This window comes from Pinus tabuliformis, chromosome J (assembly GCF_031772625.1).
Source record: "Pinus tabuliformis cultivar Carrire ecotype Pingquan chromosome J, CPIR1, whole genome shotgun sequence".
Classification (NCBI taxonomy): Eukaryota; Viridiplantae; Streptophyta; class Pinopsida; order Pinales; family Pinaceae; genus Pinus; species Pinus tabuliformis.
Genome location: NC_142295.1, coordinates 253,355,881 through 253,418,781, shown reverse-complemented (window position 1 = coordinate 253,418,781; position 62,901 = coordinate 253,355,881). Strand labels below are relative to the sequence as shown.

At 34.2% G+C, this 62,901-nt stretch overlaps 1 protein-coding gene across 1 annotated transcript; it reads right to left on the bottom strand.

The window, feature by feature from the left end:
* Positions 1-26,628: 26,628 nt before the first annotated feature.
* LOC149226724 (uncharacterized protein At4g15970-like) lies at positions 26,629-59,463 on the bottom strand. The gene is made up of 3 exons (XM_089375358.1): positions 59,013-59,463; positions 58,529-58,915; positions 26,629-27,535 (listed from the first exon to the last, which is right to left on the bottom strand). Exons 1-3 carry the CDS (start codon positions 59,205-59,207, stop codon positions 27,002-27,004), a joined length of 1,116 nt encoding a protein of 371 aa, XP_089231484.1. The 5' UTR covers positions 59,208-59,463; the 3' UTR covers positions 26,629-27,001.
* Positions 59,464-62,901: the final 3,438 nt, after the last annotated feature.

Sequence of the window (62,901 nt, the reverse complement as noted above, 5' to 3'; positions counted from 1 at the left end):
CATGAATGGTAGGTTCAGACTTAAATTTTGACCAGACTACAATTGACCGTTGGCACTCACTGGAATTGGAAACTGTAACAGCTATGAAAAGGTCTCACAAGCAGGCATCTTTATGGATTTCGGAAATATCTCGAAATCAGATTGTTCTAAGAAAAGCTCATGCAATGAAATTCCAAAACATTTTCAAAATGTATAATTAACACAAGTTCAACGCGCACTATTTATGAACTAAGATGGGCGCTCAAACCTGGAAATTCACTTTCACATTACGAAAGTGTTCGGCCACCCTTCATTTTAACGTTAACCACTCTTATAGGATTCAGAAATTCACGAGTGGGATGTGCACCCAGCCCTATAAATTCACTTTCGCATTACCCCGTGACATGAAAAAGCTTGACGGGGAAATTTTTGGAACACCCTTCCTTTTAAGGTTTATGGTTGGTTTTATTTTTTATTTTTTTTCTCTTTCTTGATTTAATCTGAATTGAGATTGCGGTTAGTTTCAATGTGCAATTATAAATTGATTTACTTACATGTTCAATGCTATTATCTGAATTACGTAAGGCTATTATCAGAATTATGCAAAGTTTCGCATGAATGTTTCAAGGAGTTGTTTTTATTTCTAGCGGTAGTTTTTAATCTAGAGAAATAATTGATTTACCTACCTGTTCAACGTTATTATCTGAATTATGTAAGGCTCTTATCAGAATTATGCAAAGTTTCGCATGAATGTTTCGAGGAATTGCTTTTATTTCTACCGGTAGTTTTTAATGTCGATTTCTCTAGATGAAATTTGAATTAATGACATCTCACACAAAATAACAGATCTATACTTTATGTTATGAGATTGAGTGCACCCCATTTCTATTTTTATGAACTATTTATTAAATTGGATGAAGCTAATTTTTTTTGTGACTAGAAGAATTTACAACTAGGCCATTTCATACTCAAGTGATATGGGTCGATTCGAACATCTATCACTATAAACTATAGGCATGTACCTATGACCAAGATATAACATAATCTTTTTTTCTTTCAGAAAGTCATTGATACCATACATGTTGGCCTTGTTCCAAAAATATTTACCTTCTGTAGGGATTCCACTGGGTTTAGATGAAAGTATTGCTCCATCTAAAATATCCATGTTATGGGATCATTAGTAAAAAAATTCCTCATTTTCATCTTTGGAATATAGTAGTTCCTTGGTGTTGAATTGAAGCCCTCAAGGTATGGATCTGAGATTGAAAATTCATTATCATGGTTCTGTAATTCAATATTTTTTCTTTCCAATTGTAATAGCATACTCCCCATATGGGATTGATTCTCGACATCATGTTTCTTCTTATGTTCCTTTTATTTCTTCCTAATGTATTTCTGCATTTCTTCACTATTTTCATTCATCTCCCTTTTTTTATTTTATTTTAAGTGTTTCTTGAGAGCCTAATAAATCCACCTTTTTCAACATACTACAATCCATTTCATTAATTATATTCTCTAGATGGGATAACCTAAATTCTAAGTATTTAGTTTCATCATCTGTCAAGGATAGGTCTTAAATAGATTTAATTAGTGTGGTAGCTTTCATGAGAAGCACACTATAAAAAAATTGGTATTCCTCTTTATCCCAACTTTTAGTCACAAACAAAAATGGATATTCTAATCAATAGTTAGGACACTTGTAGGATATGTACCTTAATTTGAAGAATATTTGAATGGATGATGTTTTTCTTGATATATATCTAAGATTTCAGCCCTTATAGATTTGGAAGTTTGGTCTATAATACTATGAAATGTATTTTTTGTAATTCCACGTGTGTGAATAGAACTTGATGTGCCAAGTGAAAGTTATGCTATCTTTCCCAAAACTTATTATTTTTTTAACTTTTCCCATGAGAAACACTTGTATAGTGTGTCAAAAATCCACTTCTTCAACTATAATTTTGCAAGTTGTACTTTGGGTACTTATATATGTCTCTTTATTATTTTTAATAATTCATAGTTTGAAAAGTCCCAAAAAATAAGATACCACAAAATTAACAAGACGACATGTTTAAAAAAAATTATAGATTGTTCACAAAGTCTAACTTTGACAAGGTATAACACTAAAAGTATAGTGAAAAAAATTATGAAAACTAAACGAAATTCCCCAAGATATCTCCTTAATATGGTCCAAGTTTCACTTTCTGAAATCTCCCAGTATAAAAAAATATTGAAAAATTTCCAAGATGACCCTTTGAAACTGATTTTGGGAGCATTCAGGTACCTAAAATTCCTTAGAGCATAAATCTGAAATTATAGTGAGCCATGATCTAAAATTTGAACAAGATATTCCCTCAAGATTATCCTTAAACCTCACAAAAAAAATTATAGTGAAAATTAGGAATTGCCTTGTTTGAGACTAATTTCACGAGCATTCTGTAACCCTAAATTCCTTGCATTATATTTTCAAAACTATAATGAGCTAATATTTTAAATTTGAACCATACATTCACTGGTATTTGTAATCAACATACTCTACGTTTCACCATCTGAAATCTCAAAAAAATGTTATAATGAAAATTGCATCACCTATTTGAAGTAGAAAAGCCTTAGGATCATGAGCTATGGTGCCAGATGTTATGAACCTTAGATCTTAGAAATAATAAGAGACCAATCTTTACAGTCCTCTTTTAGGTGGACATCTCCTTTCATAATGAATACAATGTATAGGACAAGTTTTGATTATCCTGAGATGAGGTCTCCTTAGTACATATATAGAATAATAAGGATACAATTATAGGAACATAATCCTTTTTCTTTTAGAAAGTCATTGATACCATACATGTTGGCCTTGTTCGAAAAATATTTACCTTCTGTAGGGATGCCACTTGGTGTAGATCAAAGTATTGTTCCATCTAAAATATACATTTTATGGGATCATTAGTACCAAAATTCCTCATTTTAAACTTTGGAATACAGTAGTTCCTTGGTGTTGAATTGAAGCCCTCAAGGTATGGATCTTAGATTGAAAATTCATTATCATGGTTTTGCAATTCAATATTTTTTCTCTATAATTGCAATAGCATACGCCCCATATGGGATTGATTCTCAACATCACATTTCTTCTTATGTTCATGATTCCTTGTATCTTCACATCCCTTTTAATAGAACTTTTTGTAATTATTTTAATTTTTCCTAATGGATTTCTGCATCTCTTCCCTATTTTCATTCATCTCCTTTTTTATTTTTCTTTTAAGTTTCCCTTGAGAACCTAATAAATACACCTTTTTCAACATACTGCAATCCATTCCTTTAATTATATTCTCTAAATAGGATAACCTAAATTCTAAATATTTACTTTCTTCATCTGTTGAGGATAAATTTTAAATATATTAATTAATGTAGTAGCTATATTTATAAGAACACTATAAAAATGGTACTCCTTTATCACAACATTCAATCACAAACAAAAATTGATTTTCTAATCAATAGTTAGGACACTTGTAAGATATGTACCTTAATTTGGAGAATATTTGAATGGGTGATTTTTTTCTTGATATATCTCTAAGATTTTAGCCCTTATGGATTTGGAACTTTGGTCTACAATACTATGATATGTATTTTCTATAATTCCACATGTGTGAATAGAATTTGATGTCCCAAGTGCAAGATATTATAACTTTCCAAAAACTTGTTAATTTTTTACCTCTTCCCATGAAAAGAAGTTGTATAGTGTGTCACACATCCACTTCCTCAACTATAGTTTTGAAAGTTGTACTTTGGGTACTTCTATATGTCTCTTCAATTTCTTTAATAATTCACAGATTGAAAAGTCCCAAAAAACAAGATATTGCAAAAAGAACATGATGACTTGTTTAAAAAAAAATTATGGATTGTTCACAAAGCCTAACTTCTATAGGGTATAACAATAAAAGTATAGTAAACCAAATTATGAAAACTAAACTAGATTCCCCAAGATATCTCCTTAATATGGTCCAAGTTCACTTTTTAAAACCTCCTAGGAAAAACATTATTACAAAAATTACAAGATTATCCGTTTGAAACTAATTTTAGGAGCATTAAGGTACCTCAAATTTCTTAGAGAATATATCTGAAATTATAGTGAACCAAGATTTGAAATTTGAACAAGATATTCTCTGGATATTAGCCTTAATGGGGTCTAGGTTTCATAGTGATCTGAAACCTCACAGAAAAAATTATAGTGAAAATTCTGAGTTGACTTGTTTGGGACAAATTTCAAGAGCATTTAGTAACCCTAAATTCCTTGCATTATATTTCCAAAAATATAATGAGCTAATATTTTAAATTTGAACCATATGTTTCTTGATATTTCTAATCAATGTACTCTATGTTTTACCATCTGAAACCTCAAAGAAATGTTATAATGAAAATTCCATGTGACCTATTTGAAGTAGCAAAACTTTAGGATCATGAGCTACGATACCAAATGTTATGAATCTTAGACCTTAGAAATGATAAGAAAACAATATTTACAGTCCTGTTCAAGCTGGAAATCTCCTTTCATAATGAATACAATGTACAAGACAATTTCTGATGACCGTAAGATGAGGTCTCCTTAATATATATATGGAAGAATAAGGGTACAATTATAATAAATTAGGACCATGATAGGTTTCTAGCCTACATCCAATATACTAGTAGAAATGTAATTGGTCACTCAATACATAAGGATTAATAAGGGGTTTTCAGGTTAATATGTTGATTATATATGATTTAACAGTAAGAGGGACAAGCTCCATGTAGGCCTTGATCCTTGGATTAGAAGAAAGGACTCTTACAAATTGCTAGTCTCTCTCATTTAGGAACCTAGTTTCAAAGGATACCATACTCTGTGACATATGGAAAGGGGGAGATTTGAAAATAATCAATAACAATTCATCAGGGGATTTTTACCTTAGGGAGAACTTCTTAGATGTTTAGAAGGCCTACACTAGTAGCCTTAGGAAAGTTTGTATCAACTAAATAGACAACTTATCTACCTTGTTGGTTGAAACTTATCTAGATGTTTAATTATCTTACCATATAATAAATAGTTATGTGGCTTCTCCTCAATAATCACTCCCTTATCTCAATAGTAATTAACTCACTTGGGATGTTGTGAAAAACATTGTTTTGAAGGATTGCTTAGGTGTTTTCTTTTTCAATAAGATGTTGAAACTAACACCAATCTCATCATCTCTTTCCCTCACTTGAAATGATTCTAGAAATAATTAACATTTTCAACAATACCACACAATAAATGGGAATGAAAATACATTGAAGAAGCAAGAACAAAATGGTGTGAAAACAAAAGCAAAAATAGCTATAAAGCTCTCCTGCTCGCTTATTCTCAAAGGACCTAGTTGGATAGAAAAAAAAAAATTGTTTAACGATATGTATACCCTTCAACTCAAATGCACCATTAAAAGCATAACCATTCTATGTGCTTATATTTAATTTTCCTCTACAACTCACAATTGTGTTAGAAAATTATATATTACATAGCAATGAAACACATAAAATATTGCAGAAATATAAACACATGAAACAAGAGAGACATAGATATACGTGGTTCACCCAGTTTGGTCTACGTCCATGGAGAAATACCCAGTCCTCCTTTTAAAGAGATACAACCTATAGAAGATCCGTTGTAACACCCTCTTCGCTCTCAATCTCCTCTCTGTTCCTCACTCAGAATACAGATATGCGTAGACGCAATAAAATTCCCTCATATATAGTGAGGGTTTCCTTCTAGGGAAAAAAACCCTAAACTAAACATAACTTCTACCGTCAGATCATTTGCCTAATGAAAGGCCCAGATTGACTAGAAATTAGTAGACTTTTACAAGGCAATCTTACATCTATTTTTAGCTTCTGGGGCGCTGCTCCCGAACCCCCGCTGGGGGACCACTGGCTCCCGAACCCCCGCGGGGGGGACAAGTCCCCCCGGCACCCCCCCTGCGTGGAGGGGGTGTACAATATTCCTGGGGTATACATCGAGTTGAAACCTTTGAATATATAAGATAATCAGGCTCCACACCCAACAATCTCCCACTTGGAGACTGATTATAGAAACTCCACTGCTGCTTCATTTGATAGATAATGACTTCACTTTGGACCTGTATGTTTCTCATCTTCTTCATCATACTTGAAGAGCAATTGAAACTGAGCAGATTCTCAGTTTCTCCCTGGTTACAACTTTCGCTAACATATCTGCAGGATTCTGGCCAGGGTGTATCTTTTCCAGCTTCAACTATCCATATTCCAATGCTAACCATATGAAATGGTACTTGAGCTATATATGTTTAGTCTTGGAATGAAATGCAAAGTTCTTTGCAAGATGTATGGCACTCTGGCTGCCACTGTATAACCTGCCCAACTCTTGCTTCTTACCCAATTCATCTAGAAACATTTGTAACCAAATCATTTCTTTACTAGCCTCTGTAGCATCAACATATTCTACTTCTGTTGTTGAGAGTGCAACGACACTTCGTAGTTTCCAGACCCAATTGACAGTTGTTCCACCTACAGTAAACACATATCATGTAGTGCTCCTCCTGTTATCTTTGTCACCTGCCATATCTGCATCAACATATCCCTATAGAGCAATGTTTGAACCACCAAAGCATAATGCTTGATTTGTGGTACCTCTCAAATACCTAAGAATCCACTTCACTGCCATCTAATGTTATTTTCCTGGATTGTTCATGTACCTACTTACAACTCCCATTGCATGTGCAATATCAAGCCTTATGCAGACCATTACATACATTAAGCTTCCAATTGTTGATGCATATGGAACTTTAGACATATGAGCCATTTCTTCCTGAGTCTTGGGACACACTTCCTTACTTAATTTGAAATGGCTAGCCAAAGGTATACTAACTGGTTTTGCATTCTGCATATTAAACCTTTTCAACACCTTTTCTATGTACTCACTTTGAGAAAATGTTAATTTATGATTCTTCCTGTCTCTAGTTATTCTCATACCAAGGATTTGTTTTGCAGCACCCAAATCCTTCATTGCAAATGAGTTTGCCAATTTCCTTTGGAGCACATTTATTTCCTGCATGTTAGAACCTGCAATAAGCATGTCATCTACATACAATAACAATATAATATCTAGCTGCCATCATTTTTCCTTTCGAGATAAACACAATGATCAGAGTGACATCTAGTATAACCTTGTTCAGACATAAGCCTGTCAAATTTTAGATACCACTGCCTTGGAGCCTGTTTTAATCCATACAAGCTCTTCTTCAACCTGCACACTAGTTTCTCCTTCCCTTCTACCTCATATCCTTGTGGTTGCTGCATATATATCTCTTCCTCCAAATCCCCATGGAGAAAGGTTGCCTTTACATCTAACTACTCAAAATGCAAATCTTCAACTGCTACTAGACTTAAAATAGTTCTGATTGAAGTCATTTTAACAACAGGAGAAAATATTTCATCAAAATCAATACCGTTCTTCTGTGCAAACCCCTTCACTACAAGTCTAGCTTTGTACCTCTGTTTTCCTCCATCTTCTTCCTTCAGCCTGTAAACCCATTTATTCTGCAATGTTGTTTTACCTGCAGGCAACCTAACTAAGTCCCAAGTCTGGTTATGTGCTAAGGAGTCCATCCCTTCTTTCATGGCTTTCTCCCACTTCTTCCTGGTTTCTACCTGCACTGCTTCTTCATAACATTCTGGTTCACCAGAATCAGTCAACAATAAATAATATAATGAAGGAGAGTATCGTTCAGGGGGTCTACTTATCTTGGTAGATCTTCTAACACCACTTCCAAGTGTTTGAAGTGCTTGTTGTTGTCGTGGTTGTGGTTCTGGCTATTGATCATTATGATTTTTAGGCACCATCACTTTTCTTGTGATACAATCAAGCACTGTGTATTCTCTGTTTTCTTTTTCCTGTTTCTTTTCCTACAACTGTTTCTTATACAAGACCTTTTCATTGAATATTACATCTCTGCTCCTAATGATTTTGTGATTTTCATAATGATATAAGCGATAACCAAAATCATTAACACCATATCCAATCAAGGTACATTTCTTTGATTTTGCCTCAAGCTTTGTTTTATTTTCTTTGTTAATGTGGGCAAAGGCTTCACAACCAAAAGTCTTTAAAAGTGAGTAGTTTACCTTTTTACCTGTCCATGCCTCCTCTGGAATACCACCATCCAAGGAACTTGAAGGCCCTTTGTTTATTAGATAAACAACAGTATCTACAACATCTGCCCAAAATTGTAAAGGCAATCTTGCATGTAATCTCACGCATCTTGCACGCTCCATGATTGTCCTGTTCATCGTTTCTGACACACCATTTTCTTGTGATGTTCCTGGAACTGTCTTCTCTCTACGAATTCCATTCTCTGAACAGTACCTATTAAACTCTTTACTGCAATATTCATCTCCATTATCTGATATGAGACAATTCAACCTTTTCCCTTTCTCATTTTCAACCAAAGCTTTCCATTTCTTGAAAGTATCAAATACATCATATTTATTTCGAATACAATAAATCCAGGTTTTTCTGGTTGCATCATCAATAAAAGTAACATAATAACAAGAGCCACCAAGAGATGATACCTGAGCAGGTCCCCATACATCTGTATGCACAAGCTTTAATTTTTCACTCTTCTTTTCTTTCCCAACTCTAAGGAATCTGACTCTCTTCTATTTTTCATAAACACCATTCTCATAGAATTTTAAATCAACATGCTTCAAACCTGGCAACAAATTTCTTGAGTGAAGAATCTGCATCCCCTTCTCACTGATGTGCCCGAGCCTATGATGCCACAATGCCGTATCTTCTCCTGTAGAGGTTAAAGCATTAATAGAATTAGAAATACCATTGTGTAAATACAATGTACCAACCTTTTCTCCTTTCGCTATTACCAGGGAACCTTTAGTGACCTTCCAGGTTTTATCTATGAAAGTACTTACACAACCTTCACCTCCCAACTGCCCTGTTGAAATGAGATTTTTCTTTAGATCTGGAACATGCCTTACCTTCTTCAATAGCCACTGATTTCCATTTTGTTGTTTTATGAAAACTGTACCCATTCCAACGATTTTACAAGGTTTATCATCACCCAATCGAACTTGTCCAAAATCTCCTTGAACATAATCATGAAAATGTTTCTTATCAGGTATGGCATGGAATGAGGCCCCTCAATCTACCACCCAGGCATCAATAATATTCTCTAATGAAAGAATCAAAGCATCTTGCAACACATCACCTGTTACATTCGCTTCATGATTAGCTTCTTTCTGCGCATCTCCTTCTTTTCCCTTCCGAGACCTGCAATATTTCTTCAGGTGTCCTTTCTTCCCTCATTTCCAGCACACTATCCCCAATCTAGACTTGGATCTGCCTTTTCTTGACTTACTGCGATATCCTGGGATCTTTCCTCTTTCCATTTTTCTTCCCCTAGTCTTTGTAGTCGAACCATTACCTGATGTCTCACCGGAACATTTCCGTCGCATTTCCTCACTAAGGATTACACCGACAACATCATCAAACTTTAAAGTATTAGGTCCAGAGATAGAGTTACTAATGGCCATAACTAAGCCATTCCAACTTTCTAGCAGTGGGCACAGAAACAATAGATCCCTAACTTCATCATCAAAATTTACCCCTACAGAACTTAACTGACTTGTAACTGTATTAAAATCATTTAAATGATCAGTGACAGATCCACCCTCCGACATCTTCATATTAAATAAACACTTCATAAGAAATACCTTATTTGACACCGAGGGTTTTTCATATAGTTTGGCTAATGTCGACATTAAACCCTGTGTTGTTGTTTCCTTCGAAATATTAAACGTTGTTGACGCCGCTAGACACAGCCGTATTGTTCCAAGTGCCTTTCTGTCGAGAATATCCCATTCTGTGTCTATCATACTCGTCGGCTTCTTTGTCTTTCTTCTCAATGGTAGGTACAGATCTCTCTGATACAGATAATCTTCCATCTTCATCTTCCACAGCTGGTAGTTTTGGCCATTGAATTTTTCGACCCTAAACCTACCATCTTCCACCATTGCTCCCACTCGAACCAAGAACCCTTCTTTTCTACGAGTTTATCAGCCAAATAGACCTTCATCTCTTATTCTAGTTGTTAGAAAATTATATATTATAGAGCAATGGAACACATAAAATATTGCATAAATATAAACACAGAAAACACATGAAACAAGAGAGACACAGATATATGTGGTTCACCCAGTTTGGGCTACGTCCACGGAGAAACAGCCAGTCCTTCTTTTATTATATTATCCAGCAAACTGAAGAGATACAACCTACAGCAGATCCGCTGTAACACCCTCTTCGCTCTCAATCTCCTCTCTCTTCCTCACTCAGAATACAGATATGCATAGACGCAATACAATTCCCTCATATATAGTGAAGGGTTGCCTTTTAGGGCAAAAAACCCTAAATTAAACATAACTTCTACCGTGAGATCATTCGCGTAATGAACGGCCCAGTTTGACTAAAAATTACTAGACTGTTACAAGACAATTTTACATCTATTTTTAGCTTCGGGGGTGTTGCCCCCAAACCCCCACTAGGCCACCACTGGCCCCCACACCCCCCCACGTGGAGGGGGTGTACAGTCTTCTTGGGGTATACATCCAGATGAAACCTTTGAATACAGAAGATAATCAGGCTCCACACCCAACAAATTGAATCTCAATATGCAAATTAAATATAGAAATTCGTCAGTCTTAGTTGATGGAGCCTCTTAAGGTGCTGCAACTAGAAGTGGAGTTACTTGAATTATATTCCTCCCCCAAAATCGGATCATTCAAACATGGTAGTAGATAGGCCACAAATAATTTCAATGAAATTCAATCTCTTAAACTGGTCTCCATCCTAGTCTTTGAAAAAGGTATATCAAAATTTCAAATTATGAAAAACAGATTATTAGTGAATCAATAGATGAAATGAGACTTCACATTGTATATTACAATATTTATTTCAACATATTAAGAATTTTGCTAACAATATTGACCCACCTCTCCTTTGTACTGGTATATAAAGACAAAAAGACCAAGTTAACTAAGTTGTCAAAAAATGACATTGTACTAAGCAATCCTTGAATCTCATTATTAGGAAAAAAAATCTTTTAATTTTCATAAAGCATGATTTTTTTTTTTACTACCTCTAAAATCAACGAAAAATGCATGATTACTTTTATTTTTATTTTTCATTATATATTATTTAAAATCCTTAAATTCTATAAAAGAGAAACTTTTCTATCTTTATAAGCTCTGGTTTTAATTTTTAGATAAAAAACAAATTCTCTTAATTATCTTTCTATTATGAAAATATATCTCAATTTATAACGAACTTAGATGATATTAAGAGATTATTTCAAATAAGGTCAAATGATCTCAATGCTTCTTTGTTATCTTCCTAGTATGACAATTTATCCCAGTTAATGACACACTTGTATAATTTAAAGCTCAGGGATATTAAGAGGTTATTTGAAATATTTGTTAAAAAACCCATCTCGGGAAGGTGATGGTTGAAGTAAAATTTTTAGCTTTAGAAGCCGGAGACTGACTGTTGCTAAATTTGAAGCTCATAGATTCGTTGGATGGAAGGAGGTTATTCCCGATTGTGACTCTTGCTAAATTTAAAGCTCATAGATGGGTTCAAACAAGTGTGCTGTTCTAATACACGAATCTAAAGTTCATAAACACTCGGAGGCTTTCTCCGGGAAAAAGGGAGTAACATTGTAGATTTCAAATAGATTTAAAAATATGGGTCATTGAAGAGTTTAGTTTGTAAAAAGGGAGTAACATTGTAGATTTTAAATTAGATTAGAAAATATGGGTCATTGAAGAGTTTAATTTGTAAAACCAACCTGACAAAAAAATTGGTCGTTAGAATTATGGAATCGCAAATCAACGTATTAAATCAATTGTTGAAGAACTATGGAATTGATTGTTTGAAGATTTCAGTGGTGAGTATTTTGTTGAAGAACTATGGAATTGATTGTTTGAAGATTTCAGTGGTGAGTATTTTTTTTAAGTAATTTTTGTGTTTGGAATTAATTTCATAGTAGTCATTTTTGTGTCAATTGTTGGAGTCTATAATAAGATTCATCCTTAGAACAAATTTCTACATAGAAGAGTGAAAAAGCTGGAAATTAATATACAATAGACTGAAATGAAATGCGAAAGAGCCTACAAGATTATCCTAAAAATAATTAAAGCGAATTAATAAATTATGAATTTTATTAAATAGGAGAATTTTTATTAATAATTTATATTATTATCAATGAAGTTTAATAATTAATATAGAGAAGATAGTTATTAATAAGTTAATCATGTTTAATTATTATTATTATTATTAATTAATAATCAACTGGTTAATAATTATAATTATTATTATTATTAGTATTAATTATTATTATTATATATTTAATTACTTAATTAATACTAATAATAAAGTTAATTAATAATAACAATGACGATAACAATTATAATCATTATTATTAGCCTTATGAGCTAATAATTATTATTATAAAATCACTCAGTTAATAATAATAATTATTAATAAATATAATAATAATAATTGTTATTATATGTATTAATTTTTTTATTTTTATTTTTTGTAAACTTGGTGGTGCTTCCTCTATTTATATTAGCTTTTCAAAATCAAAACTTCCATTTGCTCCAGGTGGCTTACCTGCCCAAAGGAAACCAGATAGCCACCTGTTTGCATTAAAACCTGTCCAAAATTTGAAAAGGTCTTTCTCTATCCATCTAGCGACATTGTCTTTATTGTCTATACTACTCTTCAAATTAAACAAGTAAAATCTTTTCATCAAAATTTTATCAGAAATGTACTCGACCTCTGCTTCAGTCCCCGTCCGACGATATTACTGAGGCGGGTGCTTTGGCACTAGAGTCAAGCATCTTGCTCCTCTTCATGTCTTGTAGTGTTTGCTCAATTCTTCCCAAAGCCAAGTTGTTTCTATAAGTTTGTATCTGGACTGTTGCAATTTCCCTAAGGAGTTCTGCCCTGACAGGATCCTTTTCCTTGGCATTCTCCTTTGCCTCTGATCCACCGCTAGCTGCTTGTTCCCGATTAAGGGTCATGGCCTGTGCCACCACATTCTTCATGACCCAATACTGTTGTATTGTTTGTCTGAAGAGGGAGTGACGACCTCGAGAATTCCCTGGATCGGGAACCATACTTTCCCACTCCTCCATGGGGATGTCTTGGTTCTTTATATTGTCGTTTAGTTCTCACTCCCATCCAGCAATTTGGGCTCTGATGTCCAGCGGGTTCCCTGCCATGTAGGCATCAATGAGGGTTTTCATATGTTCACAACCTGACTTTCTCCCTTTTTTCCTTTGTTCTTTGTTCGAGCCGCTCGTTCCCTCTGCCATATTTTTGTCTCTCTTGCCCCTCCTGGTCGCCATTTTACAATCTTCCTGCCTATTGCTGACTGCTTTTTTTTGTTCTCTGTCTTCCTCACTGTGCTGGGCGTGGTGTGAGGTGAGACCTATCACATAGCCATTACGATTATCAGTTTGATAATAATAAAACAAAACAATTTCCCATTTACCTGTGTCCTTTTTGTTATCCCTTCCAGTGCTAGAATTTATGTTCTTTGAGATTTCTTTTAGAATTTCACCAATCCTCTTAAAACTATGGGTTCTTTCCTTTCTTATTTCTCTTGAAGTTTTTCCCTCACAGAAACATACGTCACGCAAACCGCTTGTCCAGGGCGTCTACATAGGTTCGTCGCCAAGGAAGGTTGGTTTGTTGTTCCTCTCTTCACAGGGTCTCTTGGTTTTGGGTATGTTCTCCCCCAGAATGCTGACCCTATGTTTTTCCTCCCCTAAAGGTCTTCTATTTCCCTTGTTCCCTCTTTTATATGGTTTTCTCTTAGAGTTTCCAACGGGGATGATTATAGTCTCACTCTTCCTTATTTTGTTCCGAGAATTTTCTATGGTGGAAACCTTTCCCATCCTGGATTCTACTCCCTCGCTCCTTAGCTTACTACCTAGGATTTTCATTACCCATTCTACTATTTTTGGCTGACCAAGGTCACAAGAGTTTTTGGGTACCTCCTTGCTAGACTCATATGTTTTTAGTATCAGATTTCCTATATTAATGCAATGATTCATCCTATGCCTTACGAAGCTAGGGGGCAGAGGATAAACGTACCAACTTTCAGGACTCGTTCTGCTTCCATCCACAAGTTGTAGCGTCGTTCTTTCGCCACCTTTCCTCTCTCTTGTTCTCGTCTCCTTCTTTTGCATGAGTCTGTCTATGGCCTGATCTCCCTTATGATTTCTACCCATCCCCTTCCTTTCATTTTTGTTTGCTGCCACCTGTCTGTCATCATTCGCTGCACTAATCCTACACCATCACCTCAAAATGGTGACCCTCTGTCCTAGCTACCACCTCCTAGAATCAACCCTCACTTACTCCTGGTTGTTCTTTCCATATGCTCGCGTCCCTTGCCCTGCCACTTATTGGCGTCCTTCTTCCCGCCCTCCTGCTGACCCCCTGCCATCATCACTGTCCTCCTTATTTGTCTCCACCGTCATTTTCTTGGGGGTTGTTCCTTCTCTGCCCTGCCCATCCACCTGCCTTCGCCCCTCTCCTCTCACTCCATTTCCCTCATCTGTCCTTTCACACACTTGGCCTCTTCCTCCCCCTTCCTAGTCCCATCTCCCCGGTCCCTCTTGTTTCCTTGTGTTACACCCCGATCGGGGGTTTTATACATATTAATTATTATTATTATTGTTAATATAGTAATTATTATAAGGGATAATGAAGATATGGTTAGGGTTAATTAATAGAGATAGTTTAGATGATATTGTTATTAATTAAGACATGAATTAATAAGGATAGAATAGAAGAAATAAGGAGAAGGGGGATGCAATGATAAGATTAAGAGGGGAAATGAATATGATGGAGAGGTAGAAAGGGAATGTCCAACATGGGCTTAACTATAGAAAGGAAACACATGTGAGAGGTTTTAGTTAAGGTTGTAAGACTTGAATACTTGAGAGAGTAAGGAGATCCAACTCCTACGTACTTCTATACCCCTATCTCTATTAATATTGTGAGGATGTTTTATAATTTCAAGGGCTTCATGAATCTTTCGTTTATACTGACGCTTTTCTTTTACGATTTATTTCATGTCTTCAAGGTAAACATGGTGACATGTCCTTGATGAGTGTTTAGCAAGTACTAGATATTGAGTTCAACCATTTTTAATGTCAGTGTCACGTTCTTTGAGTCTAATTCTAAAGGATATTCATAAACCCATTTGTGTCAAGGTTGATCAACACTGTTTTTTACTGATCTCATCTTTTGTCTAATGGTTGTAAGGGCTTGAAAGAGGCATCAATGTTTTTTTCTTTAGAAGCCGGTCTTTCTTATTTGTGACTCCTTGAATGTATGGTAGATAGGCCTTATTATTAGAAGGTTGGGAGCTTCTCTAAAAGGGTCTTCTTCCATTTACAGTTCTAGCTCTCTTGATGGTTTTTATGATTTCTTTATTTTTATATCCAATGCTAGCAATGACTTTCTTCAAATATTTTGTCTCCTCCTCCACATGCTTTGAGTGTGATGTTCTTAATGCTCTAGTGAAGAGGGCTTTGAGCACCCCCATCTTTTTCATTGGATGATGATGTGACTTCGTATGAAGATAATTATCTGTGTGTGCTTTGTTCGAGAACACCTTGTGTCCTAATGATCCATCTTCATTCCTAAGGAGGAGAATCTTTAGGAATGGGATGGAATTGTTTTCTTCAACCATCGTAGTGAACTTCATATCTTTAGGTAAGTTGTTAAGGTGGTCTACAGAGTTTCTTAACTTCTTGTCACCATGAGGCTAATTTACACTGGTGTTATCAAGAAACCTGATCCAATATTTAGGTTTTAGAGAGAAGGTTACTAGAGCTTTCTTTTGAAAATTTTCCATAAAAATATTGGCTACTATAGGGGATATCGGAGACCCCATAACCACTCAAGATGTTTTTCAAAGAATTCAACTTGGAGAGTAAAGAATGTAGAACAAAGACATATTTCCACAAGTCTGGCAGTCTGGTGGTCTATAACCTCTTTTATCGCTTGGATAGCTTCATCTGAAGGAATCTTTGTTAAGATTTGAACAACATTGAAACTAAAGAAGAATCTTTCGGGAAAATCATATCGGCAACTTATGGTCAATGTCACCATCGAAACTTAAAATAATATCACCAATATCCAAATTCTCTTTCTTTATAAGTTCCACATAATGATTAGACTCTTTAATGCATGAATTTGTTTTTCCAACCAATAGAGCGAAGGCAGCTGCAATATATTTGGATAATTCGTATGTGAATGCCTCTATAGTGTTGACGATGGATCTAAGGGTCACCTTCTTTATGAATTTTGTAAGCCCCATAAATTAACATATAAAAAAAATATCACTACAAAGGTAGAAATTACACAAGTGATAATGTTTCTTTCTATAATTAAGTTCCGGACGTATATAAATAGCAAAAAAACGCTGAATATAAAATTATTGCAAATATTGATATATGAAATATTAATATGGAAATTTGGCTATTTAAATAAAATAAAATAAATTTCTATATCAAATAAACATAAAATATTTCAAATTTTAATGCTTAAAAGTTTAGTTAAAATAATTGCTATATTTGGTTAGAATTTATGGGGATAAGGAGTAATCGTGTAGTTTAATTAGTAGAAGAAATGATATTTTTTTGGTATATTTTATTTTAATTTTTTCGTAGGTGAGGAATTGGTAATTACAACGGTTATGAGGCTTGTGTGATACATGGTTCATACTGGTTGGCTGCCATTATAATCCTTATGTGCAATCTCCCACCTCCAAAAAAAAAATGGAGCACGGGAAAAACTAGGATTGAACTTATGACCTGCGTAGCTGCACAAACCCGACACCAAGCCCCGTAGCAATCTATATTATTTAAAGATAAAAAAATTTAAGAATTCTATTTTTTTAATGTTGAATTTATTTATTTGTTAAAAAATATTTTTAAAAAATAAAAAATTACAATCTTATGAAAAATTGCATTACCAAATTTAAACAAAAAAAAATATTTCAGGTAATAAAACTTAGAAATTATGAAAAATATAAACCTCGTAAACCTCTCTTCAGTTTGTAAATCAATATAATTATGAGACAGCAGATATCTAACAAATCAGTAATAAATAGGTCTGCCTCTTTAAAAATCCATGATTAAGCTAGATAGATCCACCTACGGAGAAAAGGAAATTGTAACCCGTCTCTAACACCTGGCCAAAGAAGCCCACCCTTCTCCACATCATCTTCAAGTAATTTGGACTCATAAGGGGCATCACGGCTGTGTAATCGACACCCTCTGTCTTCATCAGATAACAATACTTGGGCATCTCCCTGCAGCGCTGCAGTGCCTCGTTATCCGCTGCAACAATGAGAAGATTATGCCGCAAGTGTTCAGTTCCGTTGCCCACTCGAAAACTTTCCAAGAACAGATCGAGCATGCTATTATTTTGTGCCCATGCTCAGTTAAGCAACGTGATTATAACAGTCCTGTTTGAGTTCGCAACCTTCGACAGTATTAATTCAAGCTCCACCATATCGATGGATACTGGAGTACCGTAATTATTCTGCACAATTATACAGACAAGCCTTATAAATACCGTAACCCTAGAGGGATCTATGCTAATATAAATTTATAAATATTTTGAGGGATTACAGACTTACATGATGATTTGTTGGTTGGGTACACGACCCTGGCATTTTAAAGGGTTCTTCAGAATTACGCGAAAACGAACTTAACGCAAAGGGATTATTGAACGCTTTTTGGGCCTTCAAAAACCCTAAGTAGATTAATCCTACCAGTGTGATACAGAGCAAGACCACGTTCACGTTACTCAGCTTGCTGTGATTGATCGCCATGGAAATACGCCTCATTTTCTTTCTTTCCAATCTTATTTTCAGCTCCGATTAAACACACACAAAAATTCTTGAGAACCAGCGTTCAAGATTCTCTGAGGAACAATCTTGGCTGAAATACCATGCTGCTGCTTCTTCACCGTCAAATTCTCAGATGACCATGGAAATTGGCATTCTGCAAAGAAGTTCTCAGATGACCATGGAAATTGGCATTCTGCAAAGAAGTCTGAGAAAATTAAGGCTCGGTAGTGCATGATGAAAACCATCGGATTGGCAATGTACAGATAAGGGTGAGAAAAAGTAGTGGTCATTATGAATGGTAGGTTATTAAAGTTTCACCATACTACAATTGACCGTTGGCACTCACTGGAATTGGAAACTGTAACAGCTATGAAAAGCTCTCACAAGCAGGCATCTTTATGGATTTCGTAAATATCTCGAAATCAGATTCTTCTAAGAAAAGCTTATGCAATGAAATTCCAAAATATTTTCAAAATGTATAATTAACACAAGTTCAACACCCTCAACCTACGAAGTAAGATGTGCGCTCAAACCGGGAAATTCACTTTCACATTACGCGTAACATGAGGATGATATTGTTCGGCCACCCTCCATTTTAAGGTTGACCGTGCTTATAGGATGCCGAAATTCACGAGTGGGATGTGCGCCCAGGCCTGCATATTCACTTTCACATTACACGGGACATGAAAAAGCTTGACTGGTGAAATTTTTCGAACACCACTCGTTTTAAGGTGATGTTTTAAATAAGATGGATTGAGATTGAGTTTCAATGTTGAATTATAAATTGATTTACTTACCTGCTCAATGTTATTATCAGAATTATGTCAATGTTATTATCAGAATTATGTAAAGTTTGACGTGAAATGGAGATTTGACATGAATGCTTTACATTTCATTTTTTTAAAGATGAAATTTGAATTAATGATATAATGAATACTATGTTTTACACAAACCAACTGAATTACATCTTATTTGATGAGATGAGTGCATTTTATTAGGAAAAAATCATTTTTATTTTTATGAATTATTTATTAAATTTGATAATTTTTTAATTTTTTTAATGATAGTTTTATAATAGTTTGATATGAGATCGATTCTGACCACTACCATTATAAATTATAGACAAAAGATGAATAAAGTGGATTTTAACACTTGACCTTCTCACTTTTATATTTCATCTACATGGATGAAACCAAATATTTCCATTAAAAATGCATAAATTTTTTTATTACATATTCAATATAAAAATGATTAATACTTTTAAAATTATTATTTACTTTTTTAATAAGAATTTTGTATATATATCCAATTTTGCGTTTTGATAGCAACAAATAGATCAAATAGGTACATCTCTATATCTTGGAAAAAATTTAGTGATCAAAGTTATTCAACAAAACTATATTTTTTTCCAAAAGACTCTAAAATAGATAACAAAAAACTGGGTTTTTGTAGGTCTATACCTTAAAAAACTACCCTACCAAAAAACAAAATTTACATGTCATGTTATAATTAATTGATAATGTGGTCCTTCATAATTATGTAACGCCAATCCATTTGGCTCAAAGGAATAGGAGAAGGCCAGATTGGACCATTTATTTTCAAATCTCTCAATCTTAATTACACCCTTTATTAACACATACGTCTACATCTTTATTGAGATATGAAGAATATGAAAATATGTTATTCAAAAGAACTCTTCAACTTATTTTCTATTGTTTTAGTAAGACTTTTTCCTTCACCAAATCTTGAGTAAGAATGAGGGATTCTCCTAAAAGAGTGATTAATGTTACCCATTTCTCTTTGGCTAGTTAAATCCTCTAGTACTAAGCATAAGCTTTAGCTTAATTATATCTAACGCATCCTAAACACCAATAATACTCTACAACTTTGTCTTCTTCGAACTCATAAAACCCCCTCCTCATGTTCCTTTTAATTTTATTATTTCTACGAAATATAAAAACATTTAATGTTTTATAAATTATTTATTAAATAATTTTATTTTTTTACACTTACTAAATAATATGAATACTTCAAACTGTATATATTAAAATTTAATCAATCGTATGTAATTTAAAGTATTCCGGTAAAAATAAATAAACTCCACTTTTCAACAATTACCCTATCCACTACAAACTTGAAATGGCATGGAATGACTTCACAATGTTTGCAAGTGGCATGAAATGACTTTACATTAAAGCCTACGCAGAGAAAAATGATACAGATCAGAAATACATGGAAATTTTAACTGTGCTCTTCACAACATTTCCCTACCCTCCTTATATTACCACATTATTTCATTCTTTCTTTTATCAACTTGTGCCTCGTGTAACTTACACTATCATTCTATAGTGTTCATCTTATCTGCTTGTACGTCATTAGAGACGGCATGTTGCAAATATTGAAACGTCATCAACTTAATGGAACAAAGAATGTTACATTGTTAAAAATACAACACTTAGTTAAAAAAATAGTGGACCCATATTCGTGACAAAACTTGTATTTAAATAAGACATTTTCATAATCGAGTGTGTTTCTAAAGATTATCTCAATAATAAATGTCTATTGAAATTGGAAGAAGTTGTGAAATTTTCATATAGATATAAATATTTATATAGGATGTGTATCTCTCTTAGTTTCTTCAAAAATATTGACAAGGCTACCATTGGCATTGACAATTCCTTCAAAAATTTCTTCCTCCCAATATTCCTTTTGAAGAGAAAAGAGTCGAAACCATATTATGGAAGCAAGGTATTATTCCTTCTCACAATTGTATCACTCTTTCTAAATTCGCATAAAGAGCCGCACATTATTAAGAAGAAAGGCTGTAATTCCAAAACCCTGATTCTATCTTCCATGTTGGAAAAAATTACTATGAATAAGCCCTTTTCTCCTACCTCTAAATGTATTTGTCCCCTAAGGTTTCATATATATTAGATCCAACTAATTTAGAGAGCCATATTCCTGTGAACTTGCAAATCAGAGCATGATCTTGCATATATTGATTTTGGTAGGAGACAATTTTGAATTTTATTTTTCCAAAATGCTCGAAGCAATGATTTCTTTAACTGACGAGAAGCTCCATTACATCTAGCTAAGCTTTCAAAATGATGTGAATGATAAGGATTTTGGAAGAGAATTTCAATAGATCTGTCATTATTATCAATTGTTAAGACAATCTAATAGGAGGGGGATTTTCCCCCTCTTGTAGAACTAGATATGCATGGATGCACAAAAGAAAGCATAATTTAAAACTCTAATAAATCCAAGCACAAATTTAACTAAAACTTGGTTACTAGTTTAGAAAATTTCATTCATGATAATTATAGAATCTATCGTTCTGGTGCATAGTTAAAATTTGTATTGGATGATATAAAAGTAATTTGTAGATCATAGAACATTTTAGTTTTTGTAGCAAGTGTAGCTTAAACATAATGTTATCATTAGTTCACCTGTTGCATAACTAATTCTTGCAAATACTGAGCTGATGCTTCATAATATTCTGAGTTCATATTGATAATTTGTTGAAGGAATTTAAAACTAATTAAATTACTTGACAGTTTTGGAACCCTTGTTGAAGAAGTCACGGAGGGAAATTAGTTCAATGTATATTAAAATAGAGATAAATGCATGATAGATTCATAATGGATTTCTGATAATAATAGTGACACGGAAATAGTACAATCAATTTTTACAATAAAATAAACTATGGGCTTCTAGGGAGATATTGAAGAAAATCAAATTACCAATTTCATTAACAATTATCATTTTTTCTAATATATTGGCCCGGGAGAATCTTATTATGATCATATCTTGAATCATTTTTTTTAAGAAAATTGTATTATGGAATGTTTTTCATCGTTATTTGATTTTATTTTTTCTATCAATTAAATATCAAAAGCTTGTATAACTCTTCTAGAGATTAAGCAACGCGAAAATTTGAATATTAATTCTAAATTTGAGGAATCTCAAAATTCACAATTAATTCAAACACTACAAGAACATTCTAGTGCATTTTCATGGGAGTACACGAATATGTGAGATATTGATCCTAATTTGTATTCACCATAGCTATATTCAAGAAAATTATAAACCTAATAGATAACCCCAAAGACATATGAATCTGATTTTACATGAAATTGTAAAAAGAGTTGCAAAAAATATTGAATGTGAATATTATATACTATACTTTTTTATCTTCAATGGGTATCACCATTACAAATTGCTCCCGAAAAGAGTGGTAAATGGCATGTTTTTATATAGTATCGAGAACTAAATAAAGCTACCTCCAAAGACCATTTTTCTCTTCTATTTATAGATCAAGTTTTACATACATTAGCGGGGAAAATTATTTTTCTTTCAATGATAATTTTAATGGTTATAATCATATCAAAATAACTCTAGAAAATAAGGATAAAACAACATTCACATACCCATCAAGGACTTATTCTTATACAATATTACCCTTCAAGTTATGCAATGATCTTTCTACTTTTCAATAAGTCGTTTTAGGTATTTTCTCTAACTTGATCCATGACATTGTAGAAATATATATATGATTAAAAACTATTATAATACTTTTGAGGAAGCATTGAAAAATATTTAAAAGGTTCTTATTAGATGCCAAGGAACTTATCTTTAATTAAGTAAAAAAAAATGTCCATGTTATTCACTAAAAATTGTTTTGGGTCACTATATTTAATGCGGAAAAATCAAATTTGATCCCCAAAATACAAAAGTTATTTTTAAACTTTCAATACCTAGGACCCAAAAGGATGTAATAATTTTCTTGGGCCATGCAAGTTGCAATTCATATAAAAAATTTAAAAATAGCCTCATCATTATTTAAACTACTTTTTAGAAATAGTGAGTTTTTTTGGAATATTCTTGGCCAAATAACTTCGATACATTAAAGTAGAAACTTTCTAAAGAAATTATTTTAATATAGGCACATTAGTCTCTTCTTGTGCCTATCTCTACTAATGTTTCATACACTACATTGGAAATACTTTTAGAACAAAATGTATCAAATCCCTTTATGATACTAATGGCACTACATTAGGCACTACATTAATAGTTATGTTACCTTTATCCATACTAATCATTCTTCCATCTGATATTTGATGAGCACACGAATACACAATGGAAGAATAACTACATGGATTATTTTACTACTAGAATTCAATATCACAATCCTTAATAAGCCTCAACAAGAAAACATAGTTGCATATTTTATTCCCTGAGTCCATAATGAAGGTGAAACAATTCCTATAGATGATAATTTTCTACATGAACATTTATTTGTAATTTTTATTAAATATACTTGGTTTGTAGATATTTGTAACTATTTGGCTATAGGAAAGTTATCCCAAAATTTGTCACACAGAGAAAAGTAGGCCGTAAATTTCCATACTATTGATTTCCCTGCATGGAATTAGGCTTAGTTGGAGATTTCTCTCCTTCTAGAGTCATTGCGGCTATGTATATCCAACTTGGATGTCCTTTTCAATCCTGAGATGAGTCTCATGCTCTACTGATTTTCCACTCCATATTTGCTTTTCAACTCGACTCAGGTGACACTCTAACATTACACATCTCTTATATTATCTTTTTCCATTTGTCCATTTTTATCATTTGTATGTTGATAGATGGTTTATAATAAACCATGTCTTTTCATTCTTTTAATAGACTCTTCATCAAGTGTATTATATTTCATCTTTCTAGTTGAATTTCTTCCTCCCATACTGACTTGGCACTGGTCGACTTTTCAACTAATTATAAGTATCTCATGGATGTTTATCCCTCCATTTTCAACTCCATATTACTTTTGGTTGAAAATGGGGAACAACAACATGAACATGATTATTTTTTTAGAAAATAATCCCCAAGATTTTCTTTATTCCTTACAATGAGGTTGTAAAAATTGTTTGTAGACAATTTGTCTCTCTTCCTCATTGGAGTTCAATTGTTCATATTGTGGTACTCGATATTGAACTATACTTTTCATGCTCTTGCATATCAGGAATTTATACCATAAAGAAGTTATTGTAGATAAGAGCCCTCTGTGAAAATCCATGTAGAATTTCTCTTTGATATTTTCAAAAAAGTTGTAGCCTTCAACTACTTGTTTCTTGAAAACATATTAAAGTATATTTTTTATCCACTTGTGAAAATTTATCCCCCTATTGATAATATTTGATACTAACCATTCATTAGTGATATGTTGACACATTAGAAGGTTGGTCAATGTATTTCTTTAGTTCTACAAGGATTGAATCAATGAATTTCTCATGTGTCTCAATGAAAAAGTGTGACTTTTCCCTTTCTAATGACAATGGATTTATGTGTGTAATTATTTAGATAGTTGTTGACATTTATTTTCCACCACTCTTGTATCTCTTCTAGATTCATCATTTGTGTGTGCATTACTAGATTGAATTGGGTTCAAGAAATGGCAACAACAGAACCAATGTTGTAATTTATTGAATTTCATTAATAAGTTACCATCAAATCAATACACCAAGAAGATTCCATCCACACACACACACACATATAGATAGCACATAAGAGAGAGAGAGAAGAGAAAAGAAATAGAAGTAGTGGTAGACCAATGAAACCCCCTTTGTATTAAAAAAAAATAGTCGTTACATTCTTCATCATATATATATATATATATATATAGATATATACTATACTTTGATATTTATAATGTATTTCCACTTGGATAGAGTATAATAATCTAAATTCATCACCACATTGGGGATTTTACGTCTTGATCTCAAGTATAAATAGGACCAACCAACGAGTTTATTCTAATCCGTCCATATGTTCTTTGTGAGAGTAGAATGCCTTTGATGATCATTATATGAACGGACATCTTACACCATATCTATCTTTAATCTAACATCATCTTCTTATTCCCTCACTTGTTATATTATCAATAGTATTATATTGGGTTTATATTTTCATTTTCTTATTCAATTCAGGGTCAACTTCTGCTGAAGACAACTAAAAAATATATTCCTTATGTTTCCTAAGTGTGCCCACTAGAAGACAATGCAAGCCCTCATCTAAAGTTGGCCCGTTACCAAATATAAGAATAAGCACTAATCATATACCAAACTTCCATTTATAAAATGAAAACCTCAAGCAAACTTCATTCTCTAATTTGTTATATGATTAAATACCTCAAATAATAGGATGGAAAGTGGCATTAGGGATCCCCAAACAATAGAAATTCTCTAATGTTGATGTGAAAGAAATAAAAACCGTTTCAACATTGGGCATTGTTTTCCCTAACAATGGAAATGCGCCAATAGTAAAGTGAAAGAAATAAATACTATTATAATAGTAGGAATTGTTTTTAGGATTGGCACTAATTTTGCATTATTAATCTATTAAGAGCTTCATGTTTTGGGTGTAGGTATAGGTGACAAAAACTATATATATAATTAGTTGTTTGAAGGTTAAATACGATGAAGAAAAACAAATTAGAGATTCCACCTTTCAATTATCATACACACTATACAACAACCCAAATAATACCACTATTGTAGGATGAATATTTATTATTTCAAATAGCTAATTGTAAACAAAATCAAAATGCATTTTGATACATAATAAGCTATTTGGGGAAAATTAAAATTATATCTTTATATTCACCAGTAAAAAAGGCTATAAAAAAAGAATTTTACTCAGTAGAATTAAAGATGGCCTCCAATGCTCACTCTTTGGGAGGTTCTTGGCTCCTTAAATAAAATTGTCTTACGAAATCTACACTGATTTTAGTAGTGTTTTCCTCTACGAAATAGTTAAATAGTTATATGGACACCAAATTTGGACATTAGAACAACACATTAATTCAAGAGAAAAATTAAAGTTAATTGACATCATAATTCTTCAATAAATTATTGAACCATAACATTAGCTACCTTCATTGAGTATAGTTGAGGACTAATATAGGCATGAATTGACTTAAAAAACCTTTTGAAATAACTATTTCATTGAGTGAACCGTTGGATTTCCCAACATCATTGTTAATATCTCAATGCCTTTTAAAGGACTAATATAGGCATGAATTGACTTAAAAAACTTTTTGAAATAACTATTGCATTGAGTGAACCGTTGGATTTCCCAACATCATTGTTAATATCTCAATTCCTTTTAAAGAACTAAGTGCATAATCACACATTTCATAAAATTATGATAAACATTTAGTTTTTCAAATAGTGATATCGACACTTAACCTTTAGCTTTTACGTATAATGGACGCTTCTGAACTCTTAAGATGTTCTCAAAGATGATTTTTTAATTAACTAAGTGCACAATTACACGTTTAAGATAAACATGTAATTTTTCAAAGGGTGATATTAATATTTAACTTTTAGTTTTCATGTATAATTGATCCTTTTAAGCTTATAAGATATTCTCAAAAACGATTTTTGATATATTTGCGAAAACAAAAAATTAAGGTCCAAAGCAAACAAAAGTGGTATAAAAAAGTAGTACCGAACACAAATCAGTGTTGCATTACCTTCATTCTTCTATATCTTTTAACTCCAGTTTTGTTAACAATGGGAGAGCTTGGCTTTGGATCGGTGTCATCAAATACACAAAATACACATCCTTTTTCCGGAATAGAAAACCCTTTTCCACTCCTTTTATCTGTACTAGAAAACCCTTTTCCATCGAAAAAATTCATTGTCCTTGACACTTGGCAAATAAAGATCTCTGTGCAATGTAATTGCAATTATTTGTTAATAGCATATAAATCTCCACTTGCATCTCTTCTTGCTAATCTATTCTCAAATGAACCCAAAAAAACAATATAAAAAAAATACTACAATTTTTCTTTTAAGTATTAAAATTATTGCTTGCTCTCGTACCATAACAAACACTACGACAACAAATCCATGAATATGACACACAAATAATAAACATCTATAAACTAAATTAATGAAGAGTGACAATTTGGAATATTTTCAGAGCCCAGCTTTACACTGCTCTAAGTTACTCTCATGAATGACATTGATAGGTCAAGGAAACCATCGACGCCAAAAGTGCCGATAGTGCCGGGTGCGCCTGCATGCCCTTGCAGGTGTCCAGTGCAATTTCTTGACGCCGTGATGGCCCGGTGTTGGATGGCTGTGCATCATATACCTTTTCCAGTCGGAGAGTGTGTTTCGCAGATCATGGAGCTTCGGCTCCAGTCCTCTGCAGCAGTTGGCGTGTACGGTGCACACCTGCTTCAAATCCGAGCTTTTCTGGCAGTACCCTCTGAAGTATTCTGTATCCAGGAATATGACTTCCAGGCATCTGCGCCGGATCTCTTGGAATTTGATCAAGTTTAACACGTCTTGCTCGTTTTTTCCAGGATATATTGATCGCGACTGATACCAGAACTTGAAGAAACTGATAGTCCGTTGGTTGGAGCGAACGTACAAGAAGCCACAGTTGGGGAGGTTCTGGAGATCGTGTGAGTAACCTTTGTATTTGTCTGAAGCGAAATGAATGTCTGCGTTTGGCGAGAACCTCTTGAAAGGGTCCCGGAACCACAATATATCAGTATCCTGCAACCCAATTTATAATCACAATGTTATGATAATATTTCAAGACCAGATACATCCTCGTTTCTTGCATATAATTGTCAACGCAAACAACTGCAAGTATTGGAATTGGCAAGGATGGTTAAGAAAATATGTTTTTTATGCCAATGTAAACTTTTTTATTGATTTGATTGTCTAGTGATATTAGTTTATGATTTACGAAATTATGATTTAAATATTAAAAATCAATTCACAAGCCCAATCAACCTTTTTCACAAAATACAATTCTCAAAAAGCAGAGACATGTATTTTTCTCAAGTTATATATTCTATACCGTAAAACATGCGTATTGATTATGTAGATATATAAATATACAAATTTGTAATTTGTTACATTAAGAATTGAATTTGATTGCATATCACAATAATCATTTCTCATAAACTACTTGAAATAAATTCAATTCACATTCTGTTATTTCTATAAATTATATATTCTATACCGTAAAACATGCGTATTTCTTATAAATAAATATAGATTATGTAGATATATAAATATACAAATTTGTAATTTGTTACATTAAGAATCGAATTTGATTGCATATCACAATAATCATTTCTCATAAACTACATGAAATAAATTCAATTCACATTCTGTTATTTCTATAAATTGCTTGAGAAAAATTCAATTCACATTCCAACCCAATTTTGATTGCATATCACAATAATCATTTCTCATAAACTACATGAAATAAATTCAATTCACATTCTGTTATTTCTATAAATTGCTTGAGAAAAATTCAATTCTCATTCCAACCCAATTTGTTGACATTGATGTCAATAGGGGCTTAGTACTATCTGTCATATCATTGATGTGAACCACATGATGGTAGGTCTCATGGTTTATCGTTTGTATGTAGATTTATTAGACATTGATTAAATGCAGAGGTTGGTTTCATGTAGAGATGTTGGTTCATAGTGAAGTGGTTTTCCAAATAAGCCTCCATGTTCCTCACTTAATGCAGATGTATTTGGCATGATAATCTCCTTGTGATTGTGTTATTGATGATTGTGCTGGAGATGCTTGGACAGTTGTTGGAGACTCTAGACAAGTTCTGGAAAATCTAAGCTACAAGATGGAGGTCACGTGATGTATGCCATGTCGTCATTAGTTTGATGCTTGTTTTGAGCTCTATGCATATCGTGATGATGTCAAATTGCTTATGGAAGGTTTTATTGATGTATCAAGCTCACTCCTAAAGATGACCTACAAGTTTGATGTCAATTAATGCATACCCTATTATAGTTCTTGGGAGTTAGACCTACATAGAGTGGTTGGAGGCTCTCAACCACTGGGAGGCCAATGGAAGGATAATAACTACAGTCTCTAGGAGCTAGTTGTCTTCCTAGCGATTGTGATTGTAGGTGATTTTTCCTATTGTGATTGTAGGTGATTTTTCCTATATTATGCGTGCACCTCACATGTTTTTATTAGTTTTTCCGATGCTTTTGTTGAGGTTTTTTAATTAAAAGGTGAGAAAAAGGTTAATTAACTTCTAGAAGATGGTTAAAGTAAAGAATCTTTCTCAATAAGTGAAGTAAGTGGCTAGGTTTTTTAATTAAAAGGTGAGAAAAAGGTTAACTAAATTCTAGAAGGTGGTTAAAGTAAAGAATATTTCTCAATAAGTGAAGTTAGTGGCTAGATCTATTTAAGGAGCAAAAATGTGAAGTATGAACAAGAGTATCTGGCTCTCCATATATGAATGCAAATATTATTTAATCATTTCACTTTTTTTTTTTTTTATTTATAGGAGGAATCTTTGTGATGGAGAGGTCATCTCTTTTAAGTGAGAGAGTTATGATAGTATATTAAGATCCAATTGTGAGAGGAGTGAGTTTGAAAGAACATATCTTGGTACTATTGTACAAAGTGTGCATGGATAAGTAGCTAATACAAATCTTTTATTGTGTGTAGAAATCATGACTGAAGATTAGTTGTATGTAGAGTTAAAGTGATGGGATTTCTAGGGAGTTTGCTAATGTATTTGTGATTGTAGTGAGAAAATTACATTTTTATGGCTATAACATTTTTATTATATGGTTGAGTTCTTGTTTTTAGATTTGTGATGTTACTGATCGTGATGAATTGAGAGGATGTATGCAAGAGTTTTGATGCATGGTGATGTTGCAGGAGTTTATGTATGTTATTGGTTGCATTATGAGGAGAGTTGTTTGTGTGAGGGTTTGATTTTCTAATATGGTTGTGTATGTGAGAGCCATAACTTATTTGTATGTTGCGTATTAATTTTGAGGGTTGAGTTTTGTGATCATAATTGTTATGTTGTTGATTGAGTTGGGTTGAGAGTGTGTATGTATGATCTCAAATTGATCTAAGACAAACAATAAGGTATTACAGACTCATGTGCATGGATGTGCCTATGTTATTTTATGCAATGGATTGATAAGATTGTGAAGCACAGAGGGAATGAAGCAGTTAAAGGAAACATAACAGGCAAACATATAAACACAACAAGTTTAATAAGGAGTTCACCCAATACTCCTGGGCTATGTCTCCTGGTCCAGCCTTCAGTGGTGGCCTCTCTATTATGTTTTCAAAGCATAGGTTTTACAACAGTGAGCTCAATTTGAGTCTCACACAGCATATATAAATCAACAGGATTGTACATGGATCCCCCAAGTCTCTGGAGTACACAGAATTTCCTTACTTAAACTCGACTTCTATTGGTCACAGTAGTATGAGCCCAATCTGAGACTCATACATGACAGGCATATACATAGGAGTTTGCTTGAACCTCCCAAGCCTTCTCTGCAGTACACCGACTCTCTAACTCTCGTTGTCTCTGTCTGGCTCGATGCTACCTTTGCTTCTACAGGTCAGCTCAGATTCTTCTCTCTGCTCTTAGCTTTCTGCTTCTTAACTTGCTTGCTTCTCTCTTTGTCGGTTCGTGGCTTTAAAGCCAATCTGCTTTCTGATTGTTCGTTTCATCTTCCCCGCTTTCCGATTCCCCTACCTCTATCCATTTGAATCCCTCTGTTCTGCGTAATCATCACTGTATAACGCCTCACAGGGAGGTGGCCACCTATTTCATAATGGATGAGTGTCAGTTCTCTTGGACATGGTCGTTATTCCATTAACTTCCAAGAATGCCCGTGAACCACGACCTTCTGCCAATGCATCGTCCACATCGGACTTCAAATCCTATACAACTCTGCCTATTAACCTCGTCAAATCTGGTCATCCATCGGAACGCATCTCCATCATTGATCTGGAGCCTCCAAATCCCACGGTCATCATCCATATCGGGTGGATAAGTAACATGATGTTTATCCATCCAATGTGAGAGATTTTCTCTCTCTTCCACCGGAAATGTGGCAACCATTGTGTGGCATCGGGCGAGACTCGGTTGAAACTGCTTATCACTCCAAACCCTTCTGATATCCTACCAGTTTTTGTGGGGGCCCACCTCTGATGGAATTGGAACGATATCCATTAAATTTTATGATTTTTTGGGTCCGGGTGCTTGTGGCCTTTCCTTCTTTGAGGGGTTTTCCCTGCGATATGCAATTAGCGACTTGTCGCTAATTACATATCAGAAACTACCCCTGTTTCATGAAATACCCTCTGGTTTTGCTAATTTGTGATAGCACGCGTTACCATGGGCTGACGATCTGCACGCTTGACTGATAGTTCTCGTTGCTCCACGCTGATCACCAATTGCAACTATTATGAGGATACCTCCGATAAGCTTGATCTTTATAAGACTTTGAAACTTTGTCATGATTTTTAAAGAGTTCATGAAAACTTAGAGAGTGTTCTAAGAACCAATTTGGATCATGACCTTCCCGCTGAAAAGGCTTTTGGACCACAAAAAGTTTGTTTTTTAAGCATCAATCAAGTGAGGATATAGATTTCTTACATACGCAATTTCTATCCATTTTTCACTGATTGGTTTTGAACCTTTGAGTCCAATCCTAAGGTAATCAATGCCCCCTCTGCGCGTAGTTCTCACCTTCCTGTCCAGAACTATATCTTCCTATAATTCATTGAGATATTCAGGAAACAGATCATCAATAGAAGGAAATTCACTCTGCTCTTCGAGATCTTCAATCAATGAAGGTTCAAATAGTCTCAAGATTTCTGCATTAACTACCGAATAGATGTGCATGTAAGCTGGAAAATCAAGGCGAAAAGCATTCTCATGAATTTTCTCAAGTATCTTGAAAGGTCCATACCTTATTGGCTTCAACTTCTTACCTTCACCTTGCATTCTTTCTTTTCTGATATACAACCAGACTTGATCACCAACACCGAAACTATGCTCAATTTGATGCTTATCATGCCTTGCCTTGTACTTGGCTTGGCTCTTTTCCAGTTGTTCCTATATTGCCTAGTGAATTTCTTGGATTTGTTCAATGAACTTGGTTGCCTTGTCCACATCACTATGTCCATCAACCGCCATGTCTCTACCAAGGACAAAATCCAAGGGAGACCTTCGTATGAAACCAAAATAGGTCTCAAAAGGAGATCTCTATGTAGAAGAATGTTTAGCTTGGTTGTAAGCATGTTGCACATAACATAAATGTTCATCCTAAAGCTTGAGATGCTTGCTGCAATGGCCTCTGAACAATTGGATCACTGTCCTGTTAACCACCTCTATTTGGCCATCTTTTTGTGGATGAAAAGTTGTTCTCTTCTTCAGTCTGGCGTCCATCAATTCCCACAGACTCGACCAAAATTTCTCAACAAATCGGTAATGTCGATCAGATACAATGGAAGTGGATAATTCAAAATGAACCCATACATGCTGAAAGAAGAATTTTGTAGTTTGTTCAGCTGTAATCTGTTTGTTACAGGGTATTAAAATACACATTTTGCTAAACCTATCCACAACAACATATAAATAGTCATGACCCTTTCTAGATTTAGGCAGTCCCCCAACAAAGTCCATGGAAACACTTTCCCATGGATGAGAAGGAACTGGGAGTGGAGTTTACAAGCCTAGTTTCCTATTGTTTGGCTTGCTTGTGGCACACATGGTACACCCTCTTACATATCTAGATACTGTTTCATTCATTTTTGGCCAATAACAAAATCTTTGCATCTTTGCAACTGTTTTACTTACACCAAAGTGACTTGATATTAGAGAAGTGTGTGCTTCTCGAATTATCTTTACTCTTTCAGTTTCAGAAATGCATAACTTTCCAAAATGATATAAGAGTTGGTCCTTAACATGATAGTCCAATTCTTCTACTTGTTTGCCATGACTTAAAGTTGCATATACATCTTTAAAATCTATATCTTAAGCATACTGTTCAATGTAGCTTTCATGCAATACTGAGTTATGCTTAAGTATAGTATATGCATTTATGATTGGTCTAGACAACATATCTGCAACTTTATTGTGTATGCCCTTTTTATATTTGATGACAAGATGAAACTATTGTAGAAAACCCATCCACCTATAGTGTCTTGATTGCTGCAACTTAGTTTGTGGGTGCAAATATTGAAGTGGTTGATGATCAGTATGTCTAACTCTCTCTTTGCCCATTAGATAATGTTTCCACTTTTTCACACTCTGTACTAATGGATAAAATTATTTATCATATGTGGGATAATTAACTACTGTAGAATTAAATGTCTCATAATGATAACATATGGGTTTACCATGCTGCATCAACACTGCTCCCATGGCATAGTCACTCGCATCTGTTTCAATCTCAAATGGTCTTTGAATATCGGGCAATGCTAGTGCTGGTGTTGTACTAATCTTTTCTTTTAAGGTGTCGAAGGCTTTCTGCTGTTTTCCTCCCCACTGAAACACCTTATTCAATCCTGTTAAAGCATGTAAGGGAGTTGCAATCAAGGAAAAGTTAGAAATAAACTTTCTCCAATATTGTGCTGCTCCTAGGAAGCTTCTAACTTCTGTAGCAGATTTGGGTTTAGGTAGTTTACAATGACTGCAACCTTAGAGGGATCTATCTTCAATTCACCACCCCCTACAATATGGCCAAAATAATTCAAAGATGTTTTGCCAAATTCACATTTTGATAACTTAACATAAAGATTTTCCTCCCTCAAAACATATAGAGTCTGATTTACATGCTTCAAATGTTCTTCCCATGTTTTACTAAATAAAAGAATGTCATCTAGATATACAATGACAAAATCATCAATAAAAGGTGTGAGTACATCATTCGTTACTCTCATGAAAGTAGCAAGAACATTAGTTAAGCCAAAAGGCATAACTAACCACTCATACAATCCTTGCTTTGTTTTGAAAGTAGTCTTCCATGCGTCTTGCTCTGCAACTCTGACCTGATGATTGACACTATGCAAGTCCAACTTGGAAAAGTCAACAACTTCTTTCAACTGATCTAATAGATCATCTATGCGAGGAAGGGGATAACAATTTTTTATCATTATCTTATTCAGTGCTTGGTAACCAATGCACATTCTCCATGAGCCATCTTTCTTTCTCACCAAGACAATTGGAGACCCACATGGTGATGTGCTTGGTCTTATGAACCCTTTCTTGAGCAGCTCCTGTACCTACTTCTTGATTTCGGCATTCTCTAAAGCGGACAACCTGTACATTCCAATGTTAGGCAATGGAGCATCTTGCTGCAAATTAATATCATGTACTATTTCCTGTTTGGGTGGCAAACCTTTAGGTTCTTGAAATAGCATATCATATTATGAAACAACTTTTTCTAAATCAGCTTGTGTTTTAGCATTACAACCTTCAAATACATTGGTTTTATCAGGTTTCTTTTCCTTTAAAACCATCAGTAAAAATTGTTTGCATGAATTTACAATTCATCTGCCCTGATTTTATGAGAGTATAATTATCCTTGAGTTTATGATCTCTTACAATATATTCAATTCCATCTTTAACGAGTTGATACTTGCTTTCAGCTCTATAGAAAATGGCTTTTCTATCATACAAGTAAGGACTTCCTAAAACAATTCCACATATATCCAAGGGAACAATATCTAACTCAACCTCATCTACAAACGCTGACCCAAAAGAAAACCTAAGTTTACATTCTCTAGTCACTTGTAGCTTTCCTTTATCACATAACCAACCTAATGGATATGGCTTCTTGTGAGGTGTGGTTAGTAATCCCAACTTCTTTGCAATTGCTTCAGAAGTTAAGTTTACTTGTGAGCCACTATCAAACAAAGTATCAATCTTTTGATGCTTGGAAATAACTCTAATATGAAAAAGTTCATATCTTTCCCTCTCATTTTCTTCATTATCAGTACATTGTCTAGAATTACTAGTAGATGCTTCATAATTTTTACCTTTTATACCTGTGGCTGTGATTGTTGTTTCATCCCCTGATTCTGACCCCAAATCCTTATGAATAGTTGTAGCAGTCTTCTTCTTTTTGCCATCATACTTCTTGGGCCTTAACTTCAGATGTAGAATCCAGCAGTGTTCATCATCATGCCCCTCCTTCTTGCAGTGAGTGCATGAAGGTTTGGTCTTTTGTACAGTGTTTGTCTTCCTCTCTTTCCATTTATGCTTTCTCTTTTCCTTGTTTTTGCATGCAGTGGGTTTTGATGATCCCTCAACTTCTGGGTTCACATTCTTGCCTCTACCCTCTAGATTTGTAGCCTGAACAGATACGTCATCTATGCTAGTAGGGTTAAACATGAGAATGGTGTGGTTTAAATAGCTATGCAGACCACTTATATGCTTCAGCAAAGTTTTAGGTGAGTCTAAAGAAATTCCTAGAATCAAAGCTCTTTTTCTAAATTCTTAGGTGTAGCTTTGTACACTTTGCCCTTTTAATTGTCGCAGAGTTTGCCAACTCATCATGGCTTGCTGCATATAAGCTATTGGATAGAACATTTTTTTAATTGCAGAAACAAATTCTCTCCATACAGAAAGAATTTTACCATGCTTCTTCATGTCAACTTGTGTTCTACCTTCCCACCATACCAAGGCAGTTCCTCCAAGGCGTAGGCTAGCCAGCTGAATCTTACTTTTGTCGAAATCAATGCTTTGCACCCTGCAATATACATCAATCTATCTAATCCAATTATCTAGCTTCTCTGCATTAAACTCTCCATCATATATTGGCAAATCAAATTCAACATCTAATTTAATTAAAAATGCTTTCTTCTTTTTATTTTCAAGACTATCAGGAGGTGTGGGAATCTTTTATTCTTTCCATTTGCCTTTAGAATGGTCATTGAGGAAAGATTATTTTGCTCCTTTATCTAGTTTGGAGTTTGATGAATCTTCATCTCTACCTTCCTTAAATTCTCTATACATTTCCTCTACCATGGCTTTGATGGTCATGAAACTATCCATGAACTAGGAGTCTGATTCCAAGGGACTTTCTTCTACCATTTTCCTCTTAGGATAGACTCTTCCAATTTCTGGGTTAGCTTCAACCAACTCTCCCTCTCCTAACTTGAGCTTTGTCCTAGGTAGCATTCAACAAAAGAATCTAGCACAAGCTTGTCTAACCTTAGTAACCTAGAGCTCTCATACCACTTGATCTGAAATTGATCTAAGACAAACAATAAGGTATTACAGACTCGTGTGCATGGATGTGCCTATGTTATTTTATGCAACGGATCGATAAGATTGTGAAATATAGAGGCAATGAAATAGTTAAAGGAAACATAACAGACAAACATATAAACACAACAAGTTTAATAAGGAGTTCACCCCCATACTCCTGGGCTATGTCTCCTGGTCGAGCCTTCAGTGGTGGCCACTTTATTATGTTTTCAAAGCATAGTTTTTACAATAGTGAGCTCAATTTGAGTCTCACACAGCAGATATAAATCAACATGATTGTACATGGATCCCCCAAGTCTCTGGACTACACAGACTTTCCTTAATTAAACTTGACCTCTATTGGTCAGAGTAGTTTGAGCCCAATGTGAGACTCATACATAGGCATATACATAGGAGTTTGCTTGAACCTCTCAAGCCTTCTCTGGAGTACACTGACTCTCTGACTCTCTCTGTCTCTATCTGGCTTGATGCTGCCTTTCCTTCTGCAGGTCAGCTTGGCTTCTTCTCTCTGCTCTTAGCTTTCTGCTTCTTAACTTGCTTGCTTCTCTCTTTGTCGGTTCGTTGATTTAAAGCCAATCTGCTCTCTGACTGTTTGTTTCCTCTTCCCAGCTTTTCGGTTCCCCTACCTCTGTCTGTTTGAATCCCTCTGTTCTACGTAGTCATCACTGTATATCGCCTCATAGGGAGGTGGCCAACTATTTCATAATGGATGAGTGTTAGTTCTCTTGGACATGGCCATTATTCTGTTAAGTTCCAAGAATGCCGCAAACCACAACCTTCTTCTAACGCATCATGCACATTGGACTTCAAATCCTATTTAACTTTGCCTGTTAACCTCATCAAATCTGGTCATCCATCGGAACACGTCTCTGTCGTTGATCTGGAGCCTCCAATCCCACGGACATCATCCATATCGGGCGGATAAGTAACATGATGTTTATCTGTCTGATGTGAGCGGTTTTCTTTCTCTTCTGCCGGATGCATGGCAACCATTGATGGCATCGGGCGGGACTCAGTTGAAACTGCTTACTGCTCGAAGCCCTTCCAGTATCGTGTTGGTTTTTGTGGGACCCCGCTTTTGACAAAATCAGAACGATATTTATTACATTTTATGATTTTTCAGGTTTGGGTGCTTGTGGCCTTCCCTTCTTTGAGGGTTTTTCCCTGCGATATGTGATTAGTGACTTGTTATTGTTAATCACATATGAGAAACTACCCCTGTTTCTTGAAATAGCCTCTGGTTTTGCTAATTTGTGATAGCGCGCGTTACCATGGGCTGACAGTCTGTGCGCTTGACTGGTGGTCCTCATTGCTCCGTGCTGATCACCAATTGCAACTGTTACGAGGATACCTTGATAAGCTTGATCTTTATAAGACTTTGAAACTTTGGCATGATTTTTAAAGAGTTCATGAAAACTTAGAGAGTTTTCTAAGATCCAATTTGGATCAATGTAGGAGGATTGAAGTGTGGTGCTTTCTATATAATATTTGTCATAGTATTGTAGGGGTTTTATGTATGCTATCGTTTATTCTGATAGGATTAGTTATTTTAAAGAGACTGTGTTAGAGAGACATCATTCAATTGATATGCTTATTGTATGTTGTGAGCCTAGTTTGAAAATTGATCAAAAGAGGTTCGCGATTGTTTTTATGTTGAGTATATGGACCTAGTATGAAATATTTTGAAATTAATTCCATGAGGGATTAAAGTTTGGGGCTTCAGTGTTGCATGTATAGGCTTGCAAATGAGTGGTGGCTTGTCTAGGGAGTAGTGGCATCCTTCTAGTGGTGGATGGAGATCTTACTTAAGGAGTAGAGGCAATCGAAAATTAGTGAGGGTGGTGGCCTGCATAGTTTATGGGAGTGGTGTATTCCGAGTGAGTGGTGACTCATATCTCTTTGTGTGTAGAGGCTTACACACTAGTGGTGGTCAATTCATATGTAAAATATTTTTTTATATAATAGAAGGGGAAATGGAGAATACTACCTACCGATGGCAGTTTTTACCCTTCTAGTTTCCACATTACATCTAGTATCCACATGTGTGATTATTGATGTGTAGTTATTATGTGTTTTGATGGTTTATGAATCATGCATTGTTGATCTCATGATTATATGCTTATTGGTATTGTTACTCATATGACTGTGGTTACTCATATTCTATTAGTTGTGTATATTTTTTATGTGCTAAAAATTAAATGTGTGATTTGGTTAAAGTTTAATAAAGGGAAAAACTTGTTCATAAGACAAACTACTAATTCACCCCCCACCCCACCCCCCTTTCTCAAAAGTGTTCAAGGTTTCTAACATAATTCACTTATTCATTTCATAGTTAACATATTTTTAGCATGGTTCCACTTCCTTCAGAAATCCATAATGAAGAAAGATAGATTTATTGACAATGAAAAGGAAGTTGTAATTGATCTCTAGTAGTTGGTCGAAGAAATGCACCCTTCTCCACATAATTGTGCTGAGAGATGCATTCTACAACCTAGTATTAGGGAGATATGTAATGCCCAATATTAGGGATATGTGTCAATCCTTCCATGCCAATTGATATGTATCTTTTGAAAAATAAAAATAAAGTACATTTTAAATAAACAAGCAATTTGAGTTATAATAAGAAAGAAAAATGGATATAGATATTTGGTTACTTTTAATTATACATATTATAAAACATAAATAATTCCATTCTCACTACACTTCTTGATATCACCATCAAGTATAAAAAAAAATATGTAAAGTAGCATAATTTTATATTAATTTTGAAAAAATAAAGTAATTAAAAATAAAAAGAAATCTTATATTTTCAATCTTGACTATGTAAGGAAGATGTATAATTTTTTACACCTTTTAAATATATCTCAATATAGGATTTTACTAAATTATTTGGATATGTTGATTAATTATATTTTTTTGATAATACTAAGACTAGTTATCCTTTTATATATCTATATCTATATATATATATATATATATATATATATATATATATATATAGCAGAAAAAGGGAACAATTATATTAAAATGGGACAGTGAGAGAGTTCCATCATTCATGCTGTATAACAATAGAATTGAAATCACTCAAAATACAAGGATTAATAAGGGGTTTTACGGTTGACATGGCTCTTAGATAGGGTTTATCATGCCCCTTATTTTCAAAGAAGTGTTGTCCTCAACACTTGATTATATTTGGGTGTTTCTACATGAACAAATTATCTTTGCATGTCACTTCCTCCACTGGTAAGTTCTTCCATTTGATGAATTTCTCATTAATTGTTTGATATATCAACTGCTTTGTCATTATTTACAATATTGTTTCTAGTTCTAATATTACTTTTCCTTCTCAATTAATAATTGGTAGATTAGTTTGTACTGGGGTATTATGATCAATTACCTTCTTTAAGCATGTAATATAGAATATTCGATGTACACACGAAGACGGAGGAAAATAAAACTCATAAGCCATACTTCCAATCCTCTACAACATCTTATAAGCACAAAAAAACTTTGGTGCTAATTTATTTTCCCCAAATTATTTCTTGAGGGGAATATGCTTATATGGTTATAGTCTCACAAATAGGCAATCCCCAACTCCAAATTCCCTTCCTTGTGATTTTGATATTCTTATTATTTCATCTAATTTTGTGGTATAACCAAATTTCTTTTTAATAGTTTGAGAACCTCTTATTAGTGTTGTATGTGCTCCTCTACCACTGGAGATTTTATAGTCCTTTTCATGGGTGATGTTATGGATGGAGGATGATATGCATAAATTTCCATAAATGCTGACACTTTTGATGAGGTATGGAAGTATGTCTTGTAGCGCAATTATGCCAAGGGAAACCATTTGACCCATTGTGTTTGTTTATAAGATAAAAATATATGTAGATATCCTTCTAAACATTTATTCAAAATATCATTTTTCCCATAATATTGAGGATGGTAAGATGAGTTGTGAGCGAATTGAGGACCCAAACAAGAAGATAATTTATCCCAAACATTTCTAGCGAAAATTGGATCTTTTGCATTTAAATAATCTTTGGCATTCCATGTAGATTTTGGATTATTTCCTTGAATTATTTTTCCACTATACTTTCTTTAAAGGATGAGAAAGAGAAAAAAAATGGACATACTTTGTCATTCAATATACCACTACCATAATGACACTTTCTTTCATATTTGGGAAAACCTGTAATAAAAACCATTGAAACTTCTTCTGAACACTGCCTTGTTATGGCTAATGGCTAAAGGAGGCCTCGAGTATTGTCTGTATCTCCCTTATTTTGTGGGCATACCACACATTCTTACACAAACCTTTTCACATCTAATTTAAAGCCTTCCCAAAAATAATATTTGTTGATCTTCTAGTATGTCTTTAAGAACCATCGATGTCCTCCTATAGGACAAATGCATAATTATGTAAACACCTTTGAGTTGAGTTGATAATTCTTACAGAAGCATAAAATATATTGATACCTTAACAAATTATTTTTCCACATAAATTTTTCTACTACATTTGGGTCCTCTTGTAGTTTTTATATGATATTTCTTATCTTCCCATTTTTCTCCAACTCCATCATTTATTTTTCCACACAGTCAAATTGTGGAATGGAAGTAACAAATAGTAAACAATTTGTGTCTTCCTCTTTCCTCAAGAGCACATCTACAATAATATTTTCTTTCCCATTTTTCAGATAATTTAAAAGTCATAAAGAAACATATTTGTGACCCATTTTTCATCTCTTCTAATGATAGTATTTTCTCCAAGAAGCACTTCACACTATCATGATCTGGCTTTACTTTCAAGTGCATTTTTATTAGACATGAATGCCATTTATTACCTACATGTAGTATGGCCAATATTTCCTTTTAATATATTGCCCTAAATAATTTATTTCCTTTAAATTCACCAATTTCAAAGGAAAGAGAATTTCTTTCTTGCATCAAAATTATACCAATTCCATGGCTTCATGTATCACACTTCACAATGAAGGTTTTTGTGAAGTCAAGTGTTGCCAAGATGGGAGTTGTACACATAGCCTCTATAAGTTCTTCAAAATATTTTGTTTCCTCTTTAGTTCAAGAAAATGCCTCCTTCTTCAATAATTTTGTTAGAGGTGCTACCATTTGACCATAATTACTGAAAGACCTGTACCAGTATCTTGTGAATCCTAAGAACCATCTAAGTTTATTCAAGGTATTTGGGATTGGTTATTCCATCATAGCTTTGATTTTTTCTCGGATCCATCTTTGAATCCTTATATAATACAATATGATCAAGTTATTGCACTTCTTGAATACCAAAGTCACACTTGGAAGGCTTTGCATATAGTTGTTTCTCTTCCAACAGTGTTAAGATCCTTTCAGCATGTTGTACGTGCTCTTCCCAAGCTTTTTTTTAGATTAGTTTGTCATAAAAAAATACTAACAGAAATTTTCTAAGGGTTTGAAAATAGAATTCATAAACATTTGAAATATTGAAGGCACATTTGTAGCTCCAAATTTAATAACCAAAAAATTGCAATTACCTTCATGTGTTATAAAGATTGCTTGTGAATGTATTCTTGCATTATTCTAATTTGATGGTATCCAAAACAAGGATCCAACTTAGTAAAGAAATTCTCTATTAAATTCATATAATAACTCATTAATGATAGTAATGGGGAACTCATCTTTGATTTTCATTCTTTTTAGTTCTATGTAATCTGTACACATGCACCTTGAACCATACTTTTTAATAACCATCACCGCTACTAAAGAGAAATCCCTTTAGCTAGGTTGAATGATGTTTGCCTCTAACATTTCATGAACCATATGCTCAATCGTACTTTTTGGTGCATGTGGCTACACTTCTAGGTTGCAAATGAATAGCATGGTCATGATATCAGATATGTGGAAGACCCTTAGGGATCCCTCCATATTCCTTAGAATGATTATTTATAACTTTTTGGAGATTCATTAGAGCAGAGGATCTAGATGTTTGAACATATAATGAAAAAAATTGTGAAATTACACAATGGTGTCCCTTTTCTATAATTTTTTTCATGCTATTAGAGCTTATCACTTTACTAAATTTCTCCTGGATACCGATAAGTTAAATTTCCCTTCCATTTGAGAAGAATCCTATGAAGATATCTTGAAAATTAAGTGCTATTGTTCCCAATTATTATAACCAATGGAACCCTAATAAAACATTAGAACCACCCATTTTGATTAAAATCATGAAATTAACAAACAAATACTCCACCATATTCATCTTAATATCATGACACTTCTATGAGAAATTTATAGTACCTCCATCTGCAATTTTTAATTTAAATTTTGGTATTGGATAAACAAAATCCTTCGAGAAGTTTTTCCAATTTGTAATTGATGAAGTTATGGGTATTACCTAAACCACTTAATACTATTTCCTTTCTATTTCTAATATATCATTCTATCTTTAGGGTTTTTGGAGTACTAATGTTGTCCAATGCATGACAAGAGATTGTTGGAGTAGTTTCTTACAACTCTAGATCCCATGAAGTTTCTAGTTCTTTATATTCTTCATCTTCATAGTCTATGTAGAGTAAATTCTTCTCGCTAAATTTATTCCCCTTTCTATGCTTATTATATAGTTGAAAAAAAATCCCTTTTCTCTTCCTTCATCTATTTTTTGAGGATTTAGCCTTTCAAGTTTAGAGAGGGAGCATGATTTTCTCTGTAGATATTATTAACCAATTTTCTGTTAGAAACTTGGAAAGGAAGAAATATTTTATCTAGTTGATAATTACTAGTGATATATTTGAATTCTTGTTATATTTATTATGTTTATTTTTATCTTAGTCATCATGAAATTACCAAAACAAAAACACAAATATTAGGGACATCATATGTAGGCACTCAACCATGGTGAAAACTCCTATATAGGAGAAAACTCAGTCAAGAACTCTTCCTTCAGTAATTATAAATGAGATGGACCAATACCCTAGACCAATATACCTTCCTCCACCAATTAATCCCTCCACGATTATTTAGTAGTCTCTCTTATCCAGCAGCTTCGGCCCAACAACAATCCAGAAATTTGACTTCCCAACTACAAATTTTCAACCCCATCAACAGAAATTTGACCCAGCAGTAGAATTACAATTTTGTCTCTTCTAGCAACTCAAAAAATTCAAACATGTGTGTGTGTGTGTGTGTGTGTGTGTGAGAGAGAGAGAGAGAGAGAGAGAGAGAGAGAGAGAGAATTTCGACTTCTAGTGCTTGAGAGAGATCTTCTCCCTTTTCGCTAGCCTTCTTCCTCTTTTCCCTCGAAATTCACTCTTTTTTTGGCCCAGAAGATACAAATTGAACTTCTTAAGTGAGTGCTCCAAATGAGGTCATGTTGATGCCTTAGTTTATGCCCCTTAGTTTAGGCCGACTTGCCCAGTTTGCAATCGACTTGGTGGAGGACGCCTAGAAGAACTAATTTACATTAAAGTAATTTTCTTTCTTGACACATAAATCCCAAGAAGGGTTCTTTACATTACGACATTGACAAGGACACTTGACATAAAACCTAGTGCATTGGAGTATTTTACCTATAAACAATTGACCCAAGCATGAAACCCATACTTTAATAAGTCAATTTATTTAATAATATTTTTTTTTCTTTCTTTTGATAAATACATTACGTCATGTCTCAAATACAATTATGAGTACCAACACTAGTTACATCCTTCGACACTTCCTCTTAACTACGCAAGTACTCATAATTAAAAATATATAGAGGTACATGGAAGATCTCCAAAATGAACTACAAAGAGTTCTAGCACACTCACTGGTGCATATTAGATGCCTAACCATGGTAATCTATCTAGGTGAGACTAAGATGGACTCAAGCTTTCATCCAGTCTAGGTACCATCACGCTTACTTGCTAACCATCAACCTAGGGATCTAGGTGTGTGTACAAGGTCAAAGCTCCTTGACCAATGCCACCCTCCCTCTTTGGGATTTAGACATAAACACATAGGCCGGCTAGATGTCCTTTGAAGCATCCCTCATTAGATGCTTCATCTCTCGCTAATAAAATAAATATATCCATTTGTCCAAGGATTGTTCCCAAGTGTTCATCCTTATTTACAGAGAGATTTACCTATTTAAACACAAACACCAATCCACAATAAACTTTCAAACATACACATACAAGTAAACACAAACCTTTGGGGTTTCCAATCATCTTATTCATATTCAACTATTCATAATCTTTTTTTCTTTGTTTCTTTATCAACACAAATACATCCTCAATACATTGCAGATCTATTCATTCTCCGAATTATTCTACAAGGTATGCATCATGACTCATAATATTCCCTCCCTCTCGACTGCGGAGATGTACTCTTTTCTTCTAACCATGCTCCCTCTTAACTTAGGGATATCAACAATTTTATTCTTCAATAACATCAGCGAAGCTTCAATGTTTCACGACTTCATCAAGGTCATCTTGATCGTCATCATCCTTATAAATTTCATCATGCTCACAATATCTTTCAATTACAAATATCTTCAACATCTTGAAGATTATGTACCAGCAAAAATTTAATAGCAAGTACAACCAAATACATATAGAAGCACGAGGTTAACTATGCTAAATTCTTATAATGGAGGAAGTAAATAATTCAAACTTTAGACATCAAATACCTAAACCTAGTTAGGTTCATAATTTAATAAGAGACACATTTATTTTCATACTAGACTTCAAATTCTTACTAGGGTTTTGTCACAAACCCTAGTTTGCATTTCAAGATACAAGATCTTAGATAACAAATAAAATAATAATCCAATCATAGTACTATACATCTAAGTTTCACTAATATATTCTTTGACAGACTCTACTAGGGTTTGTTCCAAACCCTATATTTTCATCATCAAAACTAAAACATATCAGTAATATCATCAAGTCTTATAAAATCAATTTCTACTAGGGTTTTGTTACAAACCTTAGAATTCACAAACTAAACATGAGTATCAATAATCATACTCGCATATAGATAACTAGGATATTATAATCTCCCCGGATGCGGGTGCCACGGGAGAGGAAATGGGACCGCCACCTGGTCACCATGGGCGGTACCAGGTTTAAGTTGAGCATTCACTGCGAGCAGCCGTCGGGGACTGCAAGCATGGGTGCTGAGGAGGGAAAGGACGGCAATTTAATGCCTGGTCCGGATCATAGCCTTGGTTGCTGTGTGCAGTTATGGAGGGCGAGGGCCGAGACGTTGCAGAGAAGCATAAATACAATGCAGATGAGGAATATTTTGCTGTGGATCATTTACAGTGGGGGGAATTGGGATTTCGGTTGTCAGTTTCCGGAGGTCTGGCTCAAGGCGCCCCTGTTGCAATTGGATTTGGGAGCAAGCCTGCTAGCGTGGGCGACGGGTGTGTGTCTGTTCACCCTGCTCCGTTTCGCTATCTGGTATCCAAGACCACCATGGTCAAGCTCAGGCAACGCCTCATCAGCCGTCGAGGCTCAGGTAGAGGCAGAACTTCGCGCCCATCTGTTGATAATGTCTCTTCTCGCTGCTGCCGCTGTTTATGTCACCGAGTTGAAGAAGCCAACCCCTTGCAATCGCGCCAATTCATGGATGCTGGCAATTCTGAAGCGGGTTCCAATCCTCTCCCAGCGTTTGGAACTGCGGTTTTCTCCTTCAACAGCTCCCAGGCCAATTCGCGCATCAATGCCCATGTATCTGTTCTTTTTCTGGAAGAACCGGTGGAGGAGGTCGGGGAGCAGCCCCGCCCACAGCCGCATCAGGCCGAAAGCTCCAGAGCTGCTGAAGGATTGCCGGAGGACTGCCCGAGACCAGACATTGACCCTCCAGCGACTCAGCCAGCGCCTTCGTCAAAGAAAGCCAAGGCAGATTGGGCCCCCCCCCGGAAGGATTGTGCTGGATATATGAGGAGGAGCCGGACGAGGAGCCGGACGATTAGTCGACCGCTCGCTCACTCTCTTCCTTGTCTTCGATGCTCTGATTTTGTCTACGGCAGCTGGTATGTTCTGAATGTCTCTGTTTTGTATGTGAATTCTACTGCTCAGTGTGTCTCCACGCCCCTGCGAGGGAGTTTGATGAAGATTTTCTTTTTCTTGTCCACGCCCCTGAACGGAATGACTACTTCTGCCCTCACTGTTGTTCTAAGGTCTAAAGCCCCTGCGTGGGCATTCAATGTCTGTGGTAGCGCCCCTGCGTGGGCTTTCAATTTCTGTGGTAGCGCCCCTGCGTGGGTGTTTGGTCTCAAGGTTGCTGCCCCTGTGTGGGTGATAAGTTTTCATGTCAAGGCCCCTGCGTGGGTAATCAATCGAGTGGTATGGACCCTATACGGGTGGTTTTTTGAGTGCTGTAAGTCCAGAGTGCCATCCACGGCCTCTGGCACATGACTTCATGGTTGTAACCGTTTTTCTGTTTTAATGTAAATAATAGCATAGCATAGTATTAACGAGAAAAACTAGGATATTATAATCATGCACTTGCATATCATAACAATATTTACTTGGTATACCCAAGACATAGACATTAATACATTAAAGTTAGATAGATAACAATTTTGACAAGAATAGGGATTCGATCAGTTAGACGAATACACACCTAGGGTTTCATTCCTAGGATCTTACTATTACAAAGGTTTTTCTTACAAACCCTAGTTCACCACGCCCTCAAGAATCAGGGTTTCTATCATAACAATACCAAACCTCTAAACATGAAGAGAATATGATTTCTAGACTTCATCAACCACCCTAAGTAGGCTATGTTTTCATAAATATAGACATAGCCTTAGGTTAGGGTTTTGTAGTGAACCTTTTTAGGGTTCCACAAGAATGATATTATAATGACAGTAGATTCAATCTAATGATTAATCACCCTAAAAAAAATCTCTTATGATTCAAAACCCTAGACATAACGATGTTAGTAATGTAGAGAAAATTTTAAAAGAAGAATGATCGTACATTTTACAAGAAGAGAATTTTTATAACAAAGCTTATAGTCTAAGACATATCTTGAGCTGTTTTTTAACAAACCTTGTAGGACATCAATGCTTGAAGGGCTTCTTTTGCACTAGATATGCTTCAAGTCTATCCTTTGAGGTATTCTTTATAACCTTTGAGCATTAATATAAAGAAAAATATTATTAGCTTACAATATAAACATAAGAGAGAAACCAAATACAAAACAACATACAAATAATAAAATACTTATCTTTTGGTAAAATGGTGATGACTCCTTAATTCAATCTTGGAGAGATATCTACATTATCAAAACTCAAAAGAAAGATGTTCTAAAAAGACATGTTAAACCTTAAAATTCTAGAAATCAAATCAGGAAAGAAAACAAATCAAATCAAAAGTAAACATAACTGACTATGTGTAGTGGCTCAATCCTTGTCCACGCTTTTGTTCCATACTAAAACTTTACTCTTATATTATTTCTTTTAAAAAAAATATTACAATGCTTACAACCAACAACAACACCCCCATTTGTTTTCAAAAATAAATTTATATAAACTCTATAGACCATTAAAAAATAACAAACCATTCTTAAACCATACCTTAAAACCCGCTTTCTTTAAAATAAATTCATATTTCCTTTCTAACTTTAAAATATATATATATTTTGTTTCAACAACAAATCTTCTCTCTTTTAAAAAAAAGTTTGTATAATCCCCTTTGAAAAGTCTTTAACGAGAGCCCTTTTAATATAGTCGCTTTGAAAAAAAAACGTTTGACCGCCCCCTTTTTTAAAAGAGAACTATGAACAAAGCCCCTCTTAAAAACATTTGAACGAGGCAATTTTTAAAACAATAACCGTGAAGACTTTGTAGAGAATTACACGTAACCCTTTAAAAAAATACATCTTTTGAAAAACACTTCAAAATTTTAGGGCATATCATAAGCATTTGGCAAATCCGTGGAGGCTTGGAAAAATGAACCTTTCACCTTCGTTACTTTATTTTTAAATGTTGCGTCGTGTTTGCGCACTCCCGATACCAAGCTCACGTGAAAATTTGCGCACTATATTGACGGGTATGTTGCGTGAGTCTTAAAAATTAGACAATTTGATAAGGGTTGGACACTTTTGCGCAATTTCTTCTTTGAGGGGGTGCAAAAGTGACATATTGGGCTTTCTTCACGGATGTACAATTGACACACTTTCTTTTTTTACAGGTGTGAAATTCAAGCTGGTTTTGCACTTTTTCCTTAATCTCGTAGCCATGAACTCAGACGAAACTGATATTACTTGGTAAACCCAAAACATATTGAAACACTGCTCTCTCTAGAGTCTTAGACCTGACAATTCTTTTCATTGCTGCTCTTTTCTTTGCTGCTCTCAAGGAGTCTTGCTCAGGCTACATTCTAATACCATAACAAAGAAGGAAAAAAATAAAGAGAAATAGGATTACTCTTTTCAATATTCTTAAATAGTTATGTAAGATTATTGGAGACATTAACAATAAATGGTTGTAGTGAGAGTGAATTAAAGTGGATTAAGTGAAACTAAACTAAGACACTTGGATAGACAATTTTGACACCTACCATGAAGTTAGAATTATATTTTCCAACAATATAAAAATTTGGATATTTAATTAAAATACAATAAATTTCTATATTAAATAAATATAAAATATTTCAAATTTTAATGTTTGAGGTTTAATTAAAATAATTGTTATATTTGGTTAAACTTTATGGGGATAAGGAGTAATGGTTTAAGGTTGTAAATTTATGATATATATCATTTAAGGATCCTGTGGTATAATTAGTAGAAGAAATGATATTTTTTGTGGTCTATATTCTTTTTCCTTTTTTTTTTTGTATCCGAGGAATTCGTAACTACGACAGTTCTTGTGCTCCTATGATATTGCCACTATAACCCCTGCCACTGCCCTTCTCCGAAGAACCGAGCATGAGTAAAGCAAAGATCAAACCTGTGACCTAGAAGCACAAACTCTCTCAAACTCCTCACAAACTCCCTAGCAATAAAAACTCTACCAAACTCCTCACAAACTCCTTAGCATTACGTTGACTCACCACAAGTCCAAACCGCTAGTCTATTTTATTTAAAAGTAGTGAATTTTAAGAATTATAAATTTAACTTAGTTCCAATAAAAACTCTCTCAAACTCCTTAGCAGTACGTTGACTCACCACAAGTCCAAATCGCTAGTCTATTTTATTTAAAAGTAGTGAATTTTAAGAATTATAAATTTAACTTAGTTCGAGTGAATTTTTTGAAGTGTTGAATTTAATTATATTCAAAAGTGATTTTAAAGATTAAAAAAATTCAATAGGAGAGCTCACTGCTAATTACTTTGACCAAAAATCAAATAACACTTTTTAAAATATACATTATAAAATATATATATATATATATATATATATATATATATTTATCTTTACAATATTTTATTTGGTTTTTCCTATATTTCCTACATTATCTTTTTATTAGACACAATGATTACTTTAATTAAATACATCATGCTTTTTGTCCAGAAAAAAATGATTACTTTAATTAATGCAATGTACTTTTATAAGAGTACCGGTACTCAAGTTGCAGCATCTAGAGTTGTCTGTCATTGACGAGGTACGGACTGGTACTTAACATTAAATTTTCCATCTTGAACAACTTATCAGCAGCAATGAGGATGTGGTTAACAAATTCTCTTTGCCATAGTTTAACTAGCCGAACGAATTGTCTGGAAAATGGAAATTATAGTCATATTTAGAGAAAATATGGCAAGGATTTTGGTAAATCCAAGCTATAGTTGTTAAACTTCAAAATTTTAGTTGTCTCAGATGTTTTTTATGGTACTGAATCCATTTCCACCACCAAAAACACGATTCATACACTATCTCTGGAAGATTTTTTGATATTTTTTTACCCGAATTCCGACCAAATTTGACCGTCCAAGCAATTCCTCCGCCTCATTAGACGACTCCATTTTCCTTTAGCGACGAAATTGTGCACCTATTCCTATACCGTATTCGGAAGTTGGTCGACAATTGCTACGGTCTTCAAGGATTCTTAGCCTTCAACGCACTTAGTGGAGGAACCGGTTCTGGTCTTGGTTCTCTTCTACTGGAACAACTTTCAATGGACTATGGAAAAACATCCAAGCTTGGATTCAGTGTGCATCCATCACCACAGGTCCCAACTCTGGTTATTATGCCAAAAAACAGCATTCTCTCTAAGCGCTATCTTCTGGAACACACCGACGTGGTCGTTCTCTTCAAAAGTGAAGTGATTGATGATATTTTCCGTCATTCTTTGGACATTTAAAGTCCCACATACACAAATATGAACCCACTTGTCTCACATGTCATTTCTTCATTGAACACGTTTGTACATTTTGACGGTTCCATGAATGTCGATGTAACGGAGTTCCAAAAAAATTTGTCCCGTATCCTCGAATCCACTTTATGCTTTTCTCTTGTGCCCTACTAATATCTCAAGAAAAGGCCTACCATGAGCAACTTTCCATGGAAGAAATTACTAAAACTGCATTTGAGTCGTCTTCCACGATGGCTAAGTGCCATCCTTGGCCATAGAAAATACATGTCTTGCTTTGTCACGTACCACGGAGATGTCATGTCGAAGGATGTCAATGTTGGAAGGAATTAATTCCAACTACCCGCCATTATTACAGCCGCTGGATTAATCTAGAATTCAGCAGATGTTATAGTTGCAGTTTTTAGAATTCATTGACAAATAGGCAAGCTTCCTGAAGAAGCCACCGCCCCATCAAACTCCAGAAATTTCTCTATCATGTATAAATACATGTTCAATCATCGAATGAAGGCAAGTTTCTGAGTTCTATGTTTCAATACATGATCTCTGATTTGGTATCAGCGCTGGTGTGAGGTTGAGTTGTGAAGAGCTGTGAGACAGCTCAGTGTGCGCTGATAAACAGTCGTGAGCCTGGGCGACTGAGCCATGAGTGTGGTCACTGAGTTCTGTGTTGAGTCGCTGCAGTCTATGGGAGGAAGCCGAACTGTTGGAGAGACTACAAAGTGCGATTGAGAGAGCTGCTGGAGGTAAAACGTCAAAGTGAGCTTGGAGAATGGCGTGCTGGTGGTGAGCATGCCGAAGGTAGAGAAGTTTGTGTGAATTCTTTCCTGTGTATAGCCAATGTGAGATATTTGTTGCAAAGAAATTTGTTTGAGTTCTTTCCCGTGTTGCAGAGAAGTTTGTTTGTAGCAGATAAAGACTCTGAAGGGCAATCCTGGACGAAGGTGACTGAGTGTGGACGAAGGATTGTGTGCGAGTTTCATTCAGTTTTATAACTGTTATTTCTCATTATGATTTTTTGGTTTTTTTCAATCTACGAAAGGCAGTTCTTTCAAAGAAATCACTAAACAAATCTTAGTTGGAGCCAGTGAACTAATAAATAGCACGTTTGAATAGGCGTTTCTATATAATTGGATTATATGACAATATATGCCTTTGCACAAAAAGAGAACGATGCATATAGGGATGGTGTAGGATGTTCTCTAATGTTCAACATTTACTTCACATGTAGCCGATTGGAACAATTCTTACATGTTGCAAATCTAAACATGGAATAGATCATATGAAGGTCATCACTTACAAAGAGTTTTAAGGTTATGTCTTTTTTGTAAACTTTTATGTAAATGGTGTCGTGAAAAGAATAAAAGGAAGAAGGAAAGGCAACCATATATTGGATAATTTTTTTTTTTTGAGAATTTATAAAAATTAGTAATTTTTTGGTGATTGGTAAGGTGAAAATAAGTAACAATGGCTAATATATTGGCTGAATCTTATATATCTGACTCTAACAAGTTAGATGGTGAAAATTATGCAAATTGGAAGTTTAAGTTGCAGACTTTGATAGAAGGCAACAATACATGGGCGATTGTGTCTGGAGCTGAAGTTAAGCCAATGTACCCTCAAGCCACAGATGCTGCAATTCAAGATTGGGAGCGACGGGAAAACAAAGAAAATGTGCTTTTGCAGATGACGGTTAAGGACAACATTATTCCACACATTAGAGAGTGCAAAACATCCAAGGAGACATGGGACACTCTCAAAAAATTGTATGAGACGAAGACTACAAATCTAATATTGTATTTGAAGAGTAAGCTTCTTTCAATTAAGATGGAAGAAAACGAAAGTGTTAGTGATTTCATTTCTATAATTAAAGATCTAAAGGATAAACTAGGTGACATTGGTGAATCAGTATCTAGTACAGACTTGGTTACTGTGACATTAAGTGGAATGCTTGATGAATATCAAATGTTTATAACTGGTCTTTCAGCTAGAGAGAAGGCTCCTACTTTTGATGAATTGGCAGGTATACTTATGTAGGAAGAAGAATGGAGAAGATGCATTAAACAAAATTCGCTTAATTCAGATTTAGCATTGATGGCCAAAGGGAAGAAGTCCTTCAAAGGTAAATAGTGGGAGAAAAATAAAGGCAAAAAGCCACAGGTAAAATCATTTCAAAGTACCCCTTTTCCAAGGACAAATGCCAAATCAAGTAGAGATGATGTGTGTTATTACTATGGAAAACCTGGTCATTTTGCTAAGAATTGCATGAAAAGGAGGTCTGATCAATTTAAACAAAGAAGGCATTCAGGAAATTATGTTGATAGAGATGAAGCAATTAATCAAGATGTTAGCAATCTTAAATTGTTTGTGTCCAAAGCTGCTTTATCAGCAAAAACTGATGATGATAATGCTTGGTTTATAGATTCTGGTGCATCAATCCATATGTCATGCAAAAGAGATTGGTTTGATACTTATCATGAGATTAATAAGGGAGGACACATCTATTTAGGAGATAATAGATCACATGAAATTAAAGGATATGGTAATATAAGTGTTATGATGCCTAATGGACAAGAAAAATAAATTCAAAATGTGATGTATGTTCCTGGATTAAAGAAGAACTTAATATTAGTCTCTACTATCACAGATCAACATTTAAAAGTCGAATTTGTGAAATCACATTGTTTGGTAAAGGATGTGGAGGACAACTACAAGTTTGTTGCAAAAGGAATGAGAGTTGGAGGCTTATACAAGTTGGATGTAATGAAAAATGGGCATCAAGATTTGGCATCAACAGGCATGTCAATATAGAGCTTTGGCATCAAAGGTATGGGCACTTAGATCATAATGACCTAATGTTACTACGAAGGAAATTGATGGTAGAAGGTCTTCCAATTATTAAGGGTGAACACTTTGAATGTGAAGGTTGTGCACTAGGAAAACAACATAGGGAAGAATTTACTGTGCATGAAAATAGAAGAAAATGTGGAATACTTGAACTGGTGCATACTGATGTATGTGGTCCAATGAAAACTAAGTCACTTGGTGGAGCATATTACTTCCTTATATTTATTGATGATAGCACTAGATACACCTGGGTATACTTCATAAGAAACAAAAGTGAAGTGTTTGAATACTTTAAAGAATTCAAGAATATGGTTGAAAAGCAAACAGGAGAGAACATTAAAATTCTTCGATTAGATAAAGGTGGTGAATACACTTCAGGAGCTTTTATCAAATATTGCAAACAAAATGGAATTATGCAACAATTTACAGTGCCACATACACCTCAACAAAATGGAGTAGCTGAAAGAAATAATAGAACATTAGTTGAATGTGCTCGAAGTATGATAAAAAGTAAAGGACTTTCTAAGAGTTTTTGAGCTGAAGCCATTAATATAGCTGTATATCTTAAAAATAGAAGCCCTACTAAGTATCTTGAGCACAAAACACCATTTGAAGCATTTTATGGCTTTAAACCTAAAGTTAATCATTTAAGTATATTTGGATGCAAGGCCTTTTCTCATATTCCTAAAGAGGATAGGAGAAAGTTAGATGCCAAAGCCATCAAATGTATCTTTATTGGATATTGTACTGATCAAAAACATATAAAATGTATGATCCAAGCACTCACAAGGTCTTTGCAAGTAGTGATGTTATATTTCACGAGCATGTAGATAAACAAATAAATGAAGATGAACATAATACATGGCAGTATTCTTATGAAAACTTTAAGGAAGAAGAAGTTGTGGAATCAACCCAAGAACTAGCACACATGGACATTGCAAAAGACCCATCAAGGGATCAAAGTCCACAAAGAAGTGATAAAGGCACTCCACAGAGAAGAAAAGTAGAAGGTACTCCACAAAGTAACGAACCTCTATGAAGGACAACATGACAGATTCAAGCCCCCATCAGGTATAAAGATTATGCCTTAATGTCTCAAGCAATGACTGTTTTTGAGCCCTTAAATTATGAACAAGACAAAAATCATAAAGAATGCATGGAAGCTATGAAAGAAGAGTATGACTCTATAATAAAAAATGAAACTTGGGAATTAACAGAATTACCTGAAAATAAAGTTCCCATAGGATCAAAATGGTTGTACAAGACAAAATTTAATGCAGATGGTAGCATAGACAAGTATAAGGCAAGATTGGTTGCAAAAGGTTATTCACAAAAAGAAGGTATAGATTATGAAGATACATTTGCTCCGGTTGCAAAAATTAATACAATCAGAATAATGATAGCATTCGAAACTAAATATGATTGGAAACTACATCAATTGGATGTAAAGTCAGCTTTTCTAAATGGTGACTTAAAGGAAGAAATTTATCTTGTTCAACCAGAAGGATTTGTAAAGAAGGGTCAAGAACATCTTGTATGCAAGTTAAAAAAGGCCTTATATGGACTAAAACAGGCCCCTAGATATTGGTATGAGAAAATCGACAAATTCTTTTTCTAGCAAGGATTTAAAAGGAGTAAAAATGATCCTAATTTGTATGTCAAGATAGATAGAAATGGGGATATAGTATTACTTTCTATATATGTTGATGATCTAATAATAACAAGGAGTGCTAATAAATTAATTACAGATATAAAAATGAAGTTATCACAGGAATTCGAGATGAAGGATCTTGGTGAAATGCACTATTGTCTAGGTCTTGAAGTATGGAGAAATGATGGAAGAACCATAATCACACAAAACAAATATACAAATGAAGTACTAAAGAGATTTCATATGAATAAATGTAAAGCAGTGAGTACTCCATTGGAACAAAATATCAAATTAAGAAGTGATGATGGAACAAAAGAGGTGAATGGAACACTGTATCGACAATTAGTGGGAAGTCAGAATTATCTCACTACCACCAGACCAGACATTGCTTATGTAGTAAGCATACTTAGTCAATTCATGGCTAAGCCTCATGAAAGCCATTGGATAGCTGCAAAAAGGGTCCTTCGATACTTAAAGGGAACTATCAATTTTGATATTGAATATACTAATGTTTGTAATGTTGAATTGACAGGTCATTCTGATTCTGATTGGGCTGGAAATCCAGATGATAGGAAATCCACCACTGGATACATCTTCAACATAGGATCAGGAGCCATATCATGGAGCAGCAAGAAACAGGCAACAGTTTCCTTGTCATCAACTGAAGCAGAATATAAAGCATTGTGTAGTAGCACCTGTGAGGCTATATGGCTCAGAAGAATACTTGAAGATGTTGGTGAAGGTCAACAAGAACCTACAGTAATCAGATGTGACAATCAAAGCACCATCAAACTGGGGAACAATCATGTATGTCATGCAAGGTCAAAACATATAGACACACAATATCATTTTGTAAGAGAAAATGTCCAATCAAAAGAAATTTCTCTAATGTACTGTAATACAAATGAGAATGTAGCTGACATATTCACTAAGCCTCTTGGGAAGGAAAAATTTGAGTTTTGTAGAAGTAAGTTATGTGTTGTAGAAAATCAAGATTATATTGTAAGCCTAGCTGAGACTTAGACCAGCAGGCATGTCAATTAAGAATATGTTTATAATGGTTTATATATTTGTTATATGGTTGGAATTAATGGGAAGTGTTGGAAGGAATTAATTCCAACTACCCACCATTATTACAGCCACTGGATTAATCTAGAATTCAGCAGATGTTATAGGTGTAGTTTCTAGAATTCATTGACAAATAGGCAAGCTTCCTGAAGAAGCCACCACCCCATCAAACTCCAGAAATTTCTCTGTCATGTGTAAATACATGTTCAATCATCACGTGAAGGCAAGTTTTTTAGTTCTGTGTTTCAATACATGATCTCTGATTGTCAATGTTGCAGTTGCAACGATTAAGACAAAGAGAATCATCCAGTTTGTCGACTGGTGTCCCCCAGGATTTAAGTGCGGAATCAATTATCACCCTCCAACCATTGTCCCCGGAGGCGATTTTGCCAAGGTTCAGAGAGCCGTGCGCATGATCTCCAACTCAACCAGTGTTGTGCTCCACATATAGATGGAACCCTTTTCTTCTATGTGCCGTGAATGGAAACATGTTTGTCCGTTTTTGGTTTACAGGAGGGGAAGCTGGTTTATGGCATCCAGTGGGTTAAATGTGACATGGCAGACAATGTGGATTACATCTGGAAACATTAATTATTGAAGTAAATTGCTGATGTGCTGGAAATTAAATGCACATATTATTATTATCCTGTCCCAGGCAGTATTACTCATTCGATAGGAGGATTGAATGCTAATTGCTTTGTCATTTGACTAAAACTTTATAAAATATACATTATAAAAAATACATATACTTATCTTTTACAAAATTTTGTTTTGTTTTTCCTATATTTCATTGGTTATATTCTTATTATACAATGATTACTTTAAATTAATGTAATGTACTGTCATAAGAGTACCAGTGCTCAAGTTGTAGCTAGGAATTTATGAAATCATTAAACTGGACATCAATTGTTTGACCATGAAAGATTGAAACGTTTTTAACTTTTTCTCGCTTTCTAAAGCTTAATAACTATTTTCAGAGATAATCTTGTTAAAATTTGCATTAACTAAATCTTAGTTTTATCTCTCCCATATTTATGCTACCATTTCCATTTTGGTACTGCCTTCCATATTTCTTACCGGACTGTGAATTGTATGTCACTGATACATCACGACCTAAACTGAAATGCTACTCCATTTGGCCTCTCATTCTAGAACTATTATATGTCATTTCATTGCATTAGGTTCAGGAGGGAGGACTGAAGCCACAAGAATAATTAAATGGGCCATCATAAATGTCCTCTCACGGTGTCTAACCATTATGGCTTTTGATAGATTATTTTTTTTAAGGTAAGAGAGGTTGCAAAAATAATTAAAAGGTCCATTACTAATGTTCTATGTTGGCATCTCTAGCCAGTGATATTTAAGACAAATTCACATGCCTAAAGAAATCGCTAAGCTTTTTTAAATCCAATTAATAAAATCTAAATATTTCTTGTACTCTCGAGGTAATCCAAATCCAATCAATAAAATAAGATTGCCTGTATTTTGCAATCTTTGGAGTCTTAACTATATTCCTAAAACTTATAATAGTATGCATGTAACATAATCACGACATTTTCATTTAGTAATTTCATGGAATTAATTGTAGTTATTTAATTATGTAATAAATTCAATATTTGGACAATGACATTAAATGTAGCTCTTTGATTGTAACGTGGATGGAAAAAAAATGTGTTTATTGATGGCATTAGGGAATGTATGAAGATCCGCCACTCATGGTAAGAGAATACGCATCATCATAGTAAGAGACAACACCTTTGTTGCAATTTATATAGGGTAATCATCATGGGTTACAAATATCAATTTCAATGGCTAATCTTACATTTATTTTAAATTACTATTTTTCAATTAAAAAAATACCAATTATTATAAACACCAATTGAAAAATATACCAATTATTATAAACTCTATTTTGTTAATATAACTTAGATATAATTAAGGGGAGATGAAGAACATCCTATCAAATATTTCAAAACCTTTGCAACTTTAATTAGTCTGCGATCATCCCATCCAACGATTTGCACCTGTTCAAGCTTTTTTAGCTACTTTGATTCCAACCATTCGTTCAACCCAACAGAGTTAATTCAACAATGATGAGGTGCAGAAAATATGTAGAAATTGCCCAAATACACCAAAACAAAATCTCCTGACTAGAATGAATAGATTATAGTTTTTAAAAACTAAATTTGCACAAACATTGAAATCAAAACCTTACTTTTAAATTGTACAAATTACCAAACAACAAAAATTAAATTCTAAATCTTAAAACTAGCTTGAATTCAATATGTTTACTCTAATTTAACTATAATTAAACTAAACGACAGAACTTACTACTATATAACACTTGTTAAATATTCTACTAAGAAATTTAAACCAAAAAAATCATTTGAAGAAATTATGAAAAATATAAACCTGCCTTTAGCTTGTAAATCAATATGAAATCAGTAATAAAAGCTATTAGAAATTATAAAAAGTTTAAACCTCTCTTTAGCTTGTAAATCGATAGGATTATAAGACATCATAAATCTACGAAATGAGTAATAAATCGCTCTGCCTCTTTAAAAATCCATGATTGAGCAAGATAGATCCACTTACGGAGAAAAGGAAATTGTAACCCGTCTCCAACACCTGGCCGAAGAAGCGCACCCTTCTCCACATCATCTTCAAGTAATTTGGACTCATAAGGGGCATCACGGGTGTGTAATCGACACCCTCTGTCTTCATCAGATAACAATACTTGTGCATCTCCCTGCAGCGCTGTAGTGCCTCGTTATCCGCTGCAACAATGAGAAGATTATGCAGCAAGTGTTCAGTTCCGTTGCCCACTCGAAAACTTTCCATGAACAGATCGAGCATGCTATTATTTTGCGCCCATGCTGCGTTAAGCAACGTGATTATAACAGTCCTGTTTGAGTTCGCAACCTTCGACAGTATTAATTCAAGCTCCACCATATCGCTGGATACTGGAGTACTGTAATTATTCTGCACAGTTATACAGACAAGCCTTATAAATACCGTAACCCTAGAGGGATCTAAGCTAATATAAATTTATAAATATTTTGAGGGATTACAGACTTACATGATGATTTGTAGGTTGGGTACACGACCCTGGCATTTTAAAGGGTTCTTCAGAATTACGCGAAAACGAACTTAACGCAAAGGGATAATTGAACTCTTTCTGGGCCTTCAAAAACCCTAAGTAGATTAATCCTACCAATGTGATACAAACCAAGACCACGTTCACGTTCCTCAGCTTGCTCTGAATGATCGCCATGGAAATATTCCTCGTTTTCTTTCTTTCCAATCTTATTTTAAGCTCCCACACACAAATTCTTGAGAACCAACGTTCAAGATTCTCTGAGGAACAATCTTGTATGAAATACCATGCTGCCTTCAAATTCTCAGATGACCAGGTTCTCTGAGGAACAATCTTGTATGAAATACCATGCTGCCTTCAAATTCTCAGATGACCAGGGAAATTGGCGTTCTGCAAGGAAGTCAGAAAATTAAGGTTGAAAATTAAGGTTCGGCGGTGCATAAAGACCACGGATTGGCAGTGTACAGATAAGGGTGAGAAAAAATAGTGGTCGTTATGAATGGTAGGTTCAGACTTCAAGTTTGACCAGGCTACAATTGACCGTTGGCACCCACAGGAATTGGAAACTTTAACAGCGATGAAAAGCTCTCACAAGCAGGAATCTTTATGGATTTCGGAAATATCTCGAAATCATATTGTTAGAAGATAAGCTCACGCAATTAACTTCTCTCCTAATCGTAAAATTCCAAAATATTTTCAAAATGTATAATTAACACAAGTTCAACGCCCACAAACTATGAATTAAGATGTGCGCTCAAACCTGGAAATTCACTTTCACATTAAAGACATGACGATGAAATTGTTCGGCCACCGTTCATTTTAAGGTTGACCGCGCTTATAGTATTCCGAAATTCACGAGTGGGATGTGAGCCCAGGCCTGCAAATTCACTTTCACATTACCCATGACATGAAAAAGCTTGACTGGGAAATTTTTCGAACACCCTTCCTTTTGAGGTAAAGGTTTATGGTTGGTTTTTCTTTTCTTTATGTCTCCTTCTTGATTTAATCTGAATTGAGATTGCTGTTAGTTTCGATGTTCAATTATAAATTGATTTACTTACCTGTTCAACGTTATTATCTGAATTATGTAATTATGTAAGACTATTATCAGAACTACGTAATTTTTCGAGGAATTGTTTTTTATTTCTACGAGTAGTTTTTAATCTCGATTTCGATTTCGCTGGATGAAATTTGAATTAATGACATAATGAATATTAAGTTCCACACAAAATAAGTGACCAACCTTTCATTTTAGGAGATTGAGTGCACTTCATTTTTTAGTGGTAAAAATCATTTTCATTTTTATGAATTATTCATTAAATTGGATGAAACCAATTTTTTTTTTGTGACTGGAGGAGTGATAACTACTCTATCTTATACTCAAGTAAAATGGGTGGATTCTAACATAACTCTAGGATTGTAATTAGGCCTTTTTATGCACACACAAGGTGAATAAGAGGGATTTGAACATAGCACCTCCGGGCTCTAATACTTCATTCACTCGCCATTGTCATTTTCACAACCACAACCATAGCTATTATTATTATTATTTTAATCCGAATGAGAATTTTTTGTTAATATGAAATTGTGTTCCTTAATAGCAACAAATCATCATGTGTCCCTATATCTTCGAAAAATTTCCTCGTCATAGTTATTCAACAAAACTACATTTTTTCCAGAGGGACTCTAAACTAGATAATTAAAAAAAAGTTCTTGTACGTCTATATTTTACAAAACTAACCTATCAAAAAATAGAATTTACATGTCATATTATAATTGATTGATAGTGCAGTCCTTATAATTGTGTAATACCAATCCATTCAGATCAAAAAAAAAAAATTGTGTAATACCAATCCATTCAGATCAAAAAAAAAAAAAGAGAAGGCGAGATTAGACCATTGATTTTTAAGTCTCTCAACCTTAATTTTATTAGCACATAAGTCTAATCTTTATTGAGGGACTACGTTAGTGAGGAGAACCCGTCAACTTATCTCCAAATTCTTTGTAGTAATACTTTTACCTTTATCAAATTTTGAGTAAGAACGAGGGAGTCCCCCAAAACAATGACTAAAGTTACCAATTTTTTTGGCTAATTGAATCATCTAATACAAAACATAAACTTTATCATAATTGTTTCTGATACATCCTAAACTCTAAAATACTCTACAATTTTATTTTCCTCAGAATCATAAAACACCTCTCCTCCTCATGCAACCCTTTTTAAAATTATTAATTATACGCAATGTAAAAATATTTCATATTTTATAAATGGTTTATTATAAAAATTATTAAATAATATTAATAATTCAAACTGTATATATTAAAAATTAATCAATCATATGTAATTTAAAAAATTTCAAGTAAAAACTCTGCATTTAAAACTCCGTTTTTCAACAACTAACCTATCCACTAACAAACATTAAATGGCATGGAATGACTTCACGATGTTTGCAAATGGCATGAAATGACTTTACATTAAAACCTTACGTAGAGAAAAATGATACAAATAAGAAATATAAGGAAGATTTAACTGGCCTCCTCACAACATTGCTCTACCCTCGTCCTTATATTACCACATTATTTCATTCTTTATTTGATCATATTGTGCCTCATGTAACTTACACTCTCATTCTTTAGTGTTCATCTTGTATGTTTGTACGTCATTTAGAGATTGCATCTTGCAAATATTGAAACTTCATCAAGTTAATATACAAGGGAGGTTATAGTATTAAAAAACCAACAACACTGAGTTAAAAAAAATAGTGGATTTTTTATTACAAAGGTTTTTATATTTATTATTACACTTGCGTTTAAATGGGACATTTTCATAACCGAGTGTTTGTTTTAAAAAACTATTTCGACAATAAATATCTATTGAAGTTGAAAGAGGTTATGATGTTTTCATACAGATATAGATCCTTTCATAGGATGTGTATCTCCATCTCTTAGTTTCCTTAGAAATTTTGACAAAGCTACCATTGCCATTGTTAATTCCTTGAAGAATTTCTTCCTCCCAATATTTCCTTTGAAGATAAAAGAGTCAAACCCATGCTATGGAAGCAAGGTAATATTCCTTCTCAGGATTATATCACTCTTCCTAAACTTACATGAAGAGCCCCACATTATTAAAAAGTATGGCCCTCCTTCAAAAACCCTCATTCTTTCTTCCAAGTTGGAAAAAATTACTATGAAGAACCCTTTTTCTCCTACCTCCAAATGTATTTTTCCATTAACGTTCCATATATTCTTGATCCAACTAATTAGGGGTTGTTCAAAGGGTCATAGTCTAATTAACTTGAATATCAGAGCATGATCTTGCATATATTGAACGCATTCTATAATCTTGTTAGGTCTAACCTCAAACTTTGGATATTCAATTGATTTTGGTAGCAAATACCTTTGAATTTTGTTTCTTCAAAATGGTCGAAAAAATGGTTTCTATGACTCACCAGAATCTCCATTACATCTAGCTAAGATTTCAAAAGGATGTGAATGAAGAAGATCTTCGGAAAAAACTTTAATCGATACATCATTGCTATCAACTGTTAAGAAAATCTAATTGAAGGAGTGGAATTATCCCCCTCCCATAGAAGTAGCCATGGATAGATGCACAAAAGAAAGCATAATTTAAAACCCTATAAAACATAAGTACACATTTAACTAAAACTTGGTTATTAGTTTAGAAAATTTCTTTCATTATAATTATACAAGCTATCATTATTCTGCATAGTTAAAAATTGTACTGGATGATATAAAAGTGATTTATAGATCATAGATCATATTAGTTTTTGTAGAAAGTTTATATTAAACATAATGTTATCATTTAGTCACTTTTTGCATAACTAATTCTTTAAAATGTTGAGCTTATACT

Coding starts and splice junctions, on each gene's coding strand:
- LOC149226724 (XM_089375358.1), bottom strand. CDS start 59,207: ATGGCGATCATTCAGAGCAAGCTGAGGAACGTGAACGTGGTCTTGGTT. Junction 58,916..59,012: donor CCCAACCTACAAATCATCAT/GTAAGTCTGTAA, acceptor ATAACTGTGCAG/AATAATTACAGTACTCCAGT. Junction 27,536..58,528: donor GTTACAATTTCCTTTTCTCC/GTAAGTGGATCT, acceptor ATTGGGTTGCAG/GATACTGATATATTGTGGTT.